At 32.7% G+C, this 72,089-nt stretch overlaps 2 protein-coding genes across 2 annotated transcripts; one reads left to right on the forward strand and one right to left on the reverse strand.

Moving 5' to 3' along the window:
* Positions 1-35,874: 35,874 nt before the first annotated feature.
* Positions 35,875-36,525, reverse strand: LOC131940222 (KRAB-A domain-containing protein 2-like). The gene has a single exon (XM_059298850.1). The coding sequence runs from the start codon at positions 36,523-36,525 to the stop codon at positions 35,875-35,877; it is 651 nt and encodes a 216-aa protein (XP_059154833.1).
* Positions 36,526-37,213: 688 nt separating this feature from the next.
* LOC131940223 (uncharacterized) lies at positions 37,214-56,710 on the forward strand. Its single transcript, XM_059298851.1, is given in 13 exon segments — positions 37,214-37,319; positions 37,466-37,657; positions 37,923-38,054; positions 43,902-44,015; positions 44,394-44,528; positions 44,745-44,897; positions 45,419-45,610; positions 46,345-46,557; positions 47,818-48,021; positions 48,382-48,525; positions 51,993-52,103; positions 52,650-52,665; positions 56,623-56,710. Coding segments are annotated over 12 exon segments (1,677 nt in total). The 5' UTR covers positions 37,214-37,319; positions 37,466-37,482.
* Positions 56,711-72,089: the final 15,379 nt, after the last annotated feature.

Raw genomic sequence — 72,089 nt, forward strand, 5'->3', positions numbered from 1 at the left:
TTCTCCTTCTTTTTGTGCTAAAGGGCCGTTTTTTATTTAGATTACACAAATAATACGATGTCTTATGATAATCAATAGTACTATCCTATAGAACAAAATCAGTTTGTTGTAACCAACTCAAATTTAGTTAAGTAGTTTAATTTAAGTGCGAAGGTTAAATTATATTTCAGCGAAATATTATGACATCATGTACAGCGTTAGTATTTTTGTGGCTAAGGCATAATGAAAATAACAAACATAGAAACAGCAGTTATGATTAAAAAAAAATTGTCACATCGTGGCAAAGCGCGTTTAAATTCTATTGATTGTTAGAGCAATTTATTAATGTTGGTTGCACTATAGCCGCGACGCAGTGAAGGCGGCGCGGCGTCTTGCTACATTTTAAAAAATACGCTTTTGTCTGATTTAGTGTGTTAAACCCTGAGCTGTTGGGTGATCATTTCACACACGAATTAGAAACAGTCTTAGAGGCGAAATTAAAACATTACATATAGTCGCTGATGTTTTACTTCCATTCAACACACCTTATTTATACGATGTGCTAAAGCGATTACGCAATAAAGAAAGTGAGATTAATTTTATAAAACTTTGAGATAAAATGGTATTTCGTTGTTCTTAATAAGAAGAAACAATGTGTTTACACTTTTCATAATGCAAAAACACAATTATTAAGTATATCTACTTGGTAACATATAATACTAAAAAAATATGTTTTATGTGTAAAAATGTTTTGATTATCATAAAGAAAAATTAATATTTATTAATATAGCCTACTAGGTAATATATGATATTAAAACTTTTTCGGTGAAACGGCCTTGGTGCAAGGGGCTTTCAAGTAGCCTATTTGTCGCATAAGGGCAAGTGTCCTTTAGGGCATTTGTCGCATTCTGGCATTTATGTTTAGTATGGGGTTTAAGATGTGGTGTGGGTGTGGTTGATAGTTTATGGTGTCGTCAGTGTTGAGCTTCGTTCTTTTTATAATCTCAACTTCATTCTTTTTAATCCCTGATTTTTTAAATCACTGTTTACTTCAAGAGAATCTTTTAAAAAACCGTTGTTTTATGTTTAGCGCCATTTGCTTCTATCCCTTAAGGGAACCTTTCAGAGTTTCACACCATGGCAAAGCACGGGTATGCAGCATTATGTATTATGTTTGTATGTGTATAGCTATATCATTGTTTACCTACGCATCTTCCATGAGGCGTCCACAGTTTGTTTGCTTGACACGTGATTACACTGTTACCGTGAGCTTTATAGCCTTTTTCACAGATCATACGACAAGTACTTTCGTATTCATAGCTGCATGAACTCCAGATGCCATTCTCTATGATAGGCGGTGAAGGACACTGAACTTCTGCCAAACGTTAAAATCAAATTACATAGTATATAACAAATCATTAAAACTGATTGCCAATGAAAATAAATGATATTTCTGTAGCTATTTGTAGCTATTTTCAATATATTTATTGATGAATCTACATGTTTTATAAATGTTTGTAATTTTTAAATTAATTAGAAGTTTCATGAATAATGAATTATGTTTGTTCTTAGTAGTTGTTACAAAACGTTGAAGATTTAGCTATATATATATATATATATATATATATATATATATATATATATATATATATATATATATATATATATATATATATATATATATATATATATATAAAGCAAAGTGGTCAAGTGCTCGATAGGGCATTTCCCGGCGCCGCAGGCGGTTCAAATTTGGCATCAGTCTGCCTTGGGGCAATAGAACACGAGAGCCGGTGCGGTTGGCTGAAAAGTCCACGAAGAAGGGGTCAAAACTGACCTCGATGGACCGGCGCCTTATATGGGCTATATTACGAAAAAACTTTTGCCCTACGACCCCCCCCCCCCCCCTTGATATTTTGCGAGGTGTAGGAGAACGCCTAGGCGTGTCACAAAAAACTCGCCATATCCGGGAAAAGTCTAGAAACGGGTCAAAACTGACCAGTCGTATTTCCCTATATAACCTTTGTATTTTATGGGGAAAACAGAGGGTAATACCAAAACAGATTTTAGGGTACTTAAACTCAGTATATTTAGCTAATTTTTTGCATGCTCCTATGTAAATAGCTTGACCTTTAGGGAAAACTGTCGGTTTGACTCAAAGCCCTCGACGAGGGCTAAAACACGACCGCGAGTGAAAATCTCCTGAGCTATATAACGAAAACATTTCTTGCCGAACGACCCCCCCCCCCCCCTTTATATTTTGTGAGGTGGTAGGAGAACACCTAGGGCTGTCACAAAAAACTAGCCATGTCAGGGAAATCTTCGTAAAGGGGTAAAAACTGACCAGTCGTATTTCCCTATATAATCTTTGTATTTTATGGAAAAAACAGAGGATTTTTGGGTACTTAAACTCAGTATATCTGGCTAATTTTTTGCATGCTCCTAAGTAAATGGCTTGAACTTTGTTTGAGAAAAATAATTTATAAAATAGTTATTGGTCAAAACGCAATGTGCATTACTACACGCTGAACGATATTACTGACAAAGCAAAGAAATAACTAATTAGCTAAACATCGCACACATTTAACATAACACAGGCACACACTGATTAAGTGACTTAAATGATTCCGTTAAAAACTCGTCTATTCCACGGTATTCTTCTTGTTTTTAAAGTGATTTATTTTTATTAGGTTTTTATAAATAGATCTGTAGATTTAAATGAAATAATTCATGTATTCATCGGTAACCATGCCATATTAAATGCACTCGCTGATTAAGAGACTTAAAGTTAAGAGACTTAAAAGATTTCTTTAAAAACCCGGCTGTTCAATGGTAGTTCTGTTGTTTTTAGTAGATAGATCTGGATTCTAGTCTAAATCCAGACCATAGCGTCTACGTCTAGTTTTTCCGTAGATCTAGTCTAGATTTTAGAATCGAGATCTAGATCTATATCTAGAATCCAAATAGATAATATAAAAACTTAAAAAAGTTTAGGCCGAGAAAATCGTATTGTATACATTTCATAGCGTACGTAGAATCTAGCTCTAAATCATATTTAAATGAAATAGTTCATTTCTTTATTTTATTCTAAACTCGGAAGATGACGTCATCAGTTTCGTGCTCTGTTTTTCGTGGCTTTTTAACTCTGTTTACTTTAGAATCAATGATGTCATTATATTGTGCTAACTTTTCCATCTTTCGAACTGTAAATATTTCGTTTCCTTTTGAAAACTTTCTATATGTTTCCTATTGTGTCTTTCGCTATGCAATGTTTTAAATTTCCTTGTGTTTTCTACAGAGCGTTCCCGACAGAAAGAAAGACAGACAGAGAGACGTAATAGCTTAAATATTATAGTTAACTAAATCAATCAAGTTTATGCTGTAGAAAGCAAATGAGACTCATTTTGCTAATGTGTGATATGTTCGTTTCTCTAAATCTACCTTGGACACTATAATACAGGGCATTAATTATGCTTGTATTATTGTATGATTGTGATTTGTAGTATTTAATATCTACCATGAAGTTTTAAGAGTATTCACTAAACGCTTTAGCAGTTGCCTAGCTACATATGCAAATAGTGCAAATGAGGCCTCCGAAGACCGTAAAACGGCCAATATTTAATTATATATATATATATATATATATATATATATATATATATATATATATATATATAATTTCAATAAAAATATATTTACCCTATATATACATATATATATAGTTATATAGTTATATATATGATTATTGACTAATAATTCTAATATATAAAAGACCAAGTGCGCACTTCTCTCTTCCTCTCTCTCTCTCTCTTTCTCTCTCTCTCTCTCTCTCTCTCTGTCTGTCCGCAAAATATTTTCGCCAGACATCACATCAGAATCTGCAGCGATATATGAAGAACTTTATACCGACTTTTGTTGAAAATAATATATTAGATGTTTTAAATGTATAACCACAATTTTATTTAAAGAAGAAAAATAAAAAAATAAAGGCGTATTCGAATGTAGAGAAACAGTTTTAATTATACAACCGGAAAAACGTTTATGGTTATGAAAAAATACATTAGCTAATGACGTCACCTGCCGTGTTTAGAATAAAAAGAAATGAACTATTTCATTCAAATTTGATTAAGATCTCCGTACGCTATAAAATTTATACAATACAATTTTGCTCGGGCTAAACTTTAATAAAAATTCTATTAGGATTCTAGAATTAGAGATTCTAGATCTAGATCTAGATGATCTAGATCTACGGAAAAACTAGACTTACACAGATGTAGACCCTACCTAGATCTTGAATCTATTTAAATAATACTTTTCTATACTAAAGTATTTCAGGCCTTAATTACTTTATTGAAATCTTTGTTTATCTATGCAATTTGCTAATCTCTATAATATATAAAGCAAAGTTGTCGGGTGCCCGACAGGGCAATTGCCGGCGCCTCAGGCGCTTCAAATTTGGCAGGATCTTGCCTTGGGGCGAGAGAACAGGGGGCCGGTTGGCCGAAAAGTCTACGATGAAGGGGTCAAAACAGACCTCGACTGACCGGCGCCTTATATGAGCTACAAATCGAAAAAAAATGTCCACGTAGGGACTTCTTCATAACTCCTGAGGTCGTAGACCGACCCTCAGGCGAATTAATTAAGCATTCAAATTCTCAATGTTTTCGAAAGCCTAAGTGAATCTGGGCAGCATGCCTAGTTCTTATATAACACTACGGGGGATGGCAACTCGGAATATAGATATGATTTTTAAGCCATATTTAATTATTTAAACTTTTAAACATCGAATAAAATCTCGAAGAAAAAAAGAATTGCGTACCAAGTGAATGGCTAGCAAAATGTGTATAATAGTGCGAGATATTATTAATACTTTATAAATTCACGTCCGTTTTTTTGAGAAATCGGAAAAAGCGTAAATTACTACTTCCGGTCCACGGAAATTCCTCAAATTCGAAGGAGAATTAGTTTTTTACTTAAATGTGAAATTTTGTTTATCTATCTGAAAAAGTAATCATGTTTTAAACTTTTGAAAAACTAGAAGTAGAATAAGTCCCATTTCAGGTTATCGGAAATCGCTGAAACATTAATACAGAACTACAAATTTGATATAATACTAATATATGAAATTTCATCAACCTAGCTATAAAGGTAATAAGGTTGTCTTGTTTTCAGATATACATACAGACATAAGGCCAAAGCCCAGTTTTTTCGATTACGCATAAAACGCCGAAATTTTGATTTATCTCGATTTATAATTTTTGCTTAATTAAAATAAGTCCCATATACTCCGTATGTGATGAATTACTAAGGTGTAAAACAGAGAAAACTGTCAAAATTTCATGTGATTTTTGTGCACGATTTCAATACTTCCTCTATACTTCTGTATACGAGAAAGTAAAAAGAAATATTTGCAAATGTTGGTGTTTTTGTTGTTGTAAGGTTAGCTAAATACCATGAGACTTCTTCCAGAAAATTGGCACAATTTAAATTTTAGTATATGCATGACCTCACGATATCTTTCGATAATTATGATTTTAGAAACTCGGATATGGTTTGTGATAGGAATGGTGTTTTGTTAACGAAAAAATGGTTAGTTTGTGTTTTCCTACTTGAGCCACAGTCATCTCGTTTGTATCCCACAGCACAGCCTGATGGACATGCCCCAGTAGATGGCATACAGGAATCTGTGACATTTCTACAATGACATGTTCTGTTGCATTCTAGACCAAAATATTGGTGTTCACACTTGTTATCTAAATAGCAGAATTAATTATTGATAGAATAGAATAAGTTAATAAAACATGTACAATTTTTAGTAAAGACAAGTAACGGTTGGTTGTGCTTGATTAATTGCATAATACATTAAATGTTGTTTCTAATATTTAAGGTAGGTTCCCAAAGAAATTATAATTTTGGAATGTGTATGGTTAAATGAATGTTATGCTAAACAAAGAATGTTATTTTGTTTATGCAGACTGTTCTATGTACTTCTTGTCCTAAGTGGATAATGTATTTGACGTTTGCTTAAAAAAATTATTAATTTCTAAATTGATTCACTCGACTGTTTAAACTCGCTCCCTCACACTTCTTCATCATTTCATTCAATACTTTTACCTCCCCATTAAAGATTTACAATAGGATCATGTAACAGATTTTATTTTCTACCTCCAAATAGTTCAACTTCACACAGTGTTAATACTTGAAAGCGTGTCAAATAAATCTGCACATGATCAGCAAGAACGTCCTTTATACTCCAGTGATATATTTCCTCCCCATCTTTTCGAGGATCTCTATAGATATATTGTGATAATCCACTTTTTCTGTCGAGCGCTTCTAGTACAAATCCAACCAGACGTGACACGTGACTCACTGGAAAAAAAGGCGTGGTCTTTGATGTTAGTTTAAAAAATTTCGAGTTGTAATTTAACAAGTTATGGGAAAGGATCTAGAAAAAAAAACACACTACAAAATCTGATTTTTTGTTAAAATAGGATTCTTTTACTTTTTGTTTGTTTGTCCATTTCTAAATTTAGGAGTAAGAACTTATATCAGAAAAAAAATTCTAAATTAAAAAAAAATATTTGTATGAGCACATATGTAAAAAATTATCATATTTCCCTATTATTACACGTATGTGGCATCACTGGAAAGCTGGATTTCTCCGTATCCGTTATTTATAATTTCTTTCAAATCGGACACATCTAAAGATTTCAAATCAATTTACAAATCACACAGAACTTGTATTTTCATGACCTATATTCTGATGGTTTTTCTGGTTTTTTTTCCGTTTGAAATTTTTCGACAATAAAGCCTACTACTTTTTAAATCCCCACCATATTCTTTGTACTTATTCTTAATGCAATAAATCTTTTTCACGAGGGAATTTTAATAGCTTTTAAAGATAAAAAAGTTTATTGTAAAAAATATGCACATTATTCAAATTTTCGAATGTCAAGTATAGTGCAATATTTTGGACCTTGTAGAATTCAGAGCAATAGCCCTATCAAATCGATATCGTGACAAAAGTTTTAATATGTACTGAGATATTAGCAGTGTAAATTAGATTGCTTTAACTACATAAAAAGCCTTAGCGTTTATAAAAGTGAGGAATAATTCAAAATGGCCGATGTTTTTTAGGGTTTCCATGACAACCGAATTTGTTTTTTAACTCTGTTTAGGTGTTTAGCACTTGCTTTAATGTTCCAAATATGGCAAAAGTATTTTAAATGCTTCAAATTTTAAATAGTAAAAACAATAGAAACAAACTGAGCTTATCCCCTTAATTAAAGATATGTTTATTACATATTGAATGATCACTATAATAAATGCATTAGTTTTGTGCTAAGTCAAATGACAAGTTGTTACGATGTTGAGAAAGTTTCGTTTCTTACTTTTAAAAAGGCTGCAACATGTATATATCAGTGACGTAGTTACCGTAAAGGTAGCGTAAGCAAGGCATAGGGGCCTTTTACATTGCAATTTCATTATTTGTTTTATATATAAGGAAAATCCAGTTTCTTTTCTATTATAGAAATAATTAAAAATCCCAAAAAGGCCCCTAGTCATTCCTTACTTTACAAGTAGTGGGATTCAGTGTGTGTGTGTGTGTGTCGAAGGGGGTCGAACAGGACCAATCCGTAATAATATCACTTCAGCCGTTGCCGCCATTGAGAAAATTTGCCTATAAACAAACTTGAACTAACTCTTTTGTGAGTTCGGCATCCAGCATCCGTAAATTTACGTGCATTGCTACAAACCTCAACTGACTGGGAAACTCCCTACCCCACACCAGAGGTCTGAACATCTCTCCCAACTGTCTGCCCTCCACGAAATTCTATTTTACTACACCCACGCTAACAAATGAGCCATTTAAAAAAAATTACCATCGATAGTGTTTTCACAACCAGCTGAGTCCAGCATTTGTCAATGTTTTTCTTTACTTTAATGACATTTCATTTGTTGATCTATTTAATCTTTAATCAATATGGCGCTACTAAGACTACAAGTTTTTGGTTTTCATCCAATCGTCAAGAAACTTTGGGAAGTCGTTGAGAATACTCAAAAGGAAATATTTTTTCCAAGACATTTTTTTCTGAAAAGGTACCTGAAAGAAACTTCGACGTGTGGAAAGATTTCGTCCATTAAAATTTTATATTATTTCAGTAAGGTGGTGCAGTTTGCCATTAATAGTTCCCCAGCGGCTATTTTTGCACCTGAGGTTCGTAGATTGGGTGTCCGGCACCGTTCGGTGGTGTAACACTGTGCGTCCCGGGCTCCCTCCATGAGCACTACGGCGCCTATTTTAATGAGCGCCAAACATTAGGAATACGTTGAAATACTAAAATTAATTACTTAATCGAATGAAGGGGTGTCCTCCGGCATATCAGCAGTAGTAACGGATAGGTGTCCTGAGTTCCCCAGCGGCTACCTGGGTACACGAGATCCGTAGATTGGGCATCCTGCAAGGTACTACTTGATTCAATGGTCAAACTGCAACAGGGGCAGCTTTTGACGCCCTTGGCGTACGGATGCAATTTTTGACACCAATTACACGAGTATTCTACACGAGAAAAAAAAGCCCGTTGAGCAAGGATACAACGGGCGCTAGGTTGATAGTGCTGTCTATTTTCTCGGTACTTTAATTTATACAAAATATAGTCATAGGCATATCCCTAAACCATGCACCTAATCTCATTCATGACAAAAGTCGCATTTAAAATTTCTTTCAGGCAACTCTACTTGGGAGGAGGGGGCTTCGCCCCCCCCCCCCCTTTACACACACACTCCAAAACATGTCTACTGTCCCATTCAACGAAATATAATTATATTCTTTTTCCAGTGTTCGCCCCCTCCCAGAAAATTCTACCCCCGCCCCCGAAAATTTCAAGTACCCCCACCCCTCTCCGGGGAGGAAAAAGTCTGAAAGAAACACTGGTCGCATTTGTAGATCATACAAACTAAAGGAAGAATCTGGGCGGGGCTTCGCCCCTACCGGTAGAGATGCTTAAAAAAAACTGCACGCTAAACACTTTTTAGATTAGAAAAAGTTCCCCCCTCCGGGGAGGAAAAAGTCTGAAAGAAACACTGGTGTGGCGCTTAGCCACTACCCGAAGAATTGCATTAATGAAATTGCAAGAAAACCACTTTTTAGATTAGACACATTAATTAGGCGGTAATTTTATTATAGAGTATCGATGAGGAAATTTATTTTGAGTTGGGGAGGGGGGGGGGGGGCTCAGACGTTCTTAAGCGGGGATAGGGCTTCGCCCCTACCCGAAGAATTGTATGAAAGAAACTCTTCACGCAAACCATTTAGATTAGACAAAATTTCCTTTTTATTCAATGCTTACTCGAGAATCAATGAAGTCATATTACTGTGTGCACTCTCCGGCTTGAGATTATTTTCTACTCTATGCTAAATGTGACAACGTCATACTTCGTTTTTCGAATTACTATGCATGTTTTTCATTTGCTTGTGTTTTCTCTAGAGCGTTCTTGTCAGATAGACAGACAGCGAAACTATTAGTATTAATTAGGGACACGGTGGGCCTCTACGTTCGAAAAACGAACCCAAAGTTTGCATCTGGTTACCTACGGTAATGTAACCAGGCAATCCCACGACGCCCCTGACACTCAGGCGGTCGCCGAAAAGTGTCCAACCTCACTATTACAGAGGATAAATAACGTGCACTCAATGCTTTCATACAGTACACGCAAGTGCATCTGAACAGTAGAGTGGACCAACCCGCGCCATTGCAACAAAGATCCGAAACAAACAGCAGTGGCGTTGTTTACATTTTAACTAGGCCAATCTCAGTTTTAATAAAAACCGGGAGTGATCTCCCCTAAACTTTCTTGAATATTCTAATATAACACTACGGGGTATGGCAACTCGGGATATAGACTTCTAGACATGATTTTTAATCCATTTTAAATACTCAAATTTTTAAAAAATAGAATATAATGTCGTAGAAAAAAGAAATGCACAACAAGTGAACGCTAAATAAAGATGTGCATAATAGTGCGCAATATTATTAGTACTTTATACATTTTCATGCGTTTTTGAGAAATCGGAAATAGCTTAAATAAGTACTTCCGGTCAACGGAAATTACTCAAAATTTAAAAGAAGGTAGAGAATTAGATCTTTTACTTACATATCAAATTTCATTTATCTATCTGAAATAGTACTCAAATTATACTCTTTTGAAAAATTCAAAGTAGAAAAAGTACCACTTCCGTTTATCGGAAATCGCTCAAAAGTTAATACGGATCTACGATTTTGATAAAATACTTATATATGAAATTTCATCAACCTAGCTGTAACGGTACTCAAGTTATCGTGTTTACACACAGGCACACAGACACACACACACACAGACATACGGACAGAATTGCAAACCCCAGTTTTTCAGACTGGATTACGCATAAAACCTCTTAATTTTGATAAATCTGGATTGATCATTTTTGCCCGATTAAAATAAGTCCTCTATACTTCGGATGTGATGAAGGACTGAAGTGTAATACGGTGAAAACTGTTAAAATTTCAATTGATTTTTGTGCACGATTACAATACTTTCTCTATACCTCGTATATACGAGAAAGTAAAAATGACCAACAATTCTATAAAAAATACCTCTGCTCCAGATTTTAATTCGTTGTAAATTCATATTTCTCTCAAAAAGCAAATTCCATGTAGCATTCATTTTTTCTTCGTCTGAATCTCCCGTGTGCGAACAAGTTCTACTATCAATATATTGTAAAGTGTTTCCGTCTACCGCCATGTCGGAGTATAAGTTATCGTATACACTAGTTTGATTCGTGAGTTGTTTTAAAGCCACATTGCGACCTGAGATAGAGGTGATAGCATAAATAAGTTGATGATGCACCGAATCGATACGTCAATACTCTGATTGTGGTTATTTTATTTTTTAAAGTTTCGGACCTGAGGTGAAGTAAATTGTATGTACGTATGTATGTGCTTTCAGCATATGCTCTGTAGTGTTGTAAGTTCAATGCTCAGCCGCTTTTGCTTTCCCTAAATTAATAAATACCAGTCGGGGATGAATGAGATGAGGCACGTCCTACAGATTTGGGTCAGGTACCTGAAGCAGTTACTTTTGGGACAGCTGTCGTGTGCTAATACCCACCTTCTCCCCTCAACCTTATCTAAACCATCACATAGAAAAGTATTCAAAGTAACCGAAAAAAATGGAAAAATCTTTTGATGAATACAATACGAATTTTATATTGAAATTGTTTGTATTTAATTAGAAATAGTGTTACGTTTAGAACTGCTTACTGATGGTATAAGGGTAATGTATAGGTAATGTATTTTTTCAAAATCCTAGGCAGAGCTAGGAATAATGCCTATTAACATTAACATTGTCACTTAAAAATAACATGAAACTCATAAGAAATATTTTAAACATAAAACGAAATAACCTGTGTAATTTAATTATTAATAGCGTACAGATGACTGGTGTTCTATCTACTATTTTAGCTACTAAAAACAAAGAAATCAATAACGTTTGGTTGAGTATTACAAGACGTTAATATTTGTTTAATTGTAAATAAATGAATTGCTTCCAACCTCCGCTAACGTAAATCGCACAAACAGATCTCTTCGGTTCAAAAGTTATCTCCACTTGATTTGATAAGTTATTTAAGTTGAAATATACATCCAGTGTTCTATTCTCAGGTTGATCGTTAAAAATTGAAGCGATGTCGACAATGACGTCACTGTTTTTAAACTTATGGTTGACCACACATTTATCAGCATCACCTGTTTGTAAAAAAAAATTATAAATATATATACAAGATCTGCCTCCCACATTTCGAACTTACAGTCTCATGGTATTAGGTAAAGCAAAGAATCTTATTTGGGCAGATGTAGTTGCCTTCATATGTTGCTTGACCTCGGCATTGTGTGGTCAGCAATTTTTGCCATGGTGTTATGGTGGTGTAAGTGAGTTGTTAGTTTTTCAAACTTTTATTGTTGTACTTTCCCTGGCCATTCCGGTTGAATTCAATGAGTGGTCAAATGGCCTTTTTGAAAATATTTGAATTGATAAAATAATTCTAAACGACTTTTCAATCGCTTACATTCGATACATGCATACATATATATATATATATATATATATATATATATATATATATATATATATATATATATATATATATAAATTAGTGTAATAGATGGTTCCCAAACGGCTTTAATTTTTACAAATGTAAATATAATTTTAACTTTTGCCATTTTATTTAAAAAAAGATTTTTTTCAAACATTCAGTATGATTACATAGACTTTTCCTGCATCTTTTATAATTCCACTTTAAAACTCAGGAAAGCAAAAATTAAACGACATGTAATATTTATTGAGGAAGAGAAGGGACGGAGAGAGAGTGCACTGAAAATCTACAATAAAAATAAGTCTCAATAAGATATAGTTGACCATTGAATTGGACCATAACATCCAAAGAATATAGTTAGAACTAAGTATTTATTAATGATTCATGCGATCTATTTTCTGTCACCTAAAGCATTTGGCTACATCAGAGTTCTGAAACGCTTTACATTAATTGCTTGTGTATATAAATTATACAAATGTATACAAGTTTATACAATGTATAAATTATACAAATGAATGTGCGTGTGGATTTTTGTGTGTGTTTTGCCAACTATTTCAAAAATCAATAACGATAAATGTAAAAACGTACACGGCTCTAGTAATATCCTGATCCAATCGAAATCAAAGGACATGTTCCATGAAACAGTAATCCTGTCCAGCTGTCTAACGCATCTCTCACGACTGTCGTCTGTCAGATTTTCCTCATCCGGCTCGATCGATTCTCTCTCTGTTACTAAATCCACTGTGAATTGAACGAAATTATTTTCAGCTAGGTATTCGTTAATTAGCTATGTAAGCATTATTCAGCTATTTATGCATTAATCAGCTATGCATTCATTAATCGGCTGTGATTTAATCAGCTATATGTGCATTAATCAGCTACTTATGTAAAATCCCCTATTTATACATTTATTACATATTTATGCATTTATCAGCTAGTTATGCTTTATTAACCGATGTATTTAAAACAAAGATAAAAAAATATTTCTTACCATATTGACAGGCCGGACCAAACCAACCTATCGAACACTGCACACCATGAAGGCAGGCTCCTAGAAAGTCGCACTTGTTTTCATTACAGTGACATTTATACTGACATCTCCCACCAAACCATCCGATGTCACAGCCTAAAAAATATATAAAATAGTCATGTTTATATAGACTAATGGGTGATGTGTTTATATAACAAAAATTTAATTTAATTTTAATAATAATTTCTATAGGGATATGTTAATAAATATAAAAAAACACTGAGATATCAAATTCAACCAGATTAATCAGCATACAATAAGCATCCTATGTCAGCTTTGTTTAAAAAAAATAATACTTTTTCAAGAAGAAAGAGTTTTATTTTTACCATTAATTTACGTCTATGCTATAAAACTCTCTTTCTTAGTGCTAATACAATAAAAGAAGTCGTAAAGACATATTTAATAACGCGGGAATTAGATCCCTGGAAGAAACTCTGTTGACTAAAATGCAAAACTCTAAATGTGTCAAAATCTCATTTCAATTCTTTGCACTATGCCAATACTTCATCTATACTTCGTATACTGATGCGACAGTAAGATTTAAACGCGATACTGTATTCTTCAGATGATGTTGATAACAGTATACTATTTTACCGTTAATTTTGAAATACTTTTGTAAATTTAATTAAGAGAGCAAATTTGCATTAATTTGTTTTGAAATGACATGTTTCTATAGAAAATTAATAAAATACATTACCGGAATTTATTCCGACCATGCAACCTACAAGAAGTAAGACAAGTGTGATTGCTGTCATTGAGTTTATTGATAAGTCCTTTCTTTATAAAACGTTTGATGCGGCAAGTCAGTTATATGTTTCAGTGACTCCTCCTATATGCTAAAATATGGTGAGGTTTTATAAAATGTTGAGTATTATTTTGTATTAAGCAGTGCTAGTAAGTAATTCTTATGCAGACCAACTGTACTAATATATATATATATATATATATATATATATATATATATATATATATATATATATATATATATATATATATACATATGAAACAGAGACATCCTCATCACAACTCGTTGGCACTTTTGTTCAATTGCTGTAATCAGAAAAAAATTGACGTCTATTCGGTTGAAAAGAAATGTTCATCAACGAGTTGAACAAAATCCATATATCATTATTCTTAACATGGATAAAAATTCGCGGCCGTAAAAAAAAACATTAATTTAAAAATTTCGCTAAAAAAAATTTCAGAGATTTAATATTTTAAGAATCAATGTTTTGAATAGTGCTTATGCAGAGAAATAAGTGTGTGAGTTTAAGGCTACATATCTATTAATTTTCATCAGCTTAAAATATAATCTGCTGTTTCAATTTCGTAAGACAAGCATTGATTTGCTGTACAGAAACTCGGTGATCGATCTTCTGTAAACCTTACATATTAGTACTTACATATTAGTACTTACATATTAGTACTTACATATTAGTACTTACATATTAGTACTTACATATTAGTACTTACATATTAGTACTTACATATTAGTACTTACATATTAGTACTTACATATTAGTACTTACATATTAGTACTTACATATTAGTACTTACATATTAGTACTTACATATTAGTACTTACATATATTAGTACTTACATATTAGTACTTACATATTAGTTCTTACATATTAGTACTTACATAATTTTACTTACATAATTTTACTTACATATTAGTACTATGTACTCAAAGTACTTCCCGATTAACCCTAATGGCCTAGTTATGCAGTATTTATTTATATTTGCTGTGACAAACATAAACCAGCCAAATTGTTTCTGGCTTTTGGCGGCTTTTGTTTTAAAAATTGTTCAGTTAAAGAAAATATTGAAATCAGCAAATACATTCAATCCTTTTTCAAACCCGACATAATCCAAACTGTCTGTTTTTATAATCTTATTTATTTTAATAACATCAAAAATGATTTTTAAATATTTACAATTTACTCGGTTTTCAAATATTTTCATGGCAATGTTGCCGGTGTCCATTTAGATTTCAAGATCTCATAAACTGCATAAACACATAGATCTACTTTATTCTTCTGCCGTATTATCCTAGCGGTAACTCATGTAATTCGGTTGACGAGATGAAATCTTAAGATGTTATTATTCTTGTAATACGTACCTTTTCTAGAACTATATAAAAATTACAATAATAAATGATGATTTGATATAGATCTAGTTTTAAATATATCAACAAGAAAATAAATTTGTGAAGAGTTATAGTATGAAGTTAACAAAATATCCTTTTCATATTTGGTTTAGTACCGTTTATGAATACACCAAAGTCAGCGCTTTTGAAAGTGCGCAAAAAGTTGAAACAAATAATATGTAGAGGAGTTGAAAGCAAGTGCTGGTACTGAAATATCAATATTGACAGTGTTATTAGATGTACATTTCATGCATATAAATCTCATTATGATCTCATTATGATCTCATCCAATAATGTAAACAAAATGGTTAGAGAACAATCACTAAAACATAATAAACAGACATGGTTTATCAAGAAAAGAATAGACATAAACAGCACGAAAAATATCAATTTACCAAAAACCACATTTGAATTACATATTTTGCCAAGTTTAAATATGTCAGGTTAATGTGTGTGCTTTTGAGTTTAAGAGAATACGTGTGATTGATACAACCGCTCACCGTCATCCTGATTTGCCCATCTCACTGATTTAATATACAATGCATTCTGAAACTTGATAAAATAAGTATCACTCATATATATATATATATATATATATATAAATATATATATATATATATATATATATATATATATATATATATATATATATATATATGTTACGGTCAAAGCCCGAAGTCGGCCAATGCTAGGATTGGCCGGCCAATCCGCGCATTGGCCAATATCGCCTCCCATAGGTCGGTCAAAGTCCGAAACTTTGCTTCATTTCGGCCTTTGGCCAGCCAATCCGCAGACTGGCCATTGTCGACCGGCCAAAGTCTGAAATAGCTCTTGATTTCGGCCTTTGGCCGGCCAGTCCCGGCCAGTCCGCGGACTGGCCATGGCGGACCGGCCAAAGTCTTAATTAGAAGATCATGAGCAGATTTTTTTTTTTTATGCCGGTAGGATCATGAAATTAAGTCTTTATTAATTATTAATTAAAGTAAATGACAGAAACATTCAAATTTTTTATTGTACTATAGTCTCAATCAATCAATATTATCATTTGTTACAACAAGTTGAACTTTTATGGCATTTAGAATTACATAGCAGCTTGTTATTTTTACACTTGCAGCGATTTGTTGTGCACTTGGTTGTGCAATTGCAGCGAGTGTAGCCTTGGCCCCCAGTCAATGATTGTAAAAATGCGATGGTTCGTAGTGATTTTTCCTCAGTGCCAACTGACGACAATAAGAGCAGTTTTTCGTGAAGAATTGAAAACTCACTTCTAGCATACAGTTGTTTTAGAACACCATGTTCCGTTCCTAATTTGTAAAAACCACCCTCGACGCTCATGACAACTGCAATCACGCTTCGGGGATCACCGCGACCTCTATCAACATCTGGAACACGGATGCGTACATTGTCACCCACTTCACCTCCTTAAATTTTGTATTTGATGTTTTAAGCATCTTAGCACCTTGATTTTGCAAGCCAGTATGAGCTGCTGACCTGTGTTCCATGATGTCTTGTTTGTTGTGACACAATCTGCAGGTAATGTTCCCTCCGTACCCTTCGTCTGCTTCATTGGGTACTCCACAAATAGCATGGACATCTTTGCCACAGGATCCACAAGATTGAGCTGCACTACAATGTTTTTCACAAACTATACAGAATCTGTTGGCCACATTATTGTCACGCAACTGGTCTGGACGTTCCGCCACGGCAGTAGATGTGTTAGCTGAGGATGTAGTTGCATTTATGGCAACCTCCATTTCTTGTTCAGTGTTCTCAAGATCTTCCTCAGTAACTATTTAATTGAGAGCCTCTCTTGGTAGATTTGAAGTGCTAAGTCCCACTTTTGCTTTGCATCCAAACAAGGCTTCGTATGGTGATTGTTGGATTCCTTGATGAAAAGAACGATTTTTCATAAATTGAATGAGACTCTCAGCCCAATGAGCTGATTCATTTGTTTGCATCCATGTCATCATCATGTTTAGAACATCTTGGTTGGCACGTTCGACTGAACCTTGGCTTTGGCTATGCCTTGGTTTTCCGTGAACTAGTTTAAGTTCACGCCACATGTTCTTTAGTTCAGAAATAACTTGATTCACAAATTCTCTTCCATTATCTGATTGAAGCACACTTGGGGCACCAATAGTCGTGAAGATATCCAGCAGCTGGTAAGCAACTTCTTCTGCTCTTTTGGTTTCCAAAGCTCGCAACAATATGAACTTGGTTAAATGATCCTGGTAACTGAGTATAAACTTGTATTTGCCGTCTGGGTTACTTTGCATATCAATAAGATCTACTTGGCATCTTGAGTTAAATTCTTTAAATATCAAAGGTTTGGAAACAAGACCTTTCTTGGGATTAGACAATTTTGTCTGACAAGGCTTGCACAACCGAAGATACATAGTGATGATTTCTTTGGTGATATTTTTGTGCTTTCTCTTGAGCTCTTTTTCCATCCTTGTGCGACCTCCAAGTCCGATTTTCAAGTGAGTTTCATTGATCAAGTCGAATAACTCTTCTGAGTGCACATAGTACAAAATAGCACCATTGTCTTCTGTTAGTGGTACAATAAGTTTTTCTTTACCGTCAACTTCAATAACATCATATTTGTTTAGTCGACGATAGTCAACAGTTTTTTTTTGTCTGCTTTGCTTTAGCCTGTTTAACGTCCTCTATAATAGCAATGTATTTGTCTTTGCTGAGAATAAAGCTATTGTTTGGTTTTTCATGCAGTACTGTAGTCAAATGATCTAAAAACATAGTTTTCATGTCAAACGTTGGTTCGATATTTGCATTTTTTTCTTTTGACAGCCATTTGCTATGTCTGTCTCAAGAGCTGACGGCCCTTTTGATCCATGTCGCCTTGCATATAGAATGCTATACAAACAAGAGCTAAACAATACGTTACTCAAAATGAAACCGCACCCAGAATAATTAAAACGCGATCACAACTTAGTCTAGATACAACATTGGCCAGGACATCCCGGCCAATGCGCGCATTGGCCGGCCAATGTACAAAATACGCTGTCAAGTTTAAGTACTTCGGACTTTGGCCAGTACGTCCCGGCCAGTGCGCGCATTGGCCGGCCAATGTACGAAATACAATCTTAGTTCTAAGTTCTTCGGGCTTTGGCCAAGAGAGCCGGCCAATCCGCGCATTGGCCGGCCAATCCGGGGTTTGGCCGCACTTCGGGCTTTGACCGTAACATATATATACACATATGTTACGGTCAAAGCTCTTCAGGCTTTGGCCAAGAGAGCCGGCCAATGCGCACATAGGCCGGCTAATGCGTGCCTTGACCGCACTTCGGGCGTTAACCGTAACTGTATATATATATATATATATATATATATATATATATATATATATATATATATATATATATATATATATATATATATATATATTTATAAATGACCGAGTGTTTGACAAGTAGTGTGTTTGTTCGTCTACGTCTAGGAAATGGGGGGGGGGGTAGACTAGGGTACACGTACTTTAACTAAAAGAAGCATACTGTGATGGCAGATTCTACTCGAAAGCCAGTGTTCCAAGAATAACACAAAAAACCTACCGATTTTTTTTTCTAACCGTTTCTCTTATAAAAATCATTTAAATGTTACCAACCGATAGAAACATTTTCACAAGGCTTTTGGATTACTATTTACTCTTAGTTTCTATATTATTTTTGTATAGACCAAGTGTCATTTTTATACTTGTACACTTATTTAACAGTAGTTGACAGTTTCTCCTAGTTGTGAGTCACATCATTTCTACGTGTATACCCCTAGATCGTTTTGACAAGCCCACGTTGTAAAACGAACCCGGGGTGTTCGCTAGATCTGCGGCTGTCAGATAGCAATCATAATAGCAGCAAACTGTGTATGTTGCGATTGTATTAAAATAGAATGGAATAGAGCATAATCCTTTTTCAACTCACACTTCACCTAATAAACCTCACGATACACACCAACTCACTCTTCACATACTATACACAAGTCTTCATACATAACACTACCCATACATGACATGAAGGGTAATTTGGAATAAAGTGAAGTAGATTGGAATAAAGAGGTGTTTACATTCAGTAAACTTATAAAAATTATAAACTAATAGTGAACGCTATGTAGGTCTACATCTTGCATTATGCATAGAGCAACCGTGTTATATTATTACTTTAATAAAACTTCTAGAAACAGTTTTTATATACATATATATATATATATATATATATATACATATATATATAAAAGCCCAGGTGCGCACTTCTCTCTCTCTCTCTCTCTGTCCGCAAAATATTTTCGCCAGACATCACATCAGAATCTGCAGCGATATATGAAGAACTTTATACGGACTTTTGTTGAAAATAATATGTTAGATGTTTTAAATATATAACCACAATTTTATTTAAAGAAGAAAAATAAAAAAAAGGCGTATTGGAATGTAGAAAAACAATTTTAATTATGCAACCGGAAAAATGTATATACTTGGGACAAGAACGCATTTAACAATGACGTCGCTTATTGTATACACTAAAAAAAAAGCACGAAACTGATGACAACATTTTCCGTGTTTAGAATAAAATAAAGAAATGAACTATTTAATTCAAATATGATTTAGAGCTACGTACTCTATAAAATTTATACAATACAATTTTGCTAAATTTAAAAAAAAATTCTATTAGGATTCTAGATCTAGATATTCTAGATCTAGATATACTAGTTCATCTAGATCTAGAGATTCTAGATCATCTAGATCTAGAGATTCTAGATCTAGATCTAGATAATCTAGATCTACGGAAAAGCTAGACTTACACAAATGTGGACCCTACCTAGAACTAGAATCTATTCAAATAATACATTTCTATACTAAAGTATTTCAGGCCTTAATTACTTTATTGAAATCTTTGTTTATCTATGCAATTTGCTAATCTCTATAATATATAAAGCAAAGTTGTCGGGTGCCCGATAGGGCACTTCCCGGCGCTGCAGGCGCTTCAAATTTGGCAGGATCTTGCCTTGGGGCGAAAGAACACGGGGGCCGGTTGGCCGAAAAGTTTACGCTGAGGGGGTCAAAACTGACCTCGACTGACAGGCGCCTTATATGGTCGAATTAATTAAGCATTCAAATTCTCAATGTTTTCGAAAGCCTAAGCGAAGCTGGGCAGCATGCCTAGTAAGATCTAATTCTCTACCTCCTGTTAAATTTTGAGTAATTTCCGTTGACCGGAAGTAGTAATTTACGCTACTTCCGATTTTTCAAAAAACTAATGTAAATTTTTAAAGTACTAATAATATTGCGCACTATTATGCACTTTTTTATTTGGCGTTCACTTGGTGTGCAATTCTTTTGTCTACGAGATTTTATTCTATTTTTAAAACTTTAAGTATTTAAAATGGATTAAAAATCATGTCTATAGCCCGAGTTCCCATCCCCTGTTGTTTTATATAAGAATATTCGAGAAAGTTTAGGGGAGATCTCTCCCGGTTTATTTTGGTGTGTTATTTGCTTTTCAGAATGTAGATTTTTACTATTTCAAAGTAAGTATATGCTTAATTGTTGACTAAAAATATGTGTTTCTTCAATTTCTATAAAATATGTTAAATAGGATATTTTTAATTTTAGCAAATCGAATAGTTCTCCTTTTAATTAAGGGCTTGGATATATTTGAACTTAGACAAACATTTGTTCTAATTACAACAATACAACACATTTTTTATGTTGGTGTCTATGTTACATATAGAGTACAGTTGGGTAGGTTGTATATGAATTAATTGTGCATAGGTGGTACAAATTACCTTTTTTCCCCATATTTAATATATTATTCCAAGTCATATGTTGTGTCGACTATATCCGCTCCGCTATAGAAATCTTAACAACTTCACTAATTATACTCATTTTCGAGGACATAGATACACACACAAAAAAGGCTTATTAATTTAGAAGTGTTTTTCACATAGCCAACTGTCTTAAAAATTAAGAAAAGACTTTTGAATACTTCGAATGACATCAATCAAACTTGCGTTACTCCTTGTCGGACGCTTGATAGAAGTAGTGTCAGGTAACGTATTTTTATTTACGTTTTTCAACTATTACTTTTATCAGTAGAAACTATAACACGTTGATTTTACCGATTGATATTAAGTTTAAGATGACAAAAAAAAACAACATTTACAAAAATCTGTTTTATGTATCACAGAACAAAAATTGCAAACATATTGTTGGGGTTAAGTTTATATCTACATTTTCATCATTTGTAAATCCCAAAATTTAGTTTTTTCTTTCTTTTTAATGCTTTCTCATATCTTTTTTTAAAAAATCATTCCTTTTTGCAGTTGAGAATATATATATATATATATATATATATATATATATATATATATATATATATATATATATATATATATATATATGTATACCTTTTAGGCTGTGACACCGGATGGTTTGGTGGGAGATGTCAGTATAAATGTCACTGTAATGAAAACAAGTGCGACTATCTAGGAGCCTGCCTTCATGGTGCGCAGTGTTCGATAGGTTGGTTTGGTCCGGCCTGTCAATATGGTAAGAAATTTTTTTTATCTTTGTTTGAAAGACAGATGATTAATGCATAACTAACTGATCAACTCATAACTACCTGATAAATGCATAAATAGCTGATAACAATTTCGTTCAATTTACAGTGGACTTACTAATTGAGAGAGAATCGATCGAGCCGAATGAGCAAAATCTGACGGACGACAGTCGTGAGACATGCGTTTTTTTAGATAAAATTAAGATGTCATGGAAAATGATGCACAATTTTAATTGGATCAGAATAGTGCTAGAATCTTATTGTAAGTTTTCAAATTTTGATATTTAATGCCTGAATGTTCATATATATATATATATATATATATATATATATATATATATATATATATATATATATATATATATATATATAAGTAACTGACTTACTGAAAACATAGTAATCTGCTCATATAACAGTCATATATATTTAGGTTACATAAAGGTCAACTGTAGGTATCTAACAGTAAAATAGCGAAAACAATTTCACGTAAGATTATCTTACATTGTTATATGCATCTGGTTTTTTTTTATATATGATTCATTTTCAAGTAAGCATGGTGTGTTTTACCTGAATTTATAAATTGATATTTAAGCTGTTTAAATGTATATGGAGCTTTTGTGAAATCAACGTAACTAATTGTGACGAGATGTTTTTTGCTATTTACCAAACAAAAAAACAAAACAAACAACATATTAATATATGAGAAATAGCTTAAGATAAGTATGCAGTGGTGGCACTTTCCGCCAGCCGCATATACTTGTGTGTTTGTGTGTGTGTCTGTGTGTGTGTCTGTAAATCATTTCTTTTAGACCTTAAGAAGGTATATTAAGTAGAGTTAATATGTATTTTAATATTTTTTGGCATACCAATAAGAGCTGGATGGACTCTTGGATGTTCATTTCCGACCCAGATCTGAACTTGAGACCTTCGTGCTAGATGCCGAATGCTTTACAAAACAATTAAGCCGTGCCATATAAATATGTATATATATATATATATATATATATAAATTATAATTAATATCTAACGTTCCTATTACCACCTGTTGCGTTACGCATGCAATTCTGGTTTCCGTAACCATTGGTATCTATTAAAAATGGCTATCATAAGCAAAACAAAAAGTGATGGCAAATTTTTTAATAGTAATGTGTGATGTTCTACTTGGTGGTTGCAGAAAACTGTCAATTTCCAGCAATCCCGCACTTTGCCTTTACCAACTTATGAGAATATGGAGGTTGGGATTTGGAAATTAGGTCTAATATACATTGTATAATATACATTGTATTTTATAAATTTCAACAGATGAAGAAGATGTGGTCGACCTAAAGTTTACAAACGACTCTGGCATTGTCGACGTGAAATCACTTTTCATTCATCATTTTGACAACCGAACGATTGATGTGTTTTTAGACCTAATAATGTTAGCAAATAATGTAGAAATAACTTTTGAACCGCATAGATCTGTTTGTGCCATTTACATTAGCGGTGGTAAGAAAGTAGTTTATTTACACACATTAGTTTTAAATTAAAAAAAGCAAAAATCGAAAAATTCTCTGGCAAGTGTTGGTATAATGTTTTAGTACATACAATAATTAAACAGAACAAGATTTTGTTTATATCTATGAAGTCAAACACTCGAGTTGTCAGAACAAGATGAAGGCTTCAAATGCTTTTGATTTAAAAAAATAGTTTCAATTAGATTTTTAATAATATATTAACCGAACAGAATCAGTTCTTATTTCTGTACAATTTTCTTTTTCTATATTCCAAAAAAATTAGGTCGCAATGTGGCCTTGAAGCAACAGACACAGCAATCTACCACGGCCAATGTTTACATATCCAGCCTTGCAGTGGATGGAGTAACTAGAAATTATATTGAGAGTATGTCATACACACACACCGCGAATACAAGAAGTAGTTTTTGGACTTTGGAGTTTGAGAGAAAGAAGAGCATCCACAGGTTTAAACTTTGGAACAGAGGTATATTCTTGCGAATTTTGAGCAACATCTAATCGCCAAAATTACATTTTGTGGAAATAAACGTAATGGGACGTTCTAAAATGACGTCACTTAATCATCAATAACCGTTAGTTTTTTTTATACTTGACAATTTCGTACGATAAGAGCTAATTTCTGTGGATTCCTATTGTTCAGAAAAAAAATCAGATTTCTCTGTCTATCGTCCTTCATTGACAAAAGGCAAGCTAAATTTCTACCACTTTCTACCGATTTCATCTAATTATTTTCACGTAGGTAAACAGTAAATGGCATTGCTATTTGACATAATGTGGTAATTAAGTAGAAGTTTAATTATATTTGAAGAAATGGTCGTTTACCTTTATTAAGTACTTATTTTGTTGCGTGATTCCTATTTTCTACTCGATTGTGTTGTTTTAAAAATATTTTGACGTAGTTTTCTGTTTAATTTTTAAATTATTCAAACAAAACCATGACTGAGTAGAACCTTGTCGTTGGAGAAAAACCGAACGCTATTTTCTATTTATCTTTCAAAATTATATTACCCAGCTTAAAATACATAATTTGAGGAAATTATAACAAAACTTTTTGTTTTCAGATTATCACCCAGAACGACTTGTGGGATTTCAACTAAATGCTTACAACACGGACAATGGAACAGTTAGTTATACTGTCACAGATGATAAAACTAATCCGGAACCTGTATATCACTGGGGCACACACAGTTTTATTGCTAATAAAGTGAACATCTCAATACCGAGAGGCATGTTAACACTGTGTGAAGTTGAGATTTTTGGAGGTATAAATTTTAATGTATAACATGATTTTATTAATGAAATTAACTAGGAAAATAGAAATAGGCAAATGTATAACAAGATATTGTTGTTAAACTTTTCTCGGAAAATAAAAATAGTCTTATTGGATGAAGTAAAACAGAGAGAGGGAGGGGTTTGTGGGGTTGCACTGCTACATGCAACGATTAATGTTCAGTTCCATCAATAAAGGGAAATATTTCAATAGTGGATATTGAAACGGGTAAACAAAGGTTTAATATCACAAGCAGGCCTATATACATTAGAAATAACTGTCATTAAATTAATTTGATTGTCAGAATACATTATATTTAACTACTCCACTAATAACAAACAAAAAAACTTTTACATTGAAAAATGTAATAAATTGTGAAAACAGAATTTGTCACCGTAATCAATTATAAAATTAAGCAACTTACATCATTAAAGCCTCCTATCTATCAAGACGTCTCTTGAGAGTCTATAAATTAAATAAGAGGAAGTTGAATATCTTTACTAATATTATTGAATACACCTTTTCTTGATAGTTATTTATAATAAACCGGGAGTGATCTCCCCTAAAATTTCTCGAATATTCTAATATAACACTACGTAGGATGGCAACTCGGAATATAGACATGATTTTTGTTTACTTAAACTTAAATAGAATAAAATCTAGTAGAAAAAAGAATTGCGCACCAAGTGAACGCCAAAGCAAAAAGCGCATAATAGTGCGCAATATTATTAGTTCTTTATAAATTTACATGCGTTTTTTGAGAAATCGAAAATAGCGTAAATTAGTACTTCCGGTCAACGGAAATTACTCAAAATTTAATAGATGGTATGGAATTAGATCTTTTACTTACATTTGAAATTTCATTTATCTATCTGAAATAGTACTCAAGTTATAGGCTTTTGAAAAATTCAAAGTAGAAAAAGTAACACTTCCGGTTGTGGGAAATCGCTCAAAAGTTGATACGGATCTACGATTTTGATAAAATACCTATATATTAAATTGCATCAACCTAGCTGTAACGGTACTCAAGTAATCGTGTTTACACACAGACAGACAGAAAGACAGACACACACACACACACAGACATACGGACAAGAGATTGCAATATTATGTTTTTCCGTATCAGTGAGGTGTAAAACGTCGAGATTTTTAAAAAACTCGATTTTTTTGCACGATTACAATACTTTCTCTATACTTCGCTTATACGAGAAAGTAAAAAATATCCACACAAAAAAATCACAAAAAATCCTTATTTTTCGTCATAAATGGTTTATTGAATATTTGGTACTTTGTCCATTATTGTATTAAGAAAATAATAATCTAAATGAGAAAAAAAAATGTGTTTAAAATACCATTTTTATGACTCTATTAACTACAAGCTATCTATACAAAGTTTAAGATCCATAATCATGCGGTATTTAGCATCTTTGGAAAGTTTGATTTCTCGTGTACTTGATAATCGTGTTCTCCGTCATTTAGGAAACACAAAAATCTTACAATCGGCTTTAGAAATTACACAGAAATGTTATTTTCGTGACCTATATTTTGCTGTTTCTCTGTTCGCAGTTGTTTAACACTTATTAGCCTACTACATTTAATTTATTGAACAATGACAACCATATTTTTAGTAACAATTCTTCATGCCAAAATAAAACTTTGTCATGATGAAATTATTGCTTTAATACAGGGGTCTCCAAACTACGGCCGGCGGGCCGGATGCGGCCGCGAAGTCCTCTCATCCGGCCCGAGGAGATCTTTTCGTCCAAGGAAAAATCGCTTGTTGGTGATGGCTGAGGAACTTTGCCCAGAAAAATCAAAGACATGCCTGGAAGAAATAGACCCCCAAACTGAAATTTAATAGTTAATGCGGCCCTCGGACTGAAAAGTTTGGAGACCCCTGCTTTAATAGATAATACGTTTATGGTAAATAATAATAAGCATATTTTGAGGTTTTCGCACACTAAAAAGCGTGCGATTGATGAGACCGTGTAGAATTCTGACCAGAAACTCTATCAACATTTTGTCGAGTTAAAAGTTTTAATATTACTGAAATGTAGCCGTGTATATTTGATTGCTTTAAGTACTAAAACATTTTGAATGACAGAGGTTGTTTCGGGTTTCTATGAAAACAGAAGATGTTTTCGACATTTTTTTGCAATTAAATAGTAGTGTACTATAATTATTTTTTAAAAGTCATTTATTTCCTCCATTTTAGTTCATTATTACATAGCTTGCTATTACAACGTTTTGTATGTGTTTTTTTTTTCAATACTTGAATATTTGTACACCATAGAGTGTCACGACTACAAACAATTGCATGATAACCATCGCATGATGAACATGATACATGCGTGTATAGTAGTGCGGAATACTAGTAGTCACCCAACCAATTTAAGAAAATATTAATTAATTCATAAAAATTTAATTAGTTAACCAATGAAGATTAATTCTATGTTAGATTTTACTGTAATTAGATCTGACAAATGTGCAGAATTACAGAGAAAAATAAGTCGGTTAAAAGTGCTTGAAGTTTTGCGCGCAAATTTCGTTCTAGACAGATAGACATGACAGGAAAGTAAGTTAAATAAAAAAAATGGTAAAAAAGCGGACATTTATAAATAAATATTTCAAAATATTTTGACAAGTAAACTGACTACCAAGGTTAAATGAACATATTTATGAAGCTCCAAGATAGCGGGACCTGTAAGCTATAAAATGTTAATCGTATATGTGAAAACGGCACTAAGTCACATGATTCCTACCTTGGATATTTTTTACAATAATTATAATTAACGTGTCTTGCTTTTGTTCATGCAAACCAAAAAATTTTTCTCGGTATCTAATAAAAGAAGTAGCCTACATGTTTTATGAATTATATTAAGTGATAGCGTTTTTTGTTAACGATATTAATTCTGTTATTTAGATAATAAGTGTGAACTCCAACATTTTGGTATAGAATGCAACAGAAAATGTCACTGTAGAAATGTCACAGATTCGTGTATGCCATCTACTGGGGCATGTCCATCAGGCTGTGCTGTGGGATACAAAAGAGAGGATTGTAGCTTAAGTAAGGAATTAAATATTATATATATATATATATATATATATATATATATATATATATATATATATATATATATATATATATATATATATATATATATATCATATACATATCAGTTAACTAATAGCGAAATCTTTAACGTTTCGTAACAACTGCTAAGAACAAACATAACTCATTATTCATGAAACTACTCATTAACTTAAAAATTACAAACATTTATAAAACATGTAGATTCATCGGTAAATATATTGAAAATAGCTACAAACTGCTACAGAAATATCATTTGTATTTATTGTCAATCAGCAATATTTTTTTTTTACTATGTATTTTGATTTTTAACGTTTGGCAGAAATTCAGTGTCCCTCACCGCCTATCATAGAGAATGGCATCTGGAGTTCATGTAGTTATGAATACGAAAGTACTTGTCGTATGATCTGTAAAACAGGCTATAAAGCTGAAGGGAACAGAGTAATCACGTGTCAAGCAAACAAACTCTGGACGTCTCATGGAAGATGCGTAGGTAAACACTGATATAGCTATACACATACAAACATAATGCATAATGCTGCATACCCGTGCTTTGCCACGGTGTGAAACTCTTAAATGTACCCTTAAGGGATAGAAAGAAATGGCGCTTAACATAAAACAACGGTTTTTTAAAAGATTCTCTTGAAGTAAACAGTGATTTAAAAAGTCAGGGATTAAAAAGAATGAAGTTGAGATTATAAAAAGAACGCAGCTCAACACTCATGACACCATAAACCACACCCCACACCACTCTCTTAAACCCCATACCAACCTAGCTCGAATGGACAATTGCCCGAATGCGACAAATGCCCGAAAGGACACTTGCCCTCATGCGACTAATGCTTGAAAGCTACTTGCCCGAAGGCCGTTTCACCGAAAAAGTTTAAATATCAAATATTACCTAGAAGGCGATATTAATAAATATGAACTTGACTTTATAATAATCAACAACATTTTAAACAGAAAGCATAATTTTTTTAGTATTATACTTTACCAAGTAGATTTACTTAATAATTGTGTATTTGCATTATGAAAAGTGTAAACACATTTTTTCTTCTTATTAAGAACAACAAAATACCATTTTATCTCAAAGTTTTTTTAAAATTAATCTCACTTTCTTTATTGCGTAATCGCTTTAGAACATCGTATAAATAAGGTGTGTTGAATGGAAGTAAAACATCAGCGACTATAAGTAGGGTTTTAATTTCGCCGCTAAGACTGTTTCTAATTCGTTTGTAAAATGATAACCCAGCAGCTCAGGATTTAACACACTAAATCAGACAAAAGCGTATTTTTAAAAATGTAGCAAGACGCCGCGCCGCCTTCACTGCGTCGCGGCTATAGTGCAACCAACATTAATACATTGCTCTAACAATAATCAAAAGAATTTAAACGTGCTTTGCCACGGTGTAAAACTCTTAAATGTGGCCTTGAAGGATAGAAAAAAAAATGGCGCTGAACATAAAACAACTTTTTCCTTTAAACCTCCCCTGAAATATTGATTTCACAAAAACAGAAATTTTTGAGTGATTTCCAATAACCGGAAGTGGACCTTTTTCTACTTTCAATTTTTCAAAAGTCTATAGCTTGAGTACTATTTCAGAATGATAAATGAAATTTCACATGTAGGTAAAAGATCTTATTCTCTGCCTTCTGTCAAATTTTTAGTAATTTCCGTTGACCGGAAATAGTAATTTTTGCTATTTCCGATTTCTCAAAAACGAATGTGAATTTATAAAGTACTAGGCATACTGCCTAGCTTCGCTTAGGTTTTCAGAAAGACTGTTAAGAATTTGAATGATTAAGTAATTGGTGATTGGCTGTTATATAGAGAGCTTAGAGCCTACGTTTAAACAGTCTGAGTAATTTCAGGTCATGCAAACATTGAGATGTATTCGCAAACTTATTACTCGCAAAGTTATTAGAATTGCAAAGGCTTCTATAATAGTATAAATCTTATATTAAATTGACGTTTGGAATTAATGTTTTACAATTTCAGTACAATAAGTAAATTAATTTATAATAAAAAAATTATTTAAACGAATCCTATACTTGGTAATTTTTGTTTTTTATTAAAAACAGTATAAAAATTATTTTTAAAATATTACTTTAATAAATTACCGCCCCTGTACAAAGACTAAATGTCATAGTCTTTGTTTACATTTCATAGAAAATAGTTTATATTAGAAAAAAACGGTATCTGGAAAAATCTAACGAACGTAAAATGTTTTTTCCGACGGGAATAAAGTTTTTTATTACCCTCCAGTGTCGGTCTACGACTTGACAAAATATTAGGGGGGGGGGAGATCGTTCGTCAATTTATTTATACATCTTATATAATAAGATTTTCACTCGCGGTCACTTTTTAGCCCTCGTCGAGTGCTTTGAGTCTGACAAACTTTTTTTCTATAAAGCTACTCATCTATAGAGAAGCATGCAAAAAAAATGGCCAGATAAATAGAGGTTGAGTATCCTAAAATTTGTGTTGAAATTACCCTGTTTTTCCTATAAAATACAATGATTATAAAGGGAAATACGACTGGTCAGTTTTGACCCATTTCCAGATTTTTCACAGATATGCCGAGTTTTTTTTTAAAAACCCCTAGGCGATCTCCTACCACCTCACAAAAAATCAAGGGGGGGGTCGTTCGGCAAAAGTTTTTTTGTAATATAGTCCATATAAGGGGCCGGCCATCCGAGGTCAGTTTTGCCCCTTTCTCCGTAAACGTTTCGGCCAACCGTCACCTGCCCTCGTATTTTATTGCCCCAAGGCACCATCGTGCCAATTTGACGCGCCTGCGGCGCCGGGAAGTGCACCTTACCATTTTGCTTTATATATATAGATATACTAATAGTTTCGCTGTCTGTCTATCTATCTGTGTATCGATCTATGTATCTGACAAGAACGCTATATAGAAAACACAAGCAAAATCAAAACTTTCATACTAAAACGAAAACGAAATATGACGTCACATTAGCATAGCATATAGAAGAAAATAGTATCCAGCCGGAGAGTGCACACAGTAATATGACGTCATTGATTCTCGAGTAAATATTGAATAAAAAGGCAATTTTGTCTAATCTTAGTGGTTTGCGTGAAGAGTTTCTTTCATACAATTCTTCGGGTAGGGTCGAAGCTCCACCCCCGGTAGCATGTCAATGCCGCCCCCCTCCCCCCTCTCAAAAGAAATTTCTTCATCGATACTCTATAATAAAATTACAGCCTAATTAATGTGTCTAATCTAAAAAGTGGTTTACTTGCAGTTTCTTTCATGCAAGTCTTTGGGTAGTGGCTAAGCGCGACACCAGTTTTTCTTTCAGACTTTTTTCTCCACGGAGAGGGGAACTTTTTCTAATCTAAAAAGTGTTTAGCGTGCAGTTTTTTTCAAGCATCTCTTCCGGTAGGGGCGAAGCCCCGCCCAGATTCTTCCTTTAGTTTGTATGATCTACAAATGCGACTAGTGTTTCTTTCAGACTTTTTCCTTCCCGGCGAGGGATGGGGTACTTGAATTTTTTGGGGGGCGGGGGTAGAATTTTGTGGGAGGGGGCGGACACTGGAAAAAGTATATAATTATATTTCGTTGAATGGGACGGTAGACAAGATTTGGGGTGTGTGGGGGGGGGGGAGGGGTGGAGCCCCCTCCTCCCAAGTAGAGTTGCCTGAAAGAAACTCTAAATGTGACATGTCATGAATGAGATTAGGTGCATGGTTTAGGGATACGCCTATGACTATATTTTGTATAAATTAAAGTACCGATTCTGGATAAAAATCCGTTTTCAATGTAATTTTTCGTTTCCGGTTAAATTGAATTAAGGTGGTGATTTTGGTTTTGGTTTTAGTTTAGAGAAAATAGACAGCACTATCAACCTAGCGCTTTGTCAACGGGCTATTTTTCTCGTAGATTAATAATATTCCTCAATATTATACACATTTTTTTGCGTTTACTTGGTGCGCAATTGTTTTTTACGAGATTCTATTCTATTTTTTTTAAGTTTAAGTAATTAAAAGTTGATTAACAATATTGTCTATATCCCAAGTTGCCATCCCCCATAGTGATATATAAGAATATTTGACAAAGTTTAGGGGAGATCACTCACGGTTTATTTCCATAAGTATAAAATAGGTAATTTTGCATCAACTTTTCAGCAATTTCCGGTAACCGCAGGTGGAACTTATACTTCTTTTGGTTTTCAAAAGCCTGTAACTTTAGTACCGTTTCAGATAGATAAACGAAATTCCACATATATAAATAAAAATCTAATTCTCTGCTTTCTGTCAATTTTTTTTAGTAATTTCGTTTAACTGTACTAGTACTTTACACTATTTTGATTTCTCCAAAAAAAAGCATGTGAATTTATAAAGTACTAATATTCCACACTATTATTTACATATTGATTGCTTTTCAGTTGATGCGCAATTATCTTTTCTACGAACATTCTATTTATTTTTAAAAGTTTAAGCAATTAAAAATTGATTAAAAATTATGTCTATGCATCGAGTTGATATTCCCCCCATGTCTCATATAAGAATATTCGCAAAGGTTTACGGGAGATAACTCCCTCTTTTTTTTCTTGGTGTGTTGTGTTTACTTTACATCCTTTTCTTTAGTCTTAATGATCTACTGTTTAAAATTGTTAAAATCTTATAACTCTTCAGAAATGTCTTCAGGCCATGGTTGTCAGTCGGGCTGGTATGGTCCTGATTGTGTATACAGTAAGTATTAGGCGTTGTTATGTCAAATAAATTAAGATATAAACAAGAATTTAAACAAAAAAAATAACCAGTATCACATATTTCTATTTACACATTTTTCAATGTACGAAGTTCTGAAGTTGAGTGGTTTTTTTTATTGCGCAGTTATCTCATTACATATTTTTTGTGTGCGTAATTTACTGTTAGAGCATTTTTCCTTTTCGCATTTTCTCGTTACGCTATATTCAGAAACCGACTTATCCATCCCCATGTGTGTATTTAAACCAATTTAAATAGCTCAATATGTGCAGACGATTCTCAATAAATGTAGATAAAACATAAGCTAAGTAACATTAAGCTAAAATAAATTCCCCATATATCACTAACCCATTACTTTAAGACAAAAATGTGCTATCACTGCAGGCTAAGAAAATGTGTAAAATTAAAATAAATTACCTAGCCACTCATACATACGTTATTTCTATTATGTTAACCTCTCATCCGTTCTTAAATCATTTTTTTTTATTTGATCAATAGTTCATTGGTTATTGGAGTATTCGTGTATTTATTAAAATTCACAATTATTATTTATAATTTTGTTGATTTAGGAGATCTTACATTTTCTGCAAATCAAACAATGCCCGCAAGTTTACTTAAAGCTGAAAGCTGTTCATACACAAATCATATTCTGATGAAGTTTATGGATGAGTTTTATTTTAAATCAGTTCTAATAAAATTCGAAGTAAAAAGTAATTTGATTTTTTATTGCGTTTACAAATTTGAGACTTGGATTTATGATAGACTTTAAATTTTATTTGCTATCATTCATTCATACCACATGGGTTAGTAAAGAGAAAAAATACTGTTTAGAATGCTATAATTTATGTATTTTTTTACGACCCGATTTTACAAAACTTTCAAAAATGGCACTATTATATAATATTCCTGTTCTTTTTTTTTCCGTGTATACGAAGTTAAGAGGTATATTGTAATCGTACAAAAAAAAACGCAATCTTTTCATACGTCAATGAGTTTGAAAAAAATATTTTTGCAATTTTGTCTGTATGTCTCTGCATGTGTATGTGTGTATGTATGTCTGTCTGTCTGTCAAGTCAACACGATAACTTGAGTACGTTATCGCAAGGTTTTTTAAATTATTTATATATATATATATATATATATATATATATATATATATATATATATATATATATATATATATATACATATATGGTTCTATAACAAATGATCTCAGGACAAATTATCTCTGACAAAATATCTCAAACAAAATTTCTCACGGACAAAAGATACCAGGACAAAATAAATCAGGACAAATGAAATCATGGACAAATGATCTCAGACAAAATATCTCACAGCAAAATTTTAATAATATGTACGATGATTTTAGTTGATTTTAAATTTGTTTTATTGACTGTCAAAATGGTTTCGTTTCCTTTTTACGCATAATAATTGTAAATAAAATGATTTTCTTAAACTTAACAAGGCATCAAAATATTTATTAAATTTAATCTTTGTAATAGCATTTGATTCGAAAAAGCAAAAATTAAAACCAACTCATGAAATGCATAATAAATAAATAAATGATAATGTATAACACAAATAAAGTAACGGTAGCTAAATAACATTGTTGTTCAAAACACGCGAATTGTGTTCATATAGTAAAACTATTGTTTTTATTGCATCAGCAACACAAACATAACGCTTACGTTTCTATACCGGCAGGTATATTGTTATGATCGCACCTCTCCATTATAATGTAATGTTACAATATATTGTGAGAACTCTTGCTTGACATGTCCTAAATTCACATTTCCTAATCTCTGTGACTGCTGCTCCGATTCTGACTTTTATAAACATAAATTCACCAGAAACTAATGTCACACGAAGGTGTGACTCAAATTAACATAACATTGAACTCATTTGTCTCAGTTTGTGGCATAATAGTGAATGGCGGTAAGTGTTGCAATATATATATATATATATATATATATATATATATATATATATATATATATATATATATATATATATATATATATTTATATATATATATATATATATATATATGTTACGGTCAAAGCCCAAAGTCGGCCAATGCTAGGATTGGCCGGCCAATCCGCGCATTGGCCAATATCGCCTCCCATAGGTCGGTCAAAGTCCGAAACTTTGCTTCATTTCGGCCTTTGGCCGGACAATCCGCAGACTGGCTATGGTGGACCGGCCAAAGTCTTAATTAGAAGATCATGAGCAGATTTTGGTTTTTTTTTATGCCGGTAGGATCATGAAATTAAGTCTTTATTGATTATTAATTAAAGTAAATGACAGAAACATTCAAATTATAGTCTCAATCAATCAATATTATCATGTGTTACAACAAGTTGAACTTGTATGGCAATTAGAATTACATAGCAGCTTGTTATTTTTACACTTGCAGCGATTTGTTGTGCACTTGGTTGTGCAATTGCAGCGAGTGTAGCCTTGGCCCCCAGTCAATGATTGTGAAGATGCGATGGTTCGTAGTGATTTTTCCTCAGTGCCAACTGACGACAATAAGAGCAGTTTTTCGTGAAGAATTGAAAACTCACTTCTAGCATACAGTTGTTTTAGAAAACCATGTTCCGTTCCTAATTTGTAAAAACCGCCCTCGACGCTCATGACAACTGCAATCACGCTTCGGGGATCACCGCGACCTCTGTCAGCATCTGGAACACGGATGCGTACATTGTCACCCACTTCACCATCTTTAAATTTTGTATTTGATGTTTTCAGCACCTTAGCACCTTGATTTTGCAAGCCAGTATGAGCTGCTGACCTGTGTTCCATGATGTCTTGTTTGTTGTGACACAATCTGCAGGTAATGTTCCCTCCGTACCCTTCGTCTGCTTCATTGGGTACTCCACAAATAGCATGGACATCTTTGCCACAGGATCCACAAGATTGAGCTGCACTACAATGTTTTTCACAAACTATACAGAATCTGTTGGCCACATTATTGTCACGCAACTGGTCTGGACGTTCCGCCACGGCAGTAGATGTGTTAGCTGAGGATGTAGTTGCATTTATGGCAACCTCCATTTCTTGTTCAATGTTCTCAAGATCTTCCTCAGTAACTATTTTATTGAGAGCCTCTTTTGGTAGATTTGAAGTGCTAAGTCCCACTTTTGCTTTGCATCCAAACAAGGCTTCGTATGGTGATTGTTGGATTCCTTGATGAAAAGAACGATTTTTCATAAATTGAATGAATTTGAGACTCTCAGCCCAATGAGCTGATTCATTTGTTTGCATCCATGTCATCATCATGTTTTGAACATCTTGGTTGGCACATTCGACTGAACCTTGGCTTTGGCTATGCCTTGGATTTCCGTGAACTAGTTAAAGTTCACGCCACATGTTCTTTAGTTCAGAAATAACTTGATTCACAAATTCTCTTCCATTATCTGATTGAAGCACACTTGGGGCACCAATAGTCGTGAAGATATCCAGCAGCTGGTAAGCAACTTCTTCTGCTCTTTTGGTTTCCAAAGCTCGCAACAATATGAACTTGGTTAAATGATCCTGGTAACTGAGTATAAACTTGTAAACTGAGTATAAACTTGTATTTGCCGTCTGGGTTACTTTGCATATCAATAAGATCTACTTGGCATCTTGAGTTAAATTCTTTAAATATCAAATGTTTGGAAACAAGACCTTTCTTGGGATTAGACAATTTTGTCTGACAAGGCTTGCACAACCGAAGATACATAGTAATGATTTCTTTGGTGATATTTTTGTACTTTCTCTTGAGCTCTTTTTCTATCCTTGTGCGACCTCCATGTCCGATTTTCAAGTGAGTTTCATTGATCAAGTCGAACAACTCTTCTGAGTGCACATAGTACAAAATAGCACCATTGTCTTCTGTTAGTGGTACAATAAGTTTTTCTTTACCGTCAACTTCAATAACATCATATTTGTTTAGTCGACGATAGTCAACAGTTTTTTTTGTCTGCTTTGCTTTAGCCTGTTTAACGTCCTCTATAATAGCAATGTATTTGTCTTTGCTGAGAATAAAGCTATTGTTTGGTTTTTCATGCAGTACTGTAGTCATATGATCTAAAAACATAGTTTTCATGTCAAACGTTGGTTCGATATTTGCATTTTTTTCTTTTGACAGCCATTTGCTATGTCTGTCTCATGGTCTGGCGGCCCTTTTGATCCATGTCGGCTTGCATATAGAATGCTATACAAACAAGAGCTAAACAATACGTTACCCACAATGAAACCGCACCCAGAATAATTAAAACGCGATCACAACTTAGTCTAGATACAACATTGGCCAATGTACAAAATACGCTGTCAAGTTTAAGTACTTCGGACTTTGGCCAGTACGTCCCGGCCAGTGCGCGCATTGGCCGGCAAATGTACGAAATACGATCTTAGTTCTAAGTTCTTCGGGCTTTGGCCAAGAGAGCCGGCCATTCCGCGCATTGGCCGGCCAATCCGGGGTTTGGCCGCACTTCGGGCTTTGACCGTAACATATTATATATATATATATATATATATATATATATATATATATATATATATATACATATATATATATGTGTGTGTGTGTTTTTGTGTTTGTGTTTGTGTGGTAAACTACAATTTAGTTTAAATAAGCTTACATTTTAAACTTTAACACTTAACCAGGAAGAAATATTATTAAAGAGTCTAACATAGTAATTTATTCGAATGGGCAACGACTCCCATTAACTGCTGCTACACATTTGCAAGGAGTATTTGATGATGACAAAGATGACATCCGTTGTTTCACCATTGTCGAACCGGGAAAAGAGTTTATTTGGGAATCAACGTTTGAATGGCCAAGAGTTATTTATCAAATTTTAATCTATAGTTCTGGTAAGAATGGTTAATTTGCCTGCTATTCTTAAAAAATAATAATTAGTTAATAATTTGTGTAACCTAAAGTTATTAAAATATGTAAGATATGAAGAAAAAAATTTAAATAAATAAAAGCTGTTTTTATTTCTAACGTTTATTTCTAGGAAATCGAATAACATCAATGCATACATTTAAAGTCGAGCTGTACAACGATGAAAACCATTTAGTTTTTACAAAAAATATTGAGAGTTTTTCGCTGCCATATAAGATAAACATTCTAAAAAGTGGAAGGGTGATGAAACTATTGATCATTGCGAGCGACGTGATTTCATTGTGTGAATTACAAGTTTTTGGTGGTAAATGTTTCATAAATCTCTTTGGTGTGAATATCCATTAAGTTAAGTTAGCTATTTTAGGCTTTTGTCTCGTAAATTAAAAAAAATCCTATATTTTTCAAATTAAATGAATACGAAATTATTACATTAAAAAAACCTTACTTAAATAACTTCCAACGTTTCAAAGTATTATAACATATAATAAATCGGTCATTTATTTTCGATTGTTTAAAAATGCAATATTCACTTCTGTCATTGCAGTTAATGATTATTATTTGTTTCATAGACTGCACGACACGATATTATGGCCCAGACTGTGATCAAGTATGTTTAATGACCTGCAAAAATAAAGACTGCCAGTTCACCGGTGTTTGCAAGTTGTGTGTACCTGGTCACACAGGGTCGTATTGTCTCGATTGTAAGTACCCAGCCTAATTTTTTATTTATCGTTTGATTTATTATCAGGTACAAACATATTATATAGGCGGATATTTTCAAGTATGAAATAAATTTAAAAAGAAACCGTTAAGGTCTGATTAAGCAATTAATATCAGTTACCTGAAATTGTCTTTTAAAAAAGTTCTAAATAAATGGGAAGATTAGATTCTATTACAAGGTTAATTTCTTGCATATCACTTAACCGTTATTGAGCAGATAAGATGGTATATATCAAGCGTACTTGTACTTTTGCATGTATGTGTGTACGTGCATATTTGCGTACGGTTGTATTTATATCTTCTACATATATTCTTAAGCTTATGTCTGCGAATAAAATATGTAATGAAATTTTTTTTTAGTTAATTCAACGATCATGACACCTACAAATTTTTTGGAAAATAAAACTGAAGCTTTTGTTTCACCGAAACAAAATTTACTTACATTGGATGAGCAAGTTTTCATAATTTTCAGTATATTTTTGGTAGGCGTTTTGGTATTCATGCAAATCTGTTCAAGAAGGTAAATTTACTATTTAAATGTAATATTATAAAATATAAAACTTGATATATTTCTAAGTATTGCCTTTGTGAATGCGTTGCAGATTGATAACTGTCTCGCTTCTCTATCAATTAGCAGAAAAACACATTCAAATCCTGTTCAAGTAGAGTCTTCGTCCACTCAGCGCTAAAAAAAACTAGATGTTTACTCAATATTGCATTAATGAACAATTACTCTTTGGATTTTACTGACAAGTGTCTGATACCTATATATTGGATTAATATTTTTAAAATCTGAATCATTCTACAAGTAAATTGGTACTGAACGTTCATAGAAAAGACGCCACACCGCATGCCGTTTTCAAGAATGAACACAAATACGTAACAGCTTAAAACTTTGGTTTCGGTATATTGTGTTTTGAAACTTATCAATATTTTTTTCTGTTTTTTTTTCTGGTTACTACAGAATATAAAAAGCGCATTATTAAAAATGTAAAAACAAAAACAAGAACAAACGAAAATCGAATTAAATATGATGTTTTTTCTATACTTTAAAGCTTCTTCTGTTTTTTCTGGTTATATTGAATAATTTGAAAACTTTCAAAAAAAATTACAAGTTTAGAATTAAATGTGTAATTTTTTCTACACTTTAAGGCTCATAAAGCGTCATTTTAAATCAGAAATTGAATAACATTACTAAGTATTTTTTTTTAAATCTCAGATTAAATACTCTCGGCTAAACTTTATTAAATACTGTAGTGATGAAGCTATCTAAATCACGAAATGAATATTTTTAGATAACAGTTATATAGGATTTTCACAATCTATAAATCATAACAGTTTAAATCAATATGTTGGCATCGTAATTACTGTGTATAACAGATTGCACTATTTTAGAAGCATTGGTTTCAATACCTTTCTAATCAATTCGATTCGGTAACTGGTTATCTATTGTGTAGAGAAAGTAGAGTTCATCTGCTTCAGTGAGCTCGAATAGAGTGTTGTCAGTCGGATGAACTGCCTTTAGAGGAAGGTTTACTAAGGAACGTTGCAAGACTCAAGCCCAAAATAAAGACATTCGGGTTAACAATTACAATTACAATTACAATTACAGTTACAGTTACAATTACAATTACAATTACAATTACAATTACAATTACAATTACAATTACAATTACAATTACAATTACAATTACAATTACAATTACAATTACAATTACAATTACAATTACAATTACAATTACAATTACAATTACAATTACAATTACAATTACAATTACAATTACAATTACAATTACAATTACAATTACAATTACAATTACAATTACAATTACAATTACAATTACAATTACAATTACAATTACAATTACAATTACAATTACAATTACAATTACAATTACAATTACAATTACAATTACAATTACAATTACAATTACAATTACAATTACAATTACAATTACAATTACAATTACAATTACAATTACAATTACAATTACAATTACAATTACAATTACAATTACAATTACAATTACAATTACAATTACAATTACAATTACAATTACAATTACAATTACAATTACAATTACAATTACAATTACAATTACAATTACAATTACAATTACAATTACAATTACAATTACAATTACAATTACAATTACAATTACAATTACAATTACAATTACAATTACAATTACAATTACAATTACAATTACAATTACAATTACAATTACAATTACAATTACAATTACAATTACAATTACAATTACAATTACAATTACAATTACAATTACAATTACAATTACAATTACAATTACAATTACAATTACAATTACAATTACAATTACAATTACAATTACAATTACAATTACAATTACAATTACAATTACAATTACAATTACAATTACAATTACAATTACAATTACAATTACAATTACAATTACAATTACAATTACAATTACAATTACAATTACAATTACAATTACAATTACAATTACAATTACAATTACAATTACAATTACAATTACAATTACAATTACAATTACAATTACAATTACAATTACAATTACAATTACAATTACAATTACAATTACAATTACAATTACAATTACAATTACAATTACAATTACAATTACAATTACAATTACAATTACAATTACAATTACAATTACAATTACAATTACAATTACAATTACAATTACAATTACAATTACAATTACAATTACAATTACAATTACAATTACAATTACAATTACAATTACAATTACAATTACAATTACAATTACAATTACAATTACAAGTACAAGTACAATTACAATTACAATTACAATTACAATTACAACTACAACTACAACTACAGCTACAACTACAGTTACAGTTACAGTTACAGTTGCAGTTGCAGTTGCAGTTACAGTTACTATTACAATTACAATCTAGATCTAGATCTAGATCTAGATCTAGATCTAGATCTAGATGATCTATAAAGCTAAGTTGTCGGGTGCCCGACAGGGCACTTCCCGGCGCTGCAGGCGCTTCAAATTTGGCAGGATCTTGCCTTGGGGCGAAAGAACACGGGGGCCGGTTGGCCGAAAAGTTTACGCTGAGGGGGTCAAAACTGACCTCGACTGACCGGCGCCTTATATGGTCGAATTAATTAAGCATTCAAATTCTCAATGTTTTCGAAAGCCTAAGCGAAGCTGAGCAGCATGCCTAGTAAGATCTAATTCTCTACCTTCTGTTAAATTTTGAGTAATTTCCGTTGACCGGAAGTAGTAATTTACGCTACTTCCGATTTTTCAAAAAACTAATGTAAATTTTTAAAGTACTAATAATATTGCGCACTATTATGCACTTTTTTATTTGGCGTTCACTCTGTGTGCAATTCTTTTGTCTACGAGATTTTATTCTATTTTTAACACTTTAAGTATTTAAAATGGATTAAAAATCATGTCTATAGCCCGAGTTCCCATCCCCTGTTGTTTTATATAAGAATATTCGAGAAAGTTTAGGGGCGATCACTCCCGGTTTATATTTTGCACGATTACAAGACTTCCTCTATACTTCGTATATATGAGAAAGTAAAAATAGTTAGTAGTAATATAACAGTAATTTAGCAAACATTTTCATTTTTAATTTGGATTAATAGAGTCTAGGTGTTGTACTGATTGGGGATGTTATATTATTTAATATAAATGCAATACTACTTTGTACACCATATATCACTTTTGTGCATTTTAATAATGTAAAACAATTGTTCTGACTTGTAATTGTTTTACTCACTCTGGCCAGTGTTGTTGACATCAAGAAGAAGTTGAGGGCTGTGTTTGAAAATATTTGAATATATAAAATCATTTTAAACGGCTAGTCAACAGCTTATATTCGATATAAAAATAGAAACATATGCGAGTAATCGATGGTTCCCAAACGGCTTTAACGATTACAAATGCAACTATAATTTTATCGTATGCCAAATTTTTAAAGTATTTTTTTCAAATATTTAGTATGATTTCATAGACTTTGCCTGATTATTGAGTTTGGCTTAGGGTACATTATGGTATGTTTATCGTTGATTTAAGGAATATGTCTAGCTTCTTGTCGATGAAATTTCAAATTTTAATAGTAGATTCAATGCTTTGTGCATTGGTGGGGTAGGATCATATATAGCTAAAAATTATTTCTTTATCCTAGAAATTTATTCTGTACAAGGGGCTATCTTCGGTTTTAAAATAACACTTGTTCGTATTGCTCTTCAGTACCAGTAGTTTGCTGCAACTATTTGCGCACTTTCTAAAGCGCCGACTTTGGTGTGTTCATAAACGGTGGTAAACCAAATATTAACAATACATATTGTTAACTTCATACTATAACTCTTCACTAATTTATTGTCTTCTTGATATTTTAAAAACTTGTCAATGCATTATAAATTATTATGATTTTTTATAAAGATCTAAAAAGGTAAGTGTCAAAATAATAATAAGTTCTAAATATTTTATCTCGTCAACCGAATCGCATAAGTTACCAAGAGGATAATAAAGACGTCAACAACATTTTAGATCACTTGAAATGTGTTGTTAATAGATTACTCTAGACTAGATCTAGATTCTACATCTATATGTTGTGATTAATATTATCGGTGAAGAGATATAATCGGAATTTTACAAAAAAGCAGTTTTAGTAAGTAAAAGTAATTATATGCTTAAATATTGACTATAAATGTGTTTCTTCAATTTCAATAAAATATGTTATAACAAAATGTAATTAATTTTAGCAAATCAAACATTTCTTCTTTTAAGAGCTTGGGAATGTTTAAACTAAAACAAACATTTGTTCTAATTACAACAATAAAACAAAATTTTCATTGCGTTGTGATGTGGGTTTCTCTGTTACATAGGGGTCTTTCATAAAGGACGTCACACTCGTAGGGGGAGGGGGTGTCTGTAATTTTGTGACGGTGTGTAATGAGGGGGAGGGGGTGTTCAGATGGTGTGACGTCACTTTCTGCATTATAAAAAACAAATGTTAGAAAACGAGTTTTAGCCGTTATTTCACGTTTTAGAAAATGTATTAATAAATCGCAATAGGAATTGATCAAAATACTCTATGTTGAAAGAGTTCTGACAAGATTTTAAGAAAATCTCAACAGCAATTTTGATTTTGAGGGGGGGGGGGGGGGTGGAGGCTGAGGTGTGACGTCATTTTCGAGGGGGTCTGGCTTTTTGTGACGACGTGTGACAGGGGGGAGGGTGGAGGTAAAAATCGTAAAAAAAAGCTTGACGTCATTTATGGATGACACCAAGAGGTTACGGTTGGGCAGGTTGTACCTGTGTGCATTAATGTACTCTTCTTTTTAATAATTGCACGTTTGTGTGCTTCTCGAGTCTAGTTCATAATTAAGATTGCTCCAAAATAAAATTAACTGCTTCCGTTTTGAATTTATTTATTTTTAAAATTAATTTCAAATATTTTTAAATATTGTTATTAAAACGTTTTTTATGAATTATTTTTTTCAGTAAATTTTTTCTCTTTAAGTAGAGTCGCATGATTAAAAACCATTGCGCACGTAATGAACATTATAACGCCAGTATAATAATGCAGAATAGCTGGATAAGACAGCCTACTATTTCGGCCATTTAAATTAATTCATAGAAATGTAATTAGACATCAAATTAAGTAAAATGTAACGACATAATGCATTTTCTTTATATATGTTATAGAGTGTTTTCTCTAAAGTGCAATTTTTTTATTAACTTAATTTTTCCATTTTTTTCCTTTAAGTGCCACAGATACACACATACACAAAATAAATCTTATTAATTAAAAAAATATTTCCCCAGTGCATACGCCTTTAAGAATTAATATCGAATTAAGAATGGATTTTTCATTACGCCGAATGACATTAACCACGCTTATCTTACTCCTTGTAGGACCGTTGATAGAGGTAGTGTCGGGTAACGTATTTTTATTCATTCTTTTTTTTTCTATCACTGTTATCAGTAGGCACGAAATTAAAACATGTAGCTGTTAAGTGCATTTTACAGATTAATTAATTACTAATATTTTAAAATGAAGATAACAATAACACCAAAATAGGAAAATAGGGTGTTTAATATATCACGGAAAAATCAAGCTAAAAAACAACATAAAATTCTTTTCACGATATTTAAGTAGACCTTCTTTACAGGACAACAAAATTGCAAGCATATTGTTTGGGTTAAGTTTAAATCTACATCATTACTTTTGCAGTTTAGAATATATATATATATATATATATATATATATATATATATATATATATATATATATATATATATATATATAACTTTTAGACTGTAATATCGGATGGTTTGGTGGGAGATGTCAGTATAAATGTCACTGTAATGAAAACAATTGCGACTATCTAGGAGCCTGCCTTCATGGTGTGCAGTGTTCGATAGGTTGGTTTGGTCCGGCCTGTCAATATGGTAAGAAATATTTTTTTTATCTTTGTTTTAAAGACAGATGATTAATGCATAACTAGCTTATCAATGCATACATAGCTGATTAATACATAAATAGCTGATTAATGCGTACATAGCTGATTAATGCATAACTAGCTTATCAATGCATACATAGCTGATCAATGCATACATAGCTGATCAATGCAAAAATAGCTAATGACAATTTCGTTCAATTTACAGTGGACTTACTAATCGAGAGAGAATCGATCGAGCCAAAAGAGCAAAATCTGACGGACGACAGTCGTGAGACGTGCGTTCGACAGCTAGACAGGATTACTGTTTCATGGACCATGTCCTTTGATTTCAATTGGATCAGGATAGTACAAGAGCCGTGTACGTTTTAGAAATAGTTGACTAAACACACCAAGAAATTTAAAAAAAACACATTTGTATAATTTATATACACAAGCAATTAATATAAAGCGTTTCAGATCTCTGTAGACTGATCTGGCCAAATGAATCATTAATGTATGCTATGTTCTAACTATATTCTTCGGATGTTATGGTCTAATTCAAAGGTCAACTATATCTTATTGGGACTTATTTTTATTTTAGATTTTCAGTGCACTCTTAATTTATTCTCTCTCTCTCTCTCTCTGTGTGTCCCTTCTCTCCCTCTATAAATATTACATCTCTTTTAATTTTTGCTTTCCTGAGTTTTAAAGTGGAATTATAAAAGAAGCATGAAAAGTCTATGTAATATTACTGAATGTTCAAAAAAATCTTTTTTAAAATATGGAAAAATTAAAGCCGTTTGGGAACCATCGATCACACTCATTGACATATATATATATATATATATATATATATATATATATATATATATATATATATAATTTTTATTTTACAAACAGGTGATGCTGATAAATGTGTGGTCAACCAAAAGTTTAAAAACAGTGACGTCATTGTCGACATCGCTTCAATTTTTAACGATCAACCTGAGAATAGAACACTGGATGTATATTTCGACTTAACTAATTTATCAAATCAAGTGGAGATAACTTTTGAACCGAAGAGATCTGTTTGTGCGATTTACGTTAGCGGAGGTTGAAAGCAACTCAATTATTTACAATTAAACAAATATTAACGTCTTGTAATACTCGACCAAATGTTAATGATTTCTTTGTTTTTAGTAGCTAAAATAGTAGATAGAACACCAGTCATCTCTTCGCTATTAATAGTTAAATTACACAGGTTATTAATTTTTATGTTTAAAATATTTGTTATGAGTTTCATGTTATTAAAGTACTTAATGTTAATAGGCATTATTCCTAGCTTTGCTTGGGATTTCGAAAAAATACATCACCTATACATTACTTTTATACAACCAGTAAGCAGTTCTAAACGTAACACTATTTCTAATTTAATACAAACAATATAAAATTCGCATTGTGTTCATCAAAAGATTTTTTCCGTTTTTTTTTCGGTTACTTTGAATACTTTTCTATGTGAAGGTTTGGATAAGGTTGAGGGGAGAAGGTGGGTATTTGCACACGACAGCTGTCCCAAAAGTAACTGCTTCGGGTACTTGACCCAAATCTGTAGGACGTGCCTCATCTCATTCATCCCCGACTGGTATTTATTAATTTAGGAAAAGTAAAAGCGGCTGAGCATGGAACTTACAACACTACATCGCATATGCTGAAAACACATACATACGTACATACAATTTACTTCACCTCAGGTCCAAAACTTAAAAACATAAAATACCACAATCAGAGTATTGACGTATCGATTAGGTGCATACATCAACTTATTTATGCTATCACCTCTATCTCAGGTCGCAATGTGGCTTTAAAACAACACACGAATCAAACTGGTGTATACGTTAACTTTTACTCCGACCTGGCGGTAGACGGAAACACTTCACAATATTTGGAAAATCGATCTTGTTCGCACACGGGTGATTCAGCCGAAGATCAAATGAATGCTAAATGGAATTTGCTTTTTGAGAGAAAAATGAATTTACAACGAATTAAAATTTGGAACAGAGGTATATTTTATAGAATTCTTGGTCATTTTGAAAAGTGCGATAGTTGACTTTTCGATTGTGAGTTTTACTGCTTTTTTTTAAGGGAAACGATTCAATGCAAAGTGGCTAAAGTGAGAATTTTCTATATTCACGAAAACATACAGTATTTATTATCGTGCACGCATCAAATTAAAATAACTTTTAAAGTCTTATTCATCGAAACGAAATTTGGTTCCATAATGGTTCATGTGTGATTCTGTTATGTGTAATGATTTGCAAAGTATATGTTCTGCGTTTGCAAGACTTTATATATATATATATATATATATATATATATATATATATATATATATATATATATATATATATATATATATATGTATTGCAGCCTTTTTTAGTTAGAAACGAAATTTTCTCAACATCGTAACAACTTGTCATTTGACTTAGCACAAAACTAATGCATTTATCATAGTGATCATTCAGTATGTAATAAGCATATCTTTAGGGGATAAGCTCAGTTTGTTTCTTCTGTTTTTACTGTGTAAAATCTGAAGCATTAAAAATACTTTTGCCATATATGGAACATTAACGCAAGTGCTAAACACCTAAACAGAGTTTAAAAATAAAATCGGTTATTATGGAAACCCGAAAAAACATCCGCCATTTTGAATTATTCCTCACTTTTATAAACGCTAAGGCTTTTTTTTATGTAGTTAAAGCAATCTAATCTACACTGCTAATATCACAGTACATATTAAAACTTTTGTCACGACAACGTTTTGATAGCACTATTGCTCTGAATTCTTCAAGGTCCAAAATATTGCACTATACGTTACATTCGAAAATTTTAATAATGGGCATATTTTGTACAATACATTTTTTTATCTTTGAAAGCTGTCAAAAGTCCCTCATGAAAAAGTTTTATTATTACATTAAGAATAAGAAGTAGGCTTTATTGTCGAAAAATTGCAAACTGAGAAAAACAGGAAAAACTATGAGAATCTAGGTCAGCAACAGTTTGTAGTTAACGTGTAATAATGGGAAAATATGATTATTTTTCACATATACGCTCATACAAATATTTTTTTAAAACCTTTTTTATAATTTATGTTTTTATTTCTGAATTAAGAAATGGACAATCAAACAAAAAGTGAAAGAAACCCATTTTAACAAAAAATCAGAATTTCATTGGTTTTTTTCTTGAGCATTTCCCGTTAACTTGTTAAATTACAACTCTAAATTTTTTAAAGTAACATCAAAGACCACGTCTTTTTTTTCCAGTGACTTACGTGTCACGTCTGGTTGGATTTGTATTAGAAGCGCAAGACACAAAAGGTGGATTATTAAAATATATCTACAGCGATGCTCAAGAAGAAGGTCAGGACATATATCACTGGAGTATAAAGGGCGTTCTTGTTGATCATGTGCAGATTTATTTGCCAAGAGTTGAAGTAATAACACTGTGTGAAGTTGAAATATTTGGAGGTAGAAAATGAAATTTGTTACATGATCCTATTGTAAATCTTTAATGGGGAGGTAAAAGTATTGAATGAAATGATTAAGAACTGTGAGGGAGCGAGTTTAAACAGTCGAATTAATCAGTTTACATAGTACAGTCTGCATAAACAATATAACATTCTTTGTTTAGCATAACATTCATTTAACTAAACACATTCCAAAGTTATAATTTCTTTGGGAACCGACCGTAAATATTAGAAACAACATTTAGCATGTTATGCAATTAATCAAGCACAACCAACCTTTTACCTGTCCAAACTAAAAATTGTACATGTTTTATTAACTTATTCTGTCATAGCGTTTCTCATTATCAATTCTGCTATTTAGATAACAAGTGTGAACGCCAACATTTCGGTCTAGAATGCAACAGAACATGTCATTGTAGAAATGTCACAGATTCGTGTATGCCATCTACTGGGGCATGTCAATCAGGCTGTGCTGTGGGATACAAAAGAGATGACTGTGGCTCAAGTAGGAAAACACAAACTAACCATTTTTTCGTTAACAAAACACCATTCCTATCACAAACCATATCCGAGTTTCTAAAATCATAATTATCGAAAGATATCGTGAGGTCATGCATATACTAAAATTTAAATTGTGCCAATTTTCTGGAAGAAGTCTCATGGTATTTTCCGAGTTGCCATCCCCCGTAGTGTTATATAAGAACTAGGCATGCTGCCCAGCTTCACTTAGGCTTTCGAAAACATTGAGACTTTGAATGCTTAATTAATTCGCCTGAGGGTCGGTCTACGACCTCAGGAGTTATGAAGAAGTCCCTACGTGGACATTTTTTTTTCGATTTGTAGCTCATATAAGGCGCCTGTCAGTCGAGGTCTGTTTTGACCCCCTCATCGTAGACTTTTCGGCCAACCGGCCCCCTGTTCTATCGCCCCAAGGCAAGATCCTGCCAAATTTGAAGCGCCTGAGGCGCCGGAAATTGCCCTGTCGGGCACCCGACAACTTTGCTTTATATATTATAGAGATTAGCAAATTGCATAGATAAACAAAGATTTCAATAAAGTAATTAAGGCCTGAAATACTTTAGTATAGAAAAGTATTATTTAAATAGATTCAAGATCTAGGTAGGGTCTACATCTGTGTAAGTCTAGTTTTTCCGTAGATCTAGATCATCTAGATCTAGATCTAGAATCTCTAAATCTAGAATCCTAATAGAATTTTTATTAAAGTTTAGCCCGAGCAAAATTGTATTGTATAAATTTTATAGCGTACGGAGATCTTAATCAAATTTGAATGAAATAGTTCATTTCTTTTTATTCTAAATACGGCAGGTGACGTCATTAGCTAATGTATTTTTTCATAACCATAAACGTTTTTCCGGTTGTATAATTAAAACTGTTTCTCTACATTCGAATACGCCTTTATTTTTTTATTTTTCTTCTTTAAATAAAATTGTGGTTATACATTTAAAACATCTAATATATTATTTTCAACAAAAGTCGGTATAAAGTTCTTCATATATCGCTGCAGATTCTGATGTGATGTCTGGCGAAAATATTTTGCGGACAGACAGAGAGAGAGAGAGAGAGAGAGAGAGAGAGAGAGAGAGAGAGGAAGAGAGAAGTGCGCACTTGGTCTTTTATATATTAGAATTATTAGTCAATAATCATATATATAACTATATAACTATATATATATATATGTATATATAGGGTATATATATTTTTATTGAAATTATATATATATATATATATATATATATATATATATATATATATATATATATATATATATATATATATATATATATAATTAAATATTGGCCGTTTTACGGTCTTCGGAGGCCTCATTTGCACTATTTGCATATGTAGCTAGGCAACTGCTAAAGCGTTTAGTGAATACTCTTAAAACTTCATGGTAGATATTGCATACTACAAATCACAATCATACAATAATACAAGCATAATTAATGCCCTGTATTATAGTGTCCAGGGTAGATTTAGAGAAACGAACGTATCACACATTAGCAAAATGAGTCTCATTAGCTTTCTACAGCATAAACTTGATTGATTTAGTTAACTATAATATTTAAGCTATTACGTCTCTCTGTCTGTCTTTCTTTCTGTCGGGAACGCTCTGTAGAAAACACAAGGAAATTTAAAACATTGCATAGCGAAAGACACAATAGGAAACATATAGAAAGTTTTCAAAAGGAAACGAAATATTTACAGTTCGAAAGATGGAAAAGTTAGCACAATATAATGACATCATTGATTCTAAAGCAAACAGAGTTAAAAAGCCACGAAAAACAGAGCACGAAACTGATGACGTCATCTTCCGAGTTTAGAATAAAATAAAGAAATGAACTATTTTATTCAAATACGATTTAGAGCTAGATTCTACGTACGCTATGAAATGTATACAATACGATTTTCTCGGCCTAAACTTTTTTAAGTTTTTATATTAACTATTTGGATTCTAGATATAGATCTAGATCTCGATTCTACAATCTAGACTAGATCTACGGAAAAACTAGACGTAGACGCTATGGTCTGGATTTAGACTAGAATCCAGATCTATCTACTAAAAACAACAGAACTACCATTGAACAGCCGGGTTTTTAAAGAAATCTTTTAAGTCTCTTAACTTTAAGTCTCTTAATCAGCGAGTGCATTTAATATGGCATGGTTACCGATGAATACATGAACTATTTCATTTAAATCTATAGATCTATTTATAAAAACCTAATAAAAATAAATCACTTTAAAAACAAGAAGAATACCGTGGAATAGACGAGTTTTTAACGGAATCATTTAAGTCACTTAATCAGTGTGTGCCTGTGTTATGTTAAATGTGTGCGATTTTTAGCTAATTAGTTATTTCTTTGCTTTGTCAGTAATATCGTTCAGCGTGTAGTAATGCACATTGCGTTTTGACCAATAACTATTTTATAAATTATTTTTCTCAAACAAAGTTCAAGCCATTTACTTAGGAGCATGCAAAAAATTAGCCAGATATACTGAGTTTAAGTACCCAAAAATCCTCTGTTTTTTCCATAAAATACAAAGATTATATAGGGAAATACGCCTGGTCAGTTTTTACCCCTTTACGAAGATTTCCCGGACATGGCTAGTTTTTTGTGACAGCCCTAGGTGTTCTCCTACCACCTCACAAAATATAAAGGGGGGGGGGGTCGTTCGGCAAGAAATGTTTTCGTTATATAGCTCAGGAGATTTTTACTCGCGGTCATGTTTTAGCCCTCGTCGAGGGCTTTGAGTCAAACCGACAGTTTTCCCTAAAGGTCAAGCTATTTACATAGGAGCATGCAAAAAATTAGCTAAATATACTGAGTTTAAGTACCCTAAAATCTGTTTTGATATTACTCTCTATTTTTCCCATAAAATACAAAGGTTATATAGGGAAATACGACTGGTCAGTTTTGACCCGTTTCTCGACTTTTCCCGGACATGGCGAGTTTTTTGTGACACGCCTAGGCGTTCTCCTACACCTCGCAAAATATCAAGGGGGGGGTCGTAGGGCAAAAGTTTTTTTGTAACATAGCCCATATAAGGCGCCGGTCAGTCGAGGTCAGTTTTGACCCCTTCTTCGTGGACTTTTCAGCCAACCGCACCGGCTCTCGTGTTCTATTGCCCCAAGGCAGACTGATGCCAAATTTGAACCGCCTGCGGCGCCGGGAAATGCCCTATCGGGCACTTGACCACTTTGCTTTATATATATATATATATATATAGCTAAATCTTCAACGTTTTGTAACAACTACTAAGAACAAACATAATTCATTATTCATGAAACTTCTAATTAATTTAAAAATTACAAACATTTATAAAACTTGTAGATTTATCAATAAATATATTGAAAATAGCTAAAAATAGCTACAGAAATATCATTTATATTCATTGGCAATCAGTATTAATGATTTGTTTTATACTATGTAATTTGATTTTAACGTTTGGCAGAAGTTCAGTGTCCCTCACCGCCTATCATAGAGAATGGCATCTGGAGTTCATGCAGCTATGAATACGAAAGTACTTGTCGTATGATCTGTGAAACAGGCTATAAAGCTCACGGTAACAGTGTAATCACGTGTCAAGCAAACAAACTGTGGACGCCTCATGGAAGATGCGTAGGTAAATACTGATATATCTATACACATACAGACATAATGCATAATGCAGCATACCCGTGCTTTGCCATGGTGTGACACTCTGAAAGGTTCCCTTAAGGGATAGAAACAAATGGCGCTAAACATAAAACAACGGTTTTTTAAAAGATTCTCTTGAAGTAAACAGTGATTTAAAAAATCAGGGATTAAAAAGAATGAAGTTGAGATTATAAAAAGAACGAAGCTCAACACTCACGACACCATAAACTATCAACCACACCCACACCACATCTTAAACCCCATACTAAACATAAATGCCAGAATGCGACAAATGCCCTAAAGGACACTTGCCCTTATGCGACAAATAGGCTACTTGAAAGCCCCTTGCACGAAGGCCGTTTCACCGAAAAAGTTTTAATATCATATATTATCTAGTAGGCTATATTAATAAATATGAATTTTTCTTTATGATAATCAAAAATTTTTTACACATAAAACATATTTTTTTTAGTATTATATGTTACCAAGTAGATATACTTAATAATTGTGTTTTTGCATTATGAAAAGTGTAAACACATTTTTTCTTCTTATTAAGAACAACGAAATACCATTTTATCTCAAAGTTTTATAAAATTAATCTCACTTTCTTTATTGCGTAATCGCTTTAGCACATCGTATAAATAAGGTGTGTTGAATGGAAGTAAAACATCAGCGACTATAAGTAGGGTTTTAATTTCGCCGCTAAGACTGTTTCTAATTCGTTTGTAAAATGATAACCCAGCAGCACAGGATTGAACACACTAAATCAGACAAAAGCGTATTTTTAAAAATGTAGCAAGACGCCGCGCCGCCTTCACTGCGTCGCGGCTATAGTGCAACCAACATTAATAAATTGCTCTAACAATCAAAAGAATTTAAAAGTGCTTTGCCACGATGTGACAATTTTTTTTTATCATAACTGCTGTTTCTATGTTTGTTATTTTCATTATGCCTTAGCCACAAAAACACTAACGCTGTACATGATGTCATAATATTTCGCTGAAATCTAATTTAACCTTCGCACTTAAATTAAACTACTTAACTAAATTTGAGTTGGTTACAACAAACTGATTTTGTTCTATAGGATAGTACTATTGATTATCATAAGACATCGTATTATTTGTGTAATCTAAATAAAAAACGGCCCTTTAGCACAAAAAGAAGGAGAAATAAAATAAAATAAATTAAATGTCAACTCAAATATCATAGTTAGTAATACACTTATTTCCTTTAAATCACATCCCCTGTCATAATTAATTAATTGTATTCACTCTATCATTATTAATATTCATCACTTTAGTTCTACCAGTCTAAGAGAGAATATTATTTGACATTGAGTTGTTGAACACTTATTTATAGAAATTATTCTTTATGTTCTTTTTGTCAAATATTCGAGCAGCTAGAAACATTGTCGACAAACAAACTAAAGCGGTACATAATAGTCATCAGTTTTCATTGTTTTGCAATAACTTTCTCTACTTTCTCAGTTTTGCAATCGTGTCCGTGTGTCTGTGTGTTTAAGTGTGTGTGTGTGTGTGTGTGTGTGTGTGTGTGTGTGTGTGTGTAAACACGATAACTTGAGTATCTTAGCAGCTAGGTAGATAAAATTTTATACATAAGTATATCAAAATTGTAGATTCGTATCAACTTTGAGCAATTTCCAATAACCGGAAGTGGAACTTTTTCTACTTTCAATTTTTCAAAAGTCTATAACTTGAGTACTATTTCAAAAAGATAAATGAAATTTCACATGTAAGTAAAAGATCTTATTCTCTGCATTTCTGTCATATTTTTAGTAATTTCCGATTACTGGAAATATTAATTTTTGCTATTTCCGATTTCTCAAAAACGCACGTGAATTTATAAAGTACTAGGCATACTGCCTAGCTTCGCTTACGTTTTCAAAAAGACTGTTGAGCATTTGAATGATTAATTAATTGGTGGTTGGCTGTTATATAGAGTGCTTAGGGCCTAAATTAAAACAGTCTGAGTAATTTCAGGTCATGCAAACATTGGGATGTACTCGCAAACTTATTACTCGCAAGGTGATTAGAACAGCAAAGGCTTCTATAATAGTATAGATCTTAGATTATATTAAATTGACGTTTGCAATTAATGTTTTACAATTTCAGTACAATAAATAACTTAATTTATAACGAAAAATTTATTTAAACGAATCCTATACTTGGTAATTTTTATTTTTTTTAAACAGTAAAAACATTATTTTTAAAATATTACTTTAATAAATTACCGCCCCTTTACAAAGACCAAATGTCGTAGTCTTTGTTTACATTTTTCACAGAAAATTGTTTATATAAGAAAAAACGGTATCTGGAATAATCTAACGAACGTAAAAGGTTTTTCCGACGGGAACAAAGTTTTTTGTTACTCTCCAGTGTCGGCCTACGACTTGACAAAATATAAGGGGGGGGGGGGGGGTCGTTCGTCAATTTATTAATATATATCTTATATAATGAGATTTTCACTCGCGGTCACTTTTTAACCCTCGTCGAGTGCTTTGATTCTGACTAACAGAATACGGCTACTCATCTATATGGGAGCATGCAAAAAAATGGCCAGATAAATAGAGGTTGAGTATCCTAAAATTTGTGTTGAAACTAACCTGTTTTTCCTATAAAATACAAGATTATATAGGGAAATACGACTGGTCAGTTTGACCCACGGATATGCCGAGTTTTTTCTTACACCCCTAGGCAATCTCCTACCACCTCACAAAAAATCAAGGGGGGTCGTTCGGCCAAAGTTGTTTTCGTAATATAGCCCATGTAAGGCGCCGGTCAGTCGAGGTCAGTTTTGACTCCCTCTCCGTAGACTTTTCGGCCAACCGTCACCTGCCCTCGTGTTTTATTGCCCTAAGGCACCATAGTGCCAAATTTGACGCGCCTGCGGCTCCAGGAAGTGCCCTATCGGGCACCTGAACACTTTGCTTTATATATATAGATTAATAATATTCCGCAATATTATACACATTTTGTTTTGCGTTTACTTGGTGCGCATTTGTTTTTTACGAGATTCTATTCTATTTTTTTAAATAATTAAAAGTTGATTAACAATATTGTCTATATCCCGAGTTGCCATCCCCATAGTGATATATAAGAATATTTGACAAAGTTTAGGGGAGATCACTCACGGTTTATTTCCATAAGTATAAAATAGGTAATTCTGCATCAACTTTTCAGCGATTTCAGGTAACCGAAGGTGGAACTTATACCACTTTTGGTTTTCAAAAGCCTGTAACTTTAATACCGTTTCGATAGATAAACGAAATTCCACATATATAACTAGAAATCTAATTCTCTGCTTTCTGTCAATTTTGTTTTAGTAATTTCGTTTAACTGTACTAGTACTTTACGCTATTTCGATTTCTCAAAAAAAGCATGTGAATTTATAAAGTACTAATATTCCACACTATTATACACATATTGATTGCTGTTCAGTTGATGCGCAATTCTCTTTTCTACCAACATTCTATTTATTTTTAAAAATTTAAGCAATTAAAAATTGATTAAAAATCATGTCTATGCATCGAGTTGATATTCCCCCAATGTCTCATATAAGAATATTCGCAAACGTTTACGGGAGATCACTCCCTCTTTTTACTTTCTCGTATATACGAAGTATAGAGAAAGTATTGTAATCGTGCACAAAAATAACATGCCATTTCGACAGTTTTCACCGTTTTACTCCTCAGTCCTTCATCACATCTGGAGTATAGAGGACTTATTTTAATCAGGCAAAAATTATAAATACAAATATATAAACATTTTGGCATTTTATGCGTTATCGAGTAGTAAAAACTGGACTTTGCAATTCTGTCCGTTGTCTGTAAGTCCGTGTGTCCGTGTGTAAACACGATAAATTGAGTACCGTTACAGCTAGGTTGATAAAATGTCATATATAAGTATTTTATCAAAATCGTAGATCCGTATCAACTTTTGAGCGATTTCCAATAACCGGAAGTGGTACTTTTTCTACTTTGAATTTTTGAAAAGCCTATAACTTGAGTACTATTTCAGATAGATAAATGAAATTTCACATGTAAGTAAAAAATCAAATTTTCTACCTTCTGTTAAATTTTAAGTAATTTCCGTTGAACGAAAGTACAAATTTACGCTATTTCCGATTTCTCAAAAAACGCATGTAAATTTATAAAGTACTAATAATATTGTGCACTTTTATGCACATTTTGTTTTGGCGTTCGCTTGGTGCGCAATTCTTTTTTTTCTACGAAATTCTATCCTATTGTTAAAAGTTTAAGTAATTAAAAATCTTGTCCATATTCCGAGTTAGATAAGAATATTCGAGAAAGTTTAGGGGAGATCACTCCCGGTTTATTTTTCTTGGTCTGTTGTGTTTCTTTTTCTGCTTTTTCTTTAGTCTTAATGATGTACTGTTTAAGTTTGTTAAAATCTTATTACCCTCAGAAATGTCTCCAGGCCATGGTTGTCAGTCGGGCTGGTATGGTCCTGATTGTGTATACAGTAAGTATTAGGCATTGTTATGTCAAATTAACAAAGATATAAACAAGAATTTTTAAAATAATAACCAGTATGCGCATATTTCTATGTACACATTTTTCATTGTACGCAGTTCTGTAGTTGAGTGATTTTTTTTATTGCGCAGTTACCTCATCACATATTTTTTGTGTGCGTATTTTACTGTTAGAGCCTTTTCCTTTTCGCATTTTTCCGTTACGCTATATTCAGAGCCGACATATCCATCTCCATGTGTGTATTTAAACCAATTTTAATAGCTCAATATTTGCAGACGATTCTCAATAAATGTAGATAAAACATAAGCTAAGTAACATTAAGCTAAAATAAATTCCCCATATATCACTAACCCATTACTTTAAGACAAAAAAGTTGCTTTAACCGCGATCTAAGAAAATGTGTAAAATTAAAATAAAATACCTAGCCACTCATTCATATGTTATTTCTATTATGTTAACCTCTCATCCGTTCTTAAATCATTTTTTTTATTTGATCGACATTTCATTGGTTATTGGAGTATTCGTGTATTTATTAAAATTCACAATTATTATTTATAATTTTGTTGATTTAGGAGATCTTACATTTTCTGCAACTGAAACAATGCCCGCAAGTTTACTTAAAGCTGAAAGCTGTTCATACACAAATCATATTCTGATGAAGTTTATGGATGAGTTTTATTTTAAATCAGTTCTAATAAAATTCGAAGTAAAAAGTAAGTAATTAGATATTTTATTGCGTTTACAAATTTGAGACTTGGATTTATGATAGACTTTAAATTTTACTTGTTATCATTCATTTATGCCACATGGGTTAGTAAAGAGAAAAAATACTTTTTAGAATACTATAATTTATGTAGCTTTTTTTACGACCCGATTTTACACAACTTTCAAATAACACTATTATATAATATTCCTGTTCTTTTTATTTTCGTGTATATGAAGATAAGAGGAATATTGTAATCCTACAAAAAAAGAAATCTTTTCATACGTCCATGAGTCTGAAAAACATAATTTTGCAATTTTGTCCGAATGTCTGTGCATGTGTATGTGTGTATGTATGTGTGTCTTTCTGTCAAGTCAACACGATAACTTGAGTACGTTATCGCAAGGTTGTTGAAATTATATATATATATATATATATATATATATATATATATATATATATATATGACAAATGATCTCAGGACAAATGATCTCAGACAAAATATCTCAGACAAAATATCTCACAGCAAAATTTTAATAATATGTACGATGATTTTAGTTGATTTGAATTTTTTTTATTGACTGTCAATATGGTTTTGTTTCCTTTTTTTACGCATAATAATTGTAAATAAAATAATTTTCTTAAACTTAACAAAGCATCAAAATATTTATTTAATTTACTCTTTGTAATAGCATTTGATTCAAAAAAGTTAAAATTAAAACAATCTTATGAAATGCATAATAAATGATGATGTATAACACAAATAAAGTAACGTTAGCTAAGTAACATTGCTGTTCAAAACACGCGAAATGTGTTCCTATAGTAAAACTATTGTTTTTATTGCATCAGCTACACAAACATAACGCTTACGTTTCTATACCGGCAGGTATATTGTTATGATCGCACCTCTCCATTACTATGTAATCATGTATTATGTGAACTCTTGCTTGACATGTCTTAAATTCACATTTCCAAATCTCTGTGCGTGCTGCTCCGGTTCTGGCTTTTATAAACATAAATTCACCAGAAACTAATGTCCTATACACTTTCTGCGAGGTAACGAAAGAAGCCATAGCTGGGTCATCCAACTAATACTGTTGTTTCAATAAGAATTTTCCACTTGATCACGAAGGTGTGACCAACGCATAATTATTGACTTTAGATGCTAGTTGTATTATAGAGGGCGGATGTCTTTTCATTAAGGCATGTCTGCCATCAAAGCTGGGAACCAACTTGATACGAATGTGTGTCTTTATTGTTATTTAATTCCCTTTGATTAAGTTTCGTCCACCTGACATGGTAGGATTGTCTCATGTTTGACAAGCTCACCTACGTTATCTATCGAAAAATTTCTTTAATCTTTACATACTATATCAGTAATATTAATTTTAAATAGTTTAGTGCAATATATATTTTGTCCTGGTATCTTTTGTCCGTGAGATCATTTGTCCTTGAGATCATTTCTCCTCAGATCATTTGTCCTGAGATCATTAGTCCGTGAGATATTTTGTCTGAGATATGTTGTCTAAGATCATTTGTCATGTCATATATATATATATATATATATATATATATATATATATATATATATATATATATATATATATATATATATATATATATACATATATACATACATATATATATATATATATATATATATATATATATATATATATATATATATATATATATGTATGTATTTTGTCAAATTTGTAGGTCTTTATCAAGTTTTCAGTGTTTTCTGAATTGTAACCTGAAGTAGCCATTATTATTTTATTTTTACGTAAAAGATCTAATTTTCTGCCTTCGGTAAAAAGTTTAGTAATTTTCGTTGAACGGAAGTAGTAATTTACGCTATTTCCGATTTCTCAAAAAACGCATATAAATTTATAAAGTACTAATAATATTTTGCACTATTATTCACATATTGTTTACCGTTCGCTTGTGAGCAACTTTTTTTCTACCACATTCTATTATGTTATTAAAATGTTTAAAAAATCACGTCTATATCCAGAGTTGCCATTCACCGTAGTGTTAAATAGGAATTTTCGAGAAAATTTAGGGGAGATCACACCTGGTTATATTTTTTCAATATTTAAAAAATTTACAATAGAGTTGCGTAACTAGAAAATTATTGCATACCTAATGAACATGATTACGTGAGTATTATTGTGCGGAATGGTTGATTAAGACAGCCTACTCATATGGACGCAATTTTAATCAGTTCATGAATAAATGTTTTGGAATAATGAGATCAAATTTAGTGCTATAATGCATTGTCTTCATTTTTTGGCCTACTTGCCAGATTTGAACTGAATCTGTCAGTTAGAGGTGCTCGAAATTTCATTCGAGCGTTTTGATCTATGACGACAGACTGACAACATATTGACAGACCGTCGATGTACATTTTTAAAATATAAATATAAAGAAAAGTAAGGGGACCGTTAGATATTGTATTATGCATTTAACTTTTGTATTGAAAATATTATCTTAGCGTTTATCCAATGTTAAATCAAAGATTCATATTTTTGAAATACCAAACAATTATTAGTATAATCTTTAAAAACTCTGCTTAACATAAAATTGTAATAAACTTCTGATTCTTTAGTCATTACTATTTTTTATTGTTTAAAAGCTTTTGACTTACTATATTTTAGGAAAAATAATCAATTTATCTATTATATTTACTTCGTTGGATGGAGTCATAATAAAATGTGGAAAGCAATTGACCTACTGGATCGATAATTTCAATTTGGAGACAGAATGTGACACAGATTCATTTGTGACTGAAATTAACATAACATTGAACTCATTTGTCTCAGTTTGTGGCATAATAGTGAATGGCGGTAAGTGTTGCAATGCAATATCTTTTAATATATATATATATATATATATATATATATATATATATATATATATATATATATATATATATATATATATATATATATATATATATATATATATGTAACGAGACTATTTGCCTGTAGTGCCAAATGTTAACGAGTTCTGCTCGACAACGCCAAATGTTACCGAGTCTAACCACTCATTCTACACAACATCGACCACAGTATAGATACTCGAAGATGCAGGTTCGCTATTGATCCTTTTATTACATGAATCAAAGAAATGCTTCACAATAATATAATGAATCAAAAGGAATGCTTCACAATAATAGTCTGAATCAACTGACCCCCAACAGTCCTCACTAGTCTTCACATAACTGAATGCACATGTCTATCGTCCTTCTTAACACAATACGGCTAACCCGTTCAATAACCAACTTGATACTGCCACACTGACTGACTGATCGAGAGAGAGAGCCCACCGAGCTCAGCCGTCGCCTTCCTATATATCCCCTTCGTATTCGTAATCGTATTCGGTTCTATCATAATCGTAATCGTACTCGATTCTAATCGTTGCATCAGAATGTTAATTACGCCGCTTCTGTCGTACAGTCCGATTTAATAAGCCATCTGCATCCTGTCACATCAAAGTTGACAGACCGTATTGCGTTCTTCTCGTATCGCTTCCCAAGATACTACGCCTTGGCTTTCTGATCGTTATCAGCCAACACCTGCGTTATTACATCAGTCGTGTCAAAGTTGACAGCGCTGTACTGCGTTCTTATGTCTCTGGTAACTTCCCCTAGTTACATATATATATATATATATATATATATATATATATATATATATATATATATATATATATATATATATGTGTGTGTGTGTGTGTGTGTATGTGTTTGTGTGTGTGTGTTTGTGTGTGTTTGGTAAACTACAATTTAGTTTAAATGAGCTTATATTTTAAACTTTAACACTTAACCAGGAAGAAATATTATTAAAGAGTCTAACATAGTAATTTATTCGAATGGCCAACGACTTCCATTAACTGCTGCTACACATTTGCAAGGAGTGTTTGATGATGACAAAGATGACATCGGTTGTTTCACCATTGTCGAACCGGGAAAAAAAATTTATTTGGGAATCAACGTTTGAATGGCCAAGAGTTATTTATCAAATTTTAATCTATAGTTCTGGTAAGAATTGTTAATTTGCCTGCTATTCTTGAAAAATAATAATTAGTAAACAATTTGTATAACCTAAAGTTATTAAAATATGTAAGATAGGAAGAAAAAAATTAAATAAATAAAAGTTGTTTTTATTTCTAATGAAGTCGTTTATTTCTAGGAAATCGATTAACATCAATGCATACATTTAAAGTCGAGCTGTACAACGATGAAAACCATTTAGTTTTTACAACAAATATTGAGAGTTTTTTGCTGCCATATAAGATAAACATTCTAAAAAGTGGAAGGGTGATGAAACTATTGATCATTGCGAGCGACGTGATTTCATTGTGTGAATTACAAGTTTTTGGTGGTAAATGTGTCATATATCTATTTGGTGTGAATATCCATTAAGTTTAGTTAGCTATTTTTGGGCTTTTGTCTCGTAAATTAAAAAAATCCTATATTTTTCAAATTAAGTAAATATGAAATTATTACATTTAAAAAAAAACCTTACTTAAATAATAATATCGGTCATTTATTTTCGATTGTTTAAAAATGCAATATTCACTTCTGTCATTTCAGTTAATGATTATTATTTGTTTCATAGACTGCACGACACGATATTACGGCCCTAACTGTGATCAAGTATGTTTGATGACCTGCGAAAATAAAGACTGCCAGTTCACCGGTGTTTGCAAGTTGTGTGTACCTGGTCACACAGGGGCGTTTTGTCTCGATTGTAAGTATCAAGCCAAATTTGTAGTTATCGTTTGATTTATTATCAGATACAAAAATATTATATCGGTGTATATTTTCATGTATGAAATAAATTTAAAAAAACCGTTAGGGTCTGATTAAGCAATTAATATCAGTTACCTGAAATATATTGTCTTTTAAAAAAGTTCTAAATAAATGGGAAGATTAGATTCTATTACAAGGTTAATTTCTTGCAAAGCACTTAACCTTTATTGAGCAGATAAGATGGTATATATCAAGCGTACTTGTACTTTTGCATGTATGTGTGTACGTGCATATTTGCGTACGGTTGTATTTATATATTCTACATATATTCTTATGCATATGTCTGCGAATAAAGTATGTAATGATTTTTTTTAGTTAATTCAACGATCAGAACATCTAAAAAAATTGTGGAAAATGAAACTGAAGCTATTGTTCCACCGGAAAAAAATTTACTTACATCGGATGAGCAAGTTTTCATAATTATCAGTATATTTTTGGTATGCGTTTTGGTATTCATGCAAATCTATTCAAGAAGGTAAACTTACTATTCAAATTTAATATTATAAAATATAAAACCTGATTTATTTCTAAGTGTTGCCTTTATGAAAGCGTTGCAGATTGATAACTGTCTCGCTTCTCTATCTTTTGACAGAAGAACACATTCAAATCCTGGTCAAGCAGAATCTCCGTCCACTGAAAGCTAAAAAACTACATGTTTAATCATTATTGCTTTAATGAACAAGTACTCTTTGGATTTTACTGACAAGTGTCTGATGCTTGTGTATTGGATTCATACTTTTCACATCTTTACGCTTCTACAAGTTAATTGGTACAGTATGTTTCCACTAAAGCCCTTTGAACGAGTGCCGTATGCCCAAATTTGCACAAATATGTAACACTGCAAAAATTTATATTTTTGTGTACTTTTAATTTGTGGATCCGTGAATTAATTTTACGGGTCAATATTTTTTGTGACTGTACACAGTTTTAAAAAATCCTTGCCATATTAAATTATAGCCCCTTTTTTGTGATTGGATGATGCTAAACTAGTGGCGTCGCTAGGTCGGGTGTCACCCCCCTCCGAATATATATATATATATATATATATATATATATATATATATATATATATATATATATATATATATATATATATATATATATATATTCATGTGCAAAAAGTATCGTTTTAATCGTAAATTATTAGATATCGGTGTCACCGCTTTCCCGGTCGTTGATTGACTTATTGGTTATTCAAAGTACTCAACAAAACCTTTTTTACACTGTAAAGTGTGTAGTTGATGTTACACTCTTCCCCCACCCCCATCCCCCACCCTTGGGTTATAGTTTTAAAGTGAGCACAGTTAATAATAAAGATGTTTATTTATAGTCAGTTATTAATATAGGTTGATTAACTCTAATTAATCATTAATTGAACTGCCAAAAAGTATATTTCTTCTATATATTTTGCAACTTACGCCGTGGTGTCACCCCCCTAAATGGTGTCACTCGATGCGGTCCGCACCCCCCGCCCCCGCCTCGTGACGCCTCTGTGCTAAACTTGACAATTACAATAACTCATTTAATAGTTTATAAGTTAGAAAAAAAGAACATTTATATTTTTAGCAATAATAATTAACTTGTTATTCATTAAAATGCTCAAAAATAAATTCCCGAGTGACCAATATATTTTAAAATACTTCAATATTCTGCACATGGAATACAAATCAATGTGTACCATATTTGTAATAATAATTAATTGCAAATGACAATGTGAATAAACTGAAACGTATCTGAAAAATAATTTAGCATTGCGTGATAAAGTTTTTTAAAATTATAACGTGAAGAAGACTTTGATACTTTGCCAATCAAGGAATTACAGGTATTGATCGACTATTTTTTAAAATCAATAATTGTTATCAAACATTGTAAACGCTGTATTTATTTCACTGTTTACTTTCTTGTTTTCATTGTATATTTGAAACATTGTTGAACATTTTTCTGTTACCTATATGAAACTGCAGAATTAAGTTGCTGATATTCAATAAAGCCTTAGTCAAAATAAACTTGATAAAACTCAAACATGAACATGCAATTTGTTGAATTGTTTGGAAGTTTTTTTTTAACAAAGTTATTGTTTTTATTCCGCCGCCATCCCCCAATTTTTTTTTATTAATGAGTGTGGGTTGTGGTGGCGATGGGAGGGGGGGGGAAGGTGGTTGGATTTAAAACTTACGTTTTTTTTAAACTATCCATTAATTTATTTGATTTACAAGTAAATTATATATAGATAAGCTTCAAATGATACATTGTTTAAACTTAACAATAAAGATGAACTAGACGATACTTTAACACCTGCCCCATTCTAGGGAAAGCTCAGTCACGTATGTGGTGTTAGCAGATGCATTGCAGACACAATGTGAGGTAGTTGTTCGTCAGTTGTTGAAGGTATTTCAGGTGTTGTAGGAGTGTCACTGATTGTAAGTCTCAAGTGTAGATGTGTCAAAAGTGTCAGGATTTGCATGTGTGTCAAATATTGCGTGTGTTGTAGTGTCGCGAGTTGCAAGTGTGTCTGGTGTTACAGGTGTGTCCAACTTAACAGCTGTGGTATTTGCTGCAGTTGTCTCAAGTGTATCAGGGGCTGCTGATGCATAGAGTGGTACAGCTGTGGTATTTGCTGCAGTAGCCTCAAGTGTATCAGGGGTTGTAGATGAGTGAAGTGGTACAAGTGATTCCAACAGAACAGCTGTGGTATTTGCTGCAGTGGTCTCAAGTGTATCAGGGGCTGCTGATGCATAGAGTGGTACAGCTGTGGTATTTGCTGCAGTTGTCTCAAGTATATCAGGGGTTGTAGATGAGTGAAGTGGTACAAGTGATTCCAACAGAACAGCTGTGGTATTTGCTGCAGTTGTCTCAAGTGTACCAGGGGTTGCTAATACGTAGAGTGGTAAAGCTGTGGTATTTGCTGCAGTTGTCTCAAGTGTATCAGGGGTTGTAGATGCGTAGTGTGGTATTGGTGATTCCAACAGAACAGCTGTGGTATTTGCTGCAGTTGTCTCAAGTATATCAGGGGTTGTAGATACGTAGAGTGGTATTGGTGATTCCAACAGAACAGCTGTGGTATTTGCTGCGGATGTGTCCAGTGTTACAGGTAGGTCAGGTGTAATAGGTATGTCATAGGTTACATGTATTTCACTGGTTGTAGATGTGTCAGTGCTTGTAGGTGTGTCAGGTTCTTCAGGTATGTAATGTATGGCGGGTGTGTAGACTTTTGCAGGTGATTCATACACAGCAGATGTGGTATTTGCTGTAGGTGTGGCAGGGTTTGCAGGTGTTGGCGGCTTATCCACAGACCACGACAACAACCTCGCCTGGCCTAGAAGGGCAAAGACACCCGACGCCAAACCATACGCCACTGCATTGACTAGCCATACCAAGCGCCATTCTTCATAAGTGTTCTGAAAATAAAAATATAAGAAATATATTATGATTTGAAGATTTTGATTGGTCAATCACTTGACCCTCAAAATTGATTTCTTTCGTTCAAAGGTATAGATACACACGTGCTAACTTAAAGCACAAACGACTGAAGTTATAAAAAAACCATTTTTGTACATTTGAGTCTGCAGAAACGCATTATATTGTCAGAAGACTGTCGGCCATTTTGTTATATAGATTTTAGTTTTCTAAATCCAACCCAGAAATCGACAATGATAAAAATTCATTTAATGATAAATCGTAAACGCACAATAGAAGGCCCAATAAGGTGACGAAGTGCTCATGTGGTAGTGCTCCCCTTGTAAGCATGGAAATGTCCATCTCCACTCAACGACCGCCCACTTTCCTTTGATCGAACTCCAAACCTTACCGACCTTGTCACCCCCCCCCCCAACACTGGCCGAACTGCCCCTATCCCCTATACGAACTGCCCCTATCCCATGTACGAACTGCCCCTATCCCATGTACGAACTGCTTCTATCCTCTGACCGAACAGTTTTTTCTCCTCTCACCGAACTCCTATCAAGGTTCTAGCGGCTGCAAACAGAAGTAAAATAATGCTCTATTCCTAAAACTCGTGCAGTCATCCTGTCAAATAAGAACAGCTGGAATCTGTAATGACCGTATACAAAAGAGGGAGAGAGAGAGAGAGAGAGAGAGAGAGAGAGAGAGAGAAAGAGAGAGGGATTGGGGAGAGAGAGAAAGAAAGAGAGAGAGCCGAAAGGTCGAATCCCATTAAGCATAAAATAAGCAAGTCTTACATTAGGAGTTATTTTAGCTACCCACAAAGGTGCTGATATTCCAAGCAACATTCCAAATGAGTAATTCAGTCCGTTTATAGCACCTGCATACCTGAATGTCAGAATAAGTTGAAAAAAAATAATTTAACGTAGCGCATAATCAATAATTTTTTATTACAGTTTTTAAAAATAGTTCTTCAAATAAAATCACAATATGATAAAGAACAAATTTACTGTTAAAAAGCAGGTTTATAAGGGTAATCAATTTTATTATCTGCTTAAATTTGCTACTATTATAACTATAACAATGGAAGATCGTTTGGCTACTACCCCAAACGTTTTGCCTTAGTGTCATAATTACAATACACCAAGGAAAATATGACGCGTTATAATGTCAGGTACTCCAACGCATTAATAACTCACCTGAGTGCCATAATTACATTACATCAGCAAAAGCGGATGTCATAATTACATTAAGATAATTACATTTACCTAAGTGATTCACAATGTGTTATAAATACAGGTACAAAGCATATATGACTCACCCGTTATAAATAAATGTCATCACCAAGAAATAACATAAATTCATGACACATGATTTACACTAGTAAAAATGTGTGTTATAAGTGCATATAAAAGGTCATATAATGACTCACCTGGGTGCCATATCGAGCGGTACTCCCGCTAGAAAACAGTTATCAATGCTGCCAGAAATGACGTCAACCATCAACAGAGCTATGGCGAAACCTTTGGTCTTTTTGTCGAAAAATGAGATTCCAACATTCAGCACGCTACACATTAAAAAACCTGGGGAGTATTTGTTTACATTCAGCACGCTACACATTAAAAACCCTGGGGTGAATTTGTTTACATTCTACTTTTGGTTGTCGAAAAATGAGATCCCAACATTCAGCACGCTACACATTAAAAACCCTGGGGAGTATTTGTTTACATTCTACTTTTGGTTGTCGAAAAATGAGATCCCAACATTCAGCACGCTACACATTAAAAACCCTGGGGAGTATTTGTTTTCATTCAACTTTTAGTTGTCGAAAAATGAGATCCCAACATTCAGCACGCTACACATTAAAAACCCTAAGGAGTATTTGTTTACATTCTACTTGTGGTTGTCGAAAAATGAGATCCCAACATTCAGCACGCTACACATTAAAAACCCTGGGGAGTATTTGTTTACATTCTATTTTTACATAAGATCCCAACATTCAGCACGCTACACATTAAAAACCCTGGGGAGTATTTGTTTACATTCTACTTTTGGTTGTCGAAAAATGAGATTCCAACATTCAGCACGCTACACATTTAAAACCCTGAGGAGTATTTGTTTACATTCTACTTTTGGTTGTCGAAAAATGAGATCCCAACATTCAGCACGCTACACATTAAAAACCCTGGGGAGTATTTGTTTACATTCTACTTTTGGTTGTCGAAAAATTGGATCCCAACATTCAGCACGCTATACATTAAAAACCCTGGGGAGTATTTGTTTACATTCTACTTTTACATGAGATCCCAACATTCAGCACGCTACACATTAAAAACCCTGTGGAGTATTTGTTTACATTCTACTTTTGGTTGTCGAAAAATGAGATCCCAACATTCAGCACGCTACACATTAAAAACCCTGGGGAGTATTTGTTTACATTCTACTTTTGGTTGTCGAAAAATGAGATTCCAACATTCAGCCCGCTACACATTAAAAACCCTGGGGAGTATTTGTTTACATTCTACTTTTACATGAGATCCCAACATTCAGCACGCTACACATTAAAAACCCTGGCGAGTATTTGTTTACAATTCAGCACGCTATACATTAAAAACCCTGGGGAGTATTTGTTTACATTCTACTTTTGGTTGTCGAAAAATGAGATGCCAACATTCAGCACGCTACACATTAAAAACCCTGGGGAGTATTTGTTTACATTCTACTTTTGGTTGTCGAAAAATGAGATGCCAACATTCAGCCCGCTACACATTAAAAACCCTGGGGAGTATTTGTTTACATTCTACTTTTACATGAGATCCCAACATTCAGCACGCTACACATTAAAAACCCTGGGGAGTATTTGTTTACATTCTACTTTTACTTTAAAGATAGAACTGTTTATATTGGTTTAAAATATGTATTAGTTTACCTGGGGAGTATTTGTTTACATTCTACTTTTACTTCAGAGATAGAACTGTTTATATTGGTTTAAAATGTGTATTAGTTTATCAGGGGTGTTAAGTTAATTCTGTAAAGAATTCCATCTTACCACTACATATACACATTTTCTTGACCGTGCTGTTGCTGAAACAGCGCCGTGCAAATAGCCAATTGCCCAGCAGTGTCCAAAGAAAAATGCCCACAAATCTACAAATGGCGGCTCCAGAAAAAATCACACCTGTCTGAGAGAATGAGAGTTGTGATGTCTCTGTTGAGAGGCTCTGGAACAGGGGTGCTTAACCTTTTTGGAGGTACCGAACCCACACCAGTTTCATTTGTGCATTCCCCAAACCCTTTATAATACTTCTATCCCACGCATTGACAAAATTCAATCATATGAGTCGGGCGTGCGTCTTGACCTCCGCCGAACAACTGAGACTCACTCACCGTACCACTGAGACTGACTCACCGAAACCCTGGGGTTTGATTGAACCCAGGTTAAGAACCACTGCTCTACAACGTTATAGTAATACAGCCTACAAAAAGCTATTTCTCAAACAAAATCGTTAAATTCTACTTTTAGAATAACCTTTTTTTTTCTGATGACACTTAAGCACTAATTAAGCGTTAAAGTCAGTGTTTCTTCCCGACTTTTTCTCTGGGGGGGGGGGGAACTTGAAATTTTCGGGGAGGGGGGGGGGGGCGGTAGACTTTCTTCGGGGCGGACGGCGGACACTGTTAAAAGTATATATTTTCTATATAATTTTCATTTCGTTCGCGGGGTAGATGGCTGGAAGAAACTCTGGTTAAAGTAGATCTCAAACATTGCACTAATAAAACACAACCCTTATTCCTAAACGAATAATCTAAAATTTGCTCTAATTGCGAAAAATCAGTTCAAGAATGTATTGCATACCACTCGGCAATGCAGCTACTTGCAAATAAGAAGTAGGCAGTTTTCTTTTAATCAAAGTTTAAATAGCTAGCAAGCATAAAACCACTTCCGTTTTTTTTTACTTTCTCGTATATACGAAGTATAGAGAAAGTATTGTAATCGTGCAAAAAAAAATCGAGATTTTTACAAATCTCGACGTTTTACATCTCACTGATACGGAAAAACATAATTTTGCAATCTTGTCCGTATGTCTGTGTGTCTGTGTGTGTATGTGTGTGTGTGTAAACACGATAACTTGAGTACCGTTACAGCTAGGTTGATGAAATTTCATATATAAGTATTTTATCAAAATCGTAGATCCGTATCAACTTTTGAGCGATTTCCGATAACCGGAAGTGGTACTTTTCCTACTTTGAATTTTCAAAAGACTATAACTTGAGTACTTTTTCAGATAGATAAATGAAATTGCACATGTAAGTAAAAAGTCTAATTATGCACCTTCTGTCAAAATTTGAGTAATTTCCGTTGACCGGAAGTAGTAATTCCGATTTCTCAAAAAACTAATGTAAATTTTTAAAGTACTAATAATATTGCGCACTATTATGCACTTTTTTATTTAGCGTTCACTTGGTGTGCAATTCTTTTGTCTACGAGATTTTATTCTATTTTTACAAGCTTTTATTTAACTCACTTCCTCTGTCTGTCGTCAGTCTAGACGGAAACGCAGGAGTGAAAATTCGGACAGTTCTACTTGACCGACACGATTCACAGTTGGCACGTGGGTCAAGACATGAAGACAATGCAATCTGAAACTAAATTTGACTTAATTGGATGCCTAATTGATTTTTTATGAATTAATTAAAATTTGGACCGAATTAGTAGGCATGTCTAGCCAACCACACCACACGCGTCATCAATAGCTGCGCCATCACGACCACGTAATGGCTGCGTTCAAAAACCATTGCGCGCCTACTGAACGTGATATTCAGTAGGCGCGCAATGGTTTTTAGTCATGTAACTCTATTGTAGATAAAACATGTAAAGTACTGAAAAAAAAATTCATAAAAAACGTTTTAATAACAAGCTTTTATGTAATGATGCACTAAAAAGTAGAAAATAAATTATAGACTACTATTTAAATAACTATAAAGAAAAGCGTGGGTGTCTTCCTTAACATTAGTAAAGGTATCCAATAGATACTAAAGTGACCCACGCTTTTCATTATAGTTATTTAAATAGTAGTCTATAATTTATTTTCTACTTTTTAGTGCATCATTACATAAAAGCTTGTTATTAAAACGTTTTTTATGAATTTTTTTTAAAACTTTAAGTATTTAAAATGGATTAAAAATCATGTCTATAGCCCGAGCTCCAATCCCCTGTCATTTTACATAAGAATATTCGAGAAAGTTTAGGGGAGATCACTCCCGGATTATTTTTACTATTTCTAGCAAACCGGAAGTATGGATTCTGGCAACAAAATTTTGGAACCTGAATATCAAGTCTAATGAAGTCGCTTTTCTGTATTGACCTTAGCAGAATCCTAGTTTATTAAGACTAACAATAGCATTTATTACACTGTTTATTTTTTATGAAAGGATTGTAATTATTCAAATATAGCAAGTTTAAACAATGATAAGTCTGCCTTAATAGCCGCATAATTCCACATTCTTCTTACAAGTGTTTATTAACTCAATTCTTCTGTCGTCAGTATGTCGTCAGTCTGTCTAGATCGAAACAGCGGAGCGAAAATTCGGACACTTCTACTTGTCATATACCATTCACAGTTGGCACGTGGGTCAAGACATGAAGACAATGCAAATTGACATTAAATTTGACTTAATTGGATGCCTAATTATTTTTTTATGAATTAATTAAAATTTGGACTGAATCAGTAGGCATTTCTATCGAACCACACCACACGCGTCATCACGTTCAATCGGCGCGCAATGGTTTTAGTCATGAATCTCTATTGTAAATAAAAACATGTAAAGTACTAAACAATTTTTTTCATAAAAACCGTTGAAATAACAAGCTTTTATGTACTAATGCACTAAAAAGTAGAAAATAAATGTTAGACTACTATTTAAATATATATAAAGAAAGGCGTGGGTCTCTAGCTAAACAGTAGTAAAGGTATCCAATAGATACTAAAGTGAACCACGCTTTTTTAAATAGGTATTTAAATAGTAGTCTATAATTTATTTTCTACTTTTTAGTGCATTAGTACATAAAAGCTTGTTATTAAAACGTTTTTTTTATTTAAAAATTTTCTATTAAAAAATCATTACCGTTAAATACTTTTTCCAGTGTTAGTAAAATTGATTTTTTTTTTTTGTTTATTTTGTTGAGACAGAAAAAAAAATTCTACTTGTTAATATAAAATTTTATGCAAACACCAAAGACAAAACACAAAAATGTCCGTGTGAAGAACATGTTTTAAATCACTTTTTAGAAGCTTAGAGAAACCCCTTGATCCAATGACAATTGACATGATTGTAAGAGAACTCACTCCAATGCTATTAATGCAATTAATATTTACGCTCAGAGTTTCTTCCAGGCATCTCGTTTACCGCCCCCCCCCCCCGAACGAAATGAAATTTATATAATTTATATAGAAAATATATATTTTTAACAGTG

This window comes from Physella acuta, unplaced genomic scaffold (genome assembly GCF_028476545.2).
Source record: "Physella acuta isolate Inbredline_101_S28 unplaced genomic scaffold, ASM2847654v3 ptg000312l, whole genome shotgun sequence".
NCBI classification, from domain to species: domain Eukaryota; kingdom Metazoa; phylum Mollusca; class Gastropoda; family Physidae; genus Physella; species Physella acuta.

Excerpts from the sequence above, each read along its gene's own strand:
- LOC131940222 (XM_059298850.1), bottom strand. The coding sequence starts at position 36,525 with ATGACTACAGTACTGCATGAAAAACCAAACAATAGCTTTATTCTCAGC.